Source organism: Ruditapes philippinarum, unplaced genomic scaffold, assembly GCF_026571515.1.
Source record: "Ruditapes philippinarum isolate M1 unplaced genomic scaffold, ASM2657151v2 ctg541_1_1_1_1, whole genome shotgun sequence".
Lineage (NCBI taxonomy): Eukaryota > Metazoa > Mollusca > Bivalvia > Venerida > Veneridae > Ruditapes > Ruditapes philippinarum.
This window is the reverse complement of record NW_026864499.1, coordinates 150794-206949: the sequence shown is the minus strand read 5'-3', so window position 1 is coordinate 206949 and position 56156 is coordinate 150794. Positions and strand designations below refer to the sequence as shown.

The window sequence follows — 56156 nt, the reverse complement described above, 5'->3', positions numbered from 1 at the left end:
CGTTACATTCTTTAACGCTTTTAGTCTGCTATAGTCGTTAAAAAAGGAAATATCCACTTTTTAGTTTTTCTTAAAAAAGGTATACATACCCGGTCGAACACTTATCACTTTCTGTTTTAACTTCTATAGCTTTTATATGAAAAAAAACCCATAGATAAAGCTCCTCCTAATACTTTTAAAATTTAATTTTCCCCCTTTTGCGTTTAAAACATAAACCTTTTGCTCCACCCTCTCCCCCTTTCGCTCCCATATTTTTAAAAAAAAAATTCGGCTTACAAATTTTTTAAGAAACCCTTTCGGGAAAGAAAATTTATTTTGCCCCAAAGGAAAAGTTCTTTTTAAAAGGGTTTTAAATTAATTTTATTAATAAATTTTTTTCAAAAAACCCGAAGGTTTTTGGCATTTCTTTTGGTTGGGAAGTTCATTATTCTACAAAATTTCGCTTTTTTTCGGGGAAAGAAAAAATTTTCTCCCAGGCCCTTAAATTAATTTTATTTTTTTTAACAGCTTAGATCTTTGGGAAAAGCCTAAATTCAACCCTACACGGAGCCACATTTTTCCTTTTTTTCAAAAAAATACAACTTAAATGAAAAAAACAAAAAAAAAAATTTAAAAAATATTTGCAATAAGGCGTTTAAAGGGCCCTTCCGCTCTATCTGGAAATTTGCCATTCGCTTTTTTTCCCTTTAACCACAATTTTGAAGTGGAGGGGGACATTTTTTGCCGGGCTGATTATATACTTTCCTTAACATGTATGTGCTACCGCTAAATTTAAGCAAACAATGTTGAGTGAAAAAAGGGAACCCCGGTTTTATTGCCCAAAAATAACAATATTTAGTGAAAAAATCCCATTGGAGCTGTTTAAAATTAAATTCTAGGGTTTAAATTTTTTTTTAAGTGTATAAAATTTTAAACCATATGGTAGGTTTTTTTGACTTTAGTTACTTTTTTTAACAACCCACGTGCTTTGTTTATTTTTAGGGGACTCCCCCAAACGGGGGTTATTTTCACGGTTGGATGAAAAACAAATGTAAACACAATTATCATAAATAAGAATGGATGAAAAAAAAAATAAACACAAAGGGATTTTTTTTTCGTCATGGTTTGGGCCCAAAGTTCGAAAAAATTTTGTAGCGACGTTTTCCCACATTGTTGAAAAAAGTGCTTTTTAAAGCCCCTTTTGTCTTTAAAGGCCCCGAAAATTCTCTAACCAAAAAACCACTAAAAATTTATCGGGACTTTTATTAGTCAGGGGTTCCCTTTAAAAAACGCACGTGTAAAATAAGTTCAAAATTAAATTAAATTTAAAGGGCCGGCTAAAAAGGGGGCAGTAATTAACTAGCGTGAAAAAGGAAAAAAAATACATTCAAATCACTTACCAAAGATAAAAATGGGGCTAAAATAAAATTTTATAGTGGAAAAAAAAATTTCCAGTTAAATTCACTTTTCACTCGGGTCAAAATTTATGCACAATGAAGAAAAAAACACGTTCTTATTGTTTTTTCTATTCCAAAACTTTTGAAAAATATTGGGGTTGAACTATTAGCACAAAAAATTTCCTTTTTTTATATTTTATACCTTTTCTTTTGGGTTTAAATTTAAAGCTTGATATTTCATGAAAAAAACAAATAAAAAAAGCAACTAAGTGCAGATATATCCTGGTAACCCATAAGTTTTGCAATAATCCGTCTGCGTTTGGCGATGGAAAAAAAATTGAATTGCCCACTTTTTTATAATTATTATCCCCCATAACATCCGCCCAAAAACCGCCCAAATTCTTTTTTTCCTTTAAAAATTTTCGAAACCCACTTGAGCTAGCCCCCATCAATATTTAAAAATGTCCTTGCTTTTAATTTATAATAAGGGTTTTCCTTTTTAATAAATAATTTTCACGGCGAAAATTTAAGTTTTTTTGGTTATCCAAAAGGGTTTTAATTTATCACAGGGTTTAATTTGACTGTTTAATTTTCATATAATTCTTATTTGCCCTGTTTTCCAATTTTCCTTTAAATTTTAGCAAAAACAAATACCGCCCCCGAAGGCAGCTAAATAACGTCTTTCCATTAAATTTAAATTTAAACTTTCCTATAAAAAAACATACAAACTTGAAAAAATTTGGGAAAGCCCCACAAAGACAAAAAAAAAAGAAATTACCCCTAACAGTCGAAAAAAATCATTTTTATTTGTTGAGTAAAAATTTACCCAGAAGGAAAAAACAAATGTCTAAAAATTTTCCCTTTCTTAGTTTCTCGTTTAAGTGGATTTTTCCCCCGGGTGATAAAAATTTAACAGCATTCGTTCTGTACACTGTAAAGTTGGGAAAACATGTGTGCCCCCCCAAAAAGGAATCAATATATCGACTTTGGGAAAAGGGGCGCGCAATATTCCAAAATTTGTTTTCCCCGCTGTATTTGTCCTAAATTTTTTTAATTTAAAAATTTTTTTAACAGTAAACAAAATTTTGGGGTTTGTGTTAAAAAAATCTTGGGATTTTCTAGGCTTTCTTTTGGAAAATAAAAAAGAGAATTTATAAAATTTTAAAACCTAAAAATGTGTTTAATTAAAAAGTGAAAATACTTTTGGGAAACAGTATGGGTTCAGAAAAGCGGGTTTAGATGAAGATTTTTTTTATTTAATTACAATCATATTAAATTGGGGTTTTTTAAAAAAATTTTAATTTCCGTGAGGTTGAAAATTAAGCGGGAAAAATTTAGAGGGGTTTAAATTTAAAAAAAGTAAATTAACCCCGGTCAAAAACGTTTTTTTTTTTTAAAAATTTCCTTTTTGGGGAAACTTCGTGTTTTTGGGATAAAAATTTAAAATTAATTTGAAAAAGGGTTTGGGTCTGTAATTGTTAGTCCCTTAGTTATAAAAAAAATACAAATTTTTTTAACGTCAAAAAATGCAATTAAACTTTTATTATTTTATAACGAATTACAAAACATTTTTTGGCTGTTGACTTAAACAGTGTTTTGGGAAATTTAAAGAAATTTTTTGGATGTGAAAATCGTTTTGGGATGTTCATAATATATATTTAGAAAACAAAAGTCTTTGTTTAAATTTAAATTTAAAATTTCAAAAGGGTTTCACTCTGGGCCAAGTGGGGCGGACTAAACACTGAAAAGTTTTTTGACTTTCGGGGTGTGTTTTAACTTTGATATAAAATTTTTAAAATTTTTTTTTTAAAAATGGGTTACAAGTTTGTTATTTAGTTGTTTTTCATTTGCTTTGTTTTAAAGGATGCTCTAACCCAACAAGAATGCACGAATGTTTATTTTAAGTAAAGTTTTAAGATATTAAAATTGTTGCATTAATGCTGTGTAGTAAGTAAGTAAGTATTTTTCATTATGAATAAAAGTAACTTAAGTTGAATGGAATAAAAGACCGTATCATTAAGCGTTACGCATTCAATGATTAAATTGTGTATTCAATTTATATAAATTGAAGTTTAACTTAAACCACGCACATGTTATCACATACGTCGTGCCGCTTTTTGATGACATAAAAACGACATAATTAACTTTATTTACAAACATAAAAGAACCCGCTAAATGGGGAAAAGTTTGATTCTTTTTACTGTAAATAATTCTTATTTTGGTTATTTGGTAAATCAAATATAATAATAATTTGTCAGCCCTAAATTTACTAATAATTTGTTGTTCCCTTGAATGAAAAAATTATAATAATGAGCCGCGTCACGACAAAACCAACATAATGAGTTTGCGACCAGCATTTAGATCAGAGACCAGCCTGCGCATCCGCGCAGTCTGATCAGGATCCATGCTGTTCGCTATCAGTTTCTCTTCTTGTTATAGGGTTTGTAAGCGAACAGCATGGATCCTGATCAGACTGCGCGGATACGCAGGCTGGTCTGCATCCATGCTGGTCGCAAACCCATCAATATATCCTCTATGTATACACAGACAAAAATCGGGCGTCCCTAAACGACGTTTCCTATGAATTTTTTTTCGTAGACGACTGGGCTATCGGCCATTTTTCCGCCATTTTTGGCAATCGCTATGATTACTTGCGTCTGCGAGCCGTACCGTATAATCAGCGATGTATTCTTTCGGGAAAATTACCGCGTAGCACTTCAAAGATAAGCCTTTTTATATCTCTCAATTGTGTTTGCGGCTTTATACCGTAAAGTGAGTTTTTTACTGGTAATTTGTGTGCTTATAAATGCAAATGAAACAAGATAATTCCATATCTCATTCATGTTTTAGACATAGCCGTTAATATAAATTACGGTAGACAAATAAAATTAGAATAATAGGCCAATCCGAAATTAATGTTAACATTACTTAGCATTTAGATGGCTGATTGTTGGTATTTTACGACACTTGATTTTTTTCTTAAGCAAAAGCATTAGTGAATACAGCATATTTATTTAGATGTTTCACTAGATTATCCAAATAAAATGTTTGCATAAAAATAAATTACTACCCTAATTTGCCGTCAAATGTGAATTATTGAATTCAAACAAATTGAGGACAAACAAAATTAACAAAGTACGCTTTTCTGAAAAGAACACGTATATGTGTATATAAAAAATAAGCAAATAAGTAAACAAGCGAAGCTATTAGTTAGAAAGTATACAATAACGTATGTTTACTTAATTGTAATAATTTCTCAGGGTAGATATACGGTGAAGAATTTGCACCCCGTCGATATGTTGACTAAAGTGGGTGGTTCGTTGAAGGTTAAACCATTCTGCTAAAGCTGTGCACAAAGACATTCCATACTTAAGTCTGATTGTATTAGATATAAAGACTTAAATGTCACTGTTATGTTGTATAAAATCAATCATAATCAATTAAAATTGATGAATAAGATCATCTTAAACACGACAATCCGAGTTCAAACTTGACGCTCGAGAGTTTTAAATCATCCGTTTTAACCATGGTGTATAGTTTCCATACGTTTACATTTATGCGTGAATAACTCCAAATTATAGCGACCTTAAACTATTCATTCTAATTTTGTTAAACGAGTAACATTTTGTTACTTATTTAAACTGAATCATGAACTTAAAAATCGAGTGACAAGTAATTTTGTCTCCTTAAAACAATATTAATTTGTTTTATTTTGACCAGCGTAAATTGTCGTGTTTGACTAGAACATAGTCAATATTTCAGTCGTCACGCCGACCAAAGTGGTCATGCTATGCCCGTGGTATACGGTATCATTTTAGGATATCATTAACATGCAGCAAAATTTTGTCACGATTCGGGGGATAAACAAATGAAAATATTTCATTTCTTCATCAATTGTTATGAAATATAGCAGACGCTAAATATAAGCAGACAAATAGTCCCCACTTGAAAGTCTTCTAAGGTTTTGTGATCTTTATTGTAATAAATGCAAGTTACACAATAATGATTTAAACATATAATCTAGGACGTTAGTGTAAATATTAATATTGTTCAGTTCTGGTGATATCGAACGAACAACCCGTTAAACGCATCCAGATGGTCAAAAAAGAAAAAAACTGAAATATTATTTCAAATTTAATGTAAATACTGGATTAGTTATGTTAAATGTTTAGTTCCATTATTATTAACGGTTACCTAAAATGTTGTTTGATTTGTGCTCTTCGTATTTTTGCCCTGCGACCCTGCCAAGGAAAAAGGCGAGAATTAACAAGTTTAAATGGCGGCGGCGCGGAGCGAAAACACGCTAATAAGTATTAAACTTCGCCTCGCACTCCGCTAATAAGCGTGTTTTCTCTCCGCGCTCTCGCCATTTTAAGCTATTAATGCTCGACTTTTCGCCTGGTGTGGTCGCAGGGGCGAAAATACGAATGGCACAAATCAGCCAACATACAAAATCGTCACGTCAACGCGTTTTTCATTGCATAATCCAATGCGTTACTAACAAAGTAACTGATATAAATATATTAAAGAATAATTATTCAACATGGTCACGTGTCACAACAGCTGTTCGGAAGTTTTCTTGAACCAGTAATGCACGGGAACTGGGATCGTATTTCTATGCACGGCATAAATTACGAAAGTTCAAAGTTAGTTATATCGTGTAGGCTGGAATTGCTCTAATCATATTTCAAGATTAAGTTAAATCGATATGCTTGTTACTATTTATATATATATTAAATGTAATGAATTAACTATAGCATTTTAGTGTCCAAATTTGAATAAATATCAAATCGGCCAAAGCAGTGTGTTCGTTTCCCTTTAAACTTGAAACGATCCCCGAATATGCAGCCCGATGTTTTCCCTACCATCATGTGGTACTAGAAGAAACCAGGATGAAAGAATTCCGTAGTTATTGTATAACAACATATTTAGAATAAAGATTCCGGTGGCAGAAAAGTAGTTGGACTACGGTTAAAAAATACCAGTCACCAATTTTGTAGATCATATTATATATACTTAAGGTGTATTATATGATTATATATATTCATCAGTACCATATTCCAAGTGCTACACGTTCGACTTAAATGTTCCATTTGTATTTTATTCTTACTAACGATGCCATGTTTTAGCAGAACTTGACATGGACGGCACCTTTACTGTCCTGTAAATCAAGTGACACATTCTTTATTCATGAGTTTGACGACACAGTAGCTTAATGAAATTTTAAGTTACTGTGGCTGTAGCAGCGTAATGGGGTAAAAGAAATAAAGATCATATTACTAAGAAACCTAGAAACAAAGCTCAGTCAAGATAAGACATCATTTACAGCACCGCCAAATGCATAGACACTTACAAAAATTGTATCAGTATTACCACGGATATTAATAAATCCGTGATATTCTCTACTGCTATTACATCTTAAGCTTAGAATACATTTTATGATACCTAATTATATCATATATCACATTGACAGACATGACACGAATAAGAATATTTAATTAAGGAATCCAGCAATTCAATGTATTTCATTAACCCACACTACATTGCTTTTAAGGGAAACTACTCTTACCAAAGGTTGTGTCTACTCCTTGGTTCTTATCTCCCTTAATGGTGTTACGATGCCATTCTTACAATTTCATCTATAAGCGCTTATAAATCGGTGAGTTAAAGGGACTCCACTGAGGTCTTTTGACATGATGGAACTGAAAATATTTTTCCAGAGTGAGATAATGTACCATTTGATGAAGGTTTAGACCACTAATCTTTGTGCAAAATTTCAGATCATTCGCGCACTTCGTTTTTCCAGAATAATTATTCAAATTAAAAAAAAATGACCCAAAATGAAAAGCGTTTAAATACTTTTTACTTAAATCGGGCTGAGAAAGCATAAAAATACGATTTTCAATTTATTTCAAAGTATATTTCTGAACTATATTTGCATATATTTCTGTTAAAAGTGCCCCAGTATTCAAATGTTATGTTTTTAGGCTTTTAAACCTCAGTGTAGTCCCTTTAAGATAAATTAGCATTCTTAAAGAGCATGTCGATAGGTGAAAAGTCGAATTTAGCTTACGATCATTCAAAGGGCCTTGTCCGGTATATGGTATGTAACTGAATACGATATTTAGTGTGTTGATAAAAAAAAAATATATTAAGATACAGTCTTTAAAGGGTTATTTATAGATTAAGTGGGCGGAAAATGAACGAAGTAGTAATTTGGTAAATGTGCTTAAAAAATGACCCAATTGATTATAAACAAGAAGTATTTTTAAAAAGATACTCGGCCGAAGTCAAACTTGTTAACTTGCATAGGATAAGCTACTAACCATGCTAACCGCAAACAGAACTCAATAGTTTTATTTCAGTTCATTTTTACCCGCAATGTTTTCTCCCATTAATTTAAACAATGTTACTTACATTATTTGATTTTAATCAGAACGGAATTTGATTTGAATAGGAATTTATAATAAAACAAAGATTTAGTAGATACTGTAAACTTATTCCACGGAGAATTTTGCAACTGTATTTCGTTTCAATCGTCTTATGCCCGGTTCGAGAAGAGAATATAATAACTATAACAGCTTAGAAGTGAAACCCAATCAAACGCAAAAGTATCAAAAAGGCGATCTGTCATATTTAATTTCATATATTTTTTGAAAAGCTGTTAGAAACATCTAGAAAATATCATAATTGTGTTTTTATATTTTTTCTGACTTATATCTATTCCCAACACGTCTTGCCATCACGCAATCGAACAAACCTCTACCTATAACGGAACTTCTTCTAGAGTATCAATCAAACAGGCTATTTGTGTTAAAATGATCTACCTATATTCATTTCTTTACGAAAGTCAAGGTGAAATCAGTTGGCCTTCGGCCGAAAAAAAGCGATGCAACTGACCAAAAAATGTATCATAAATTCTTAGAAATGTAAAAGCGACATTATGCTCATCCAAGCGTAAATGATAAGTAAATAGGCGTGTCGAGCACGTGTAATATTGACTTTTTTCAAAATAAAACACAATTATCGCACGATATCAAGTGATTTTTATTTCTAACTTTTCTATATAGATACCTCAACATTGCATTGCGATAATTGTTATGGAAATGCAATATAAACAAATAATATGAAAAAAGCCATGTATGTCTATCCATTCATAAATAAATAAGTAAATACTGTAATAAACCACGGTCCAATGATCCTTTTGCTATTTTAATGTGAACAATGATAATTCATTGAAAAAGGTCATTTAAGCGAATTTTCTTTAAGGTGATCTTTCGTAAAACTGTTTTTGTATAATATATGAGCCGCGCCACGACAAAACCAACATAATGGGTTTGCAACCAGCATGGATCCAGACCAGCCTGCGCATCCGTGCAGTCTGATCAGGATCCATGCTGTTCGCTTACCAACCCTATAGCAAGTAGAGAAACTGATAGCGAACAGCATGGATCCTGATCAGACTGCGCGGATGCGCAGCCTGGTCTGGATCCATGCTGGTCGCAAACCCATTATGTTGGTTTTGTCATGACACGGCTCATATGATATACAGGCCTCGACAGACGAATATTTAAATCTAGTTTGAACAAACATTTCAAGTTATGGTTATTCACATTTACCTATTTCAGAAGTTATCAATTTTAAGAGCTTTATTTTTATATTTTAAATTGAGCATCGCGGAAAAGCTTAGCCGACAGCTGGTTACCGAATCTACAAAATAAAGGCGACAATTGTATGTGATTCTGGTCAGCACTGTAAGCTATTTAGTCAGTACATGTATCAGAAATATCCCTAAATGACAAATGATTTTGTCCAGATTAAAAGATTAGCAAGTACATTTAATAAGATATAATATATTGGAAAGTATTAAATTAAAACTAGAACTGCCACTATCATGGCGTGAATACCCCCGCATACCACTTTGTCAGAATCAACAGTGACCATTTAGAGCTCAAGGACAACCTCCCTGCCAAATCTGAGGTTACTAAGCCAGTGCATTGCTAAGTAATGTATTCTACATGCTTCAAATGTGATAATGTCAAAATCAAACCTTTGCGGACAGGACATTCTTTAGCAATTGAGAAGAAAAGCTTTTTTTTTGTCAAGGTCCCTGTGACCTTGACCTTTGACCCAGTGACCTCAAAATCAATAGGGGTCACCTTATAGTCATGATCAACATCCATGCCAAATATGAAGACTGTGGGTCAAAGGAATCTTAAGTTAAAGGGTGGACAAAGTTTTTGAAGTCAAATTCCCTATGACCTTGACCTTTGATCCAGTGACCTCAAAATCAAAAGGGGTCATCTACTAATCATGATCAACATCCATGCCAAATATGAAGACTGTGGGTCAAAGGAATCTAAAGTTATTTGGCAGACAAACTTTTTGAAGTCAAAGTCCCTGTGACCTTGACCTTTGACCTGGTGACCTCAAAATCAATAGGGGTCATCTACTAATCATGACTAACCTCCATGCCAAATATGAAGACTGTGGGTCAAAGGAATCTTAAGTTATTGGGCGGACAAGCTTTTTGAAGTCAAGGCCCCTGTGACCTTAACCTTTGACCTGGTGACCTCAAAGTCAATAGGGGTCATCTACTAATCATGATTAACCTCCATGCCAAATATGAAGACTGTGGGTCAAAGGAATCTTAAGTTATTGGGCGGACAAGCTTTTTTAAGTCAAGGCCCCTGTGACCTTGACCTTTGACCTGGTGACCTCAAAGTCAATAGGGGTCATCTACTTATCATGACTAGCCTCCATGCCAAATATGAAGACCGTGGGTCAAAGGAATCTTAAGTTATTGGGCGGACAAGCTTTTTGAAGTCAAGGCCCCTGTGACCTTGACCTGGTGACCTCAAAGTAAATAGGGGTCATCTACTAATTATGACTTACCTCCATGCCAAATTTGAAGACTGTGGGTCAAAGGAATCTCAAGTTATTGGGCGGACAAGCTTTTTGAAGTCAAGGCCCCTGTGACCTTGACCTTTGACCTGGTGACCTCAAAATCAATAGGGGTCATCTACTAATCATGACTAACCTCCATGCCAAATATGACGACTGTAGGTCAAAGGAATCTCAAGTTATTGGGCGGACAAGCTTTTTGAAGTCAAGGCCCCTGTGACCTTGACCTTGTGACCTCAAAATCAATAGGGGTCATTTACTAATCATGACTTACCTCCATGCCAATATGAAGACCTGTGGTCAAAGGAATCTCAAGTTATTGGGCGGACAAGCTTTTTGAAGTCAAGGCCCCTGTGACCTTGACCTTTGACCTGGTGACCTCAAAATCAATAGGGGTCATCTACTAATCATGACTAACCTCCATGCCAAATATGACGACTGTAGGTCAAAGGAATCTTAAGTTATTGGGCGGACAAGCTTTTTGAAGTCAAGGCCCCTGTGACCTTTAACCTAGTGACCTCAAAATCAATAGGGGTCATCTACTAATCATGACTAACCTCCATGCCAAATATGAAGACTAAGGGTCAAAGGAATCTTAAGTTATTGGGCGGACAAGAAAAAACCGACGGACGGCCGGACGGACGGACAAGCTGGTTCCAGTATACCCCCCTTACAACTTTGTTGTGCGGGGGTATAAAAAGAACGAAAAAAAAAATTCAATCCTTTTGACAGTTGAACCGTGAAACAATACCGAACGTACTTATTTTAGTGCTCCTTGGTCTCAAAAGAAACGGAATTTTTCGAATGCGTAGATAAATATAAAGTATGGAAGACAATCGAAAAGAGCAAAATGAGTTTTAAGAAATCTTTGCCTTATTTCAAACACATCTATTAAGCTTTTTAACCATGCACGTAAATTTGCTTTACTCAGCCAAACTATCTTATTTTCCATTTAATTATAAGTCACACCAACAATTATTAAGGTCATTTGGCAACTTTCCGGCTTTATCGGTAAAAGAAGACCTCAGGTGCCGTTCCATGTATACATCTACGTAGACATACCGACGTTCCTTAAGCATGCTGAAAAAAGATAAAAAGCAGTTTCAAGATTAGTGAAGTTCATTAGCCAGCTTAAAAAGTAGGTAATACAAACCTAGTCGGACTAATCATTTCGTTATTTCTATCAGTATTACACTCAAATACCTAATCTAGTTATAAGCGTATTTGAAGGATTTGTCCTGTTTTAGCCAAATGCAATTTAAGTGCATGGAATCATAACATTAGTATAAACATTTGACTTACTTGTCTTTTCACCTTTCTTGGTTTCAGCATAACAAAAAGGATGACACACTTTTTCAACATATCCACGTCTTGAAAGAGAAAACATACTAGGTTTCTTCCTCTGCACCATAATTGGAATGTCATCCAAGTAAACAAAGTGTGGAATAGTGTATGCTATGTCAGCGCATTGATCCGTAGTGTAAATGCTTTTCAGCAGTTCAAAGATATTCCGGTAAACATGTCCTTTAGCATTAACTCGTCATGTGACCCACGTATTGCGCTGTTTTATTACCTGTCATTTTGCGAAAATGGTTCTTTGCATGGTACCATGTCCCTTCAATTCTGTTGGTGTGGGCAGTTACTATAGCTCCTGACTGGACATTTTATACCGCTTTTTGAAAGCATGCTTTTGAATTACGGTGAAATGCCAATACCCAATATCCTTTTGTTTTCAAATGCCACCCCATCCGTCACTGTATACCTTCGAATCGTTGTATAAGGGACAATAAAGTGCTCTGCCTTCTGTCACTTACCGGGTATAGAATGATCGTTTTTTGACTGACTACCTTTGTACCATCCTAAATACCCACACTTCTAGTCCTTTAAGTGGATTCACTCAGTGAAATTTAACCATTTGGCCATATAGTACCAACCGGTACCGTTGGCCTAGTGGTTAAGGCGTCCGCCTTCGGATCGGGAGGTCGAAGGTTCGAGCCCCACGGGGAGCGTTAATTGAAGGATGAATGTTTCTCGTGGGACTCGTTCCGAAATGGCCGCTTCGTGAGCGGCGAGGTAGTTAAAATGAATGGTTACCGATTTCTATCCGCCTGGCGCCTGGCATAGTGGTAGGAATTGGGAGGTACATGGTATGCAACCAAAAGGTGTCTCATAAGTCAAAATGGCTGGCCCTTTCAGTAGGGGTGACACTATAATAAACAAGACCTTTACCTTTACCTTTTATAGTGACTCGTCTATTACAATTTCACCTTTTACTTTTCTAGACCTGATATATTCTCTCAATATAGTCTTTAGAGAACCCCCAAATAAAGATGCTCCAACTACAGCTGTGCTTCTATAGTTCACTCCTGAAAACAGCAAACATTGCAGCTGAGTCATATTATCCAGATTGCATTTGATGACATTCATGGTCAGTTTTGACTTTTCGAAGAAGATGTATGTTCTGACAGACACTTTGTGGTTCCTTTTCTTGCTGCATCTTAGTGTTTGCCTAGATTATGATTTCCCGCTGTTATTACAACTGCTTACCAGTTTAGATACTCAAATCACACAGTTCACAGAAAAATAGTGGATCTCTAAAGACTTTTATTTTGCAACGTTTATTCAGCATAATGAGTTAAAATATTAACATGTGCTAAAATATCTGGCTGTATTACTACAGAACTGTGAACGAAGACATTAATTTAAGAAAAAAATATACCTGTAATATAGATATTATCCCCGGGGATAATTTGTGAACGGTATTTCATATTGTTAACAAAGTCCTCGGATACTATTCTTTTTGAGTAAAATGATGTTCATTCCATATTACCCTTAAAACACTCACCACAAAACATCCCCAATCCCCATTCATATTACCACTAAAAACACTCACCACAAAACATCCCCATCCTGTAAAACTTTGCGACCCCCATAGAAAATATCCTCATCCCGATGAAAGCATAATATGAATTTGAAACTTAAATGTGTTTCTTTCCGTAAATAATTTGATTAAAGTGCCCAGGGATCATTTCAGAACGACATTTCCCTTTGCAAAAATAGTCCCGGGGATTTTTTTTTCAAATAAAATAATGTTTATTCTGAATAAATAGCCGATTAAAACACTTACCCCAAAACATTTCAAAGTCCCATTATATAAAATATTGAGCTCCCCCCAAAGGAAACCCTCTACTCGGTAATGATACTCCCCTTTTGAAGCATTACATAAGCTTGAAACTTTAATATGTTTCTCTCTATACATGTAAAATATGGCTAAAGTCCCCGAAGACCATTTTAGTTTGACATTTCCCTTTGAAAAAATAGTCCCCGGGGACTTTTCGAGTGAAATAGTGTTCATTCCGTAAATGTTACCGATAGGAAGGTAGCATTATATGAAGTTAAACAGTATCTATACATACATATGTAATTATGCTATAATTCTTATTTAGGTCCCTAGGGAAGCAAAACAAATCATACTATATAGATAAACAAAAGGTTACAACCCATGGGTTTATACAGTACAAACAATAAGCCAATGGTGGCTGTTTAAACGTCAAAAAATGTTACAATTTTAACATACATATATGCAAACCACATAGAACTAGAACTGTCGGTGAATGCGATTCATACCCCCACCAATAACCTTGAAAGAAGCCGACTTGGAAGGGGTTAAGGGAATAACTTTAGTGGCACAAATACGTATACATAAACATAAATCAACTCTGGTGAGAAAAAGACAAATTGTACAGGTAATAGTATAAATATATATTGTCAAATCATGTTCGAAACAATTACAAATAACCTTTCATTTTCCCAATGTACTAAAAAACAAACAAAAGCAGTGAAGTTAAGAAAATAGCATAATTATTTCAAAATGTAATTAAGAGTGGAAAAACTTTGCATACTGAGCTTACTTGTGATCCTTTATATATTATATAGTTTTAAGTGAATATCTGTTCTAGTTTCAGAAACATGTAAGTATTAATGGTTATATCAGAACATTTTCTAGCCTAAAAGAGGCATAACTTGTGTCATAATTCAATGGAATTGTAGAATTGTCGTTATCTGAGCTTGCATTATAAGCTTCAAGTAAATATCTGTTCTGGTTTAAGAAATACTGTAGTAAATAAATTTAAAGACATAAAAACATGGACTTAACTTTGTCAAAATACAATAAAAAGTTATCCCCCACTTTTTTTAGTTATGAAACTGGACCTGCATATCTTACTTGCGACACTTCGTATATTTGAAGTTTCAAATGATTATCTGTTCTAGTTTTAGAAATATTCAAGTACATTTTAAAATTTCAGAACATTTTCTTAGTCAATTTTTGACCTTCAAGTGTGGCCTTGACCTTAAGCTGGCACAAGTTCACATGGGTTCTTCACATAACCTTGTTAAGGTGAACATTTGATCCAAGATTCTTTCAATAAGTGTAGGACTTACAGAGCGGACACGAAAAACTGTCTAATATTTGATTGATTGATATTTGACCTTCAATTGTGACCTTGACCTTGGGCTGACACATGGGCAAAATGGGTTTTGAACATTCCTTTGTTGAGGTGAGCATTTGAACCAAGTTTGAAGAAAATCCTTTAATTGGTATAGGAATTATAGAGCTGACACGATAATGGAGACGGACGGACGGACGGACGGACCGACCGACGCGACAGAGTGAATCTATTATAACCCCCCACCCCCACCCACATTTTGTGGTTCAGGTATAAAAAGACAGAGGAAAACATTGTCACTGCTGACATGGTAAGGAGAAAGTTTACTGTTTAAGTGTATGTTTTTTTCTGATTTCATATGTTCAAAAAATTTCAATATATTAGGATATTTCTAAAAATGTCAATGTATCTTATTCTTAAGTTTTTATATACATGTACACTAATAAGAAATGAGACTCGTCTTCAATAAGTTTGCATACATAAATTTTTTTCATTATTAGGTATTTTATTTGGTTTGTGCCATCGACCTGTTTTTAATTTGCTAATTTGTGTGCTGACAATCGGAATCTTTTAAATGCAATTCGAAATTTAACAACATGTATCTTTTTTTAAGTATTCTTTAAAACGAAACTCTGAAAATAACCTGCAAGAGGATGCACGTGTTGAGTTTTCTATTGATTTACTAAGGATCTTTTAGTCTTTGCTTCAACAAATTAATAAATATTTTTTCGTTACCTTGGCATAATCATGGTGGAAACCTAAAGGTTTTTAACAAACGTTTTAAAGAGATTGCCCAACAATTTGTGTTTGGTTTATTTTGTGTGTCATTTAGCATCATAGTATAAGTTTTCTTAACATATTTACTAGTATCCATCTTTATGATTTTGAACCAATATTTAATTATTCTAATTAAACATGTATTTCTAAGCGTCATTCAGACTTATTCACTATAAATAAAGGTGTTCTGAGTCTACAGTCTTACACCTAGAAATGTTTTACAAAATGAAAATGAATGTTTTTAAGCCTCTTTACTTCCGCAAAGCCCCAAATTGCACATCAGCAATTTAAAATTAGAACAATAAATTTATTAAAAAGTTCTAAAACACGTCTCATTTAAAGAGCTGTGAATTTTTTCATATACAGTTTAAGTTTATAGATTGCTTTGAGTGCCTGGCCAGCTATCGTATGATATCTTTGAAAAAAAGACCACGAGAATGTAAATTTGAGCTGTGACCTAGCTTTTGACTTCAGGTGACCCATATTAAAACTTGACCTAGAAATAATCAAAACAAACTTTCAGAACAATGTCCATGATATTTGGAACAGTAGCCACTGTGTGAGTGTGAACAAGATTTTTCTTTGTTTAGCTCCTAGTTTTTCATCCGTGATGATCCATGTTAAAACTCATCCGAGCAATTACGTAGACAATCATCCTGACCAAGTTTGATGGCCATTGAATTAACAATGTGGCCACTAGAGTGTTAACAAGGTTTGTCCATGTTTGAGCAGTGTGACCTAGTTTTTGACCCAGGTGATCCATATTAGAGTCTGACCTAGAAATCATCAAAACAAATTTTCAGACCAATTTCCAGTTTATTTGGATCAAAACAGTAGCCAATAGATTTTTCTATTTAAAGCTCATGTTACCTTTTCTTTATCCGAGAATACCCATGTGTAGCCCATTCCAGCAATAATTTAGACAAGCACCCTGATCAAGTTTGATCATGATTTAGTCAAAAATGTGACCTCTGGATCGTTAACAAGATTTTTCTACATTTGGACAGTGTGACCATGTTTTTTTACCCCAGGTGACCTATATTCAACCTTGACTTAAGGCGACAACAGACACTTTCCGTGGTACTCACACAAATGTCATTTAAACCAACTTATTATAATAATAATTGTTATTTATTTAATCTTTGTGCATTAAATGTCGTTGATAATCATAAAAAATAACATATTTGAAAAAAATGCCTTTGTAAATGATTGATTTTGAATAAAAATCCTAAAATTTTAAATCGTCATATCAAAGTCATTTTTTTATTTTTTTGTCATCAAAGTTTTGGAATATAAACTTACTTATAATATCTGGGGAACCATGTCTCAAATTTTTTCTATCTTTTCTCAAAAAAATTTTACGTAACTACAAACATTTTATGCGACTTTTTTCACCATACATATTACGTAATTAAAGATAATTAAGTCGCTGATTGAGCAAACAAAAATCCCTGACACAGTTCCCTCCGTAAATGAACCCCCTTTCATGTGCTTTAAACCGCATGTTAATTGCTTGATTATTAAAAAAGTTATGCCGATTCAAAGTTAGTCCGACCCGCATCAAACGAAGTGTCATAAATTGGCTGTTCTCTCTCGGACCCCTACATTTCACGCTTATTAATTGCATAACACACAAATATCGCACCAGAGAGGGTAACAAGTTGCGGAAACATGCTCTAACAACATTTTATGACCCAGTGACATCTGACCAATTAAAAAGCTGCTGATTAATATCAGTTTATAGCAGGAATTTCTTAAAATCTTAACGTGATTTACTGTCCGTCTGGTATCTGTCGCACATGTCACGTGACTATCGGTAACATTTGAGGTACTCAGTGGGGGGGGGGAATGGAACGCATTTGCGCACCGCTAGCAGGCTATTTAATTGTTTCACTTTTGAAGTTTATTATTATTATCAGCAGCATCATTATTATATTATACCAGTATACACTCCTCTGCCTGTGTATTCGTGTATGAAATTCCGTTAATATATAAAGTAAAATAACAAAAAACTGAGCTTCTGACAATCGTTTAAAGTCCGTGGTAGATGTACAAATAAGAACGGGATATTATATTTTTTTCCACCAAATTGATATAAATTCTTCACATATTTTAATAGAAATAAAAGGTATTACTCGATCATTATGATCTGACCTTCTTGACTTCTATTATCATGAATATCATCTATGCACGGGATAGAGATCCAGTTTCTACTGGGATATAAAATAAATTTCATACTTTGTCCCAGGTTTATTAGTACTGAGTTCGATTTACTGGCGAACAATTTATACAAAGCATTCACTGGTAATATCTTTTTTTATTGATTCATAGAGAAATAATCATCCTTAGACAATCGTAAAAATTGTTTAGAAATTTGTCAGGGACCCCTTACCACAAATCATATAGGCGTTCACATAAAAATGATGTCTGTTTGTTTGTTTGTTTCATTTTACGCCTTTTTCAACAGTATTTCAGTCATATAGGCGGGTAGTTTCCTAACCATCGTTCCTGGAGAGTTACACCAGTACTAGACTACCTTCCTCCGCGCTAAACTACCAAAGCATGATCGAACCCACGCCAGAGAGGTAACTGGATTAGAAGTCATCGACTCTAACCCCTCGACCACGGAGGCGGTTATCAAATGATGTCTGTTTTTTGTTGTTGTTGATGTCTGTTTTTTGTTGTTGTTTTACTTGACATTGTTAGAAAACGAGGTTGAATGTAAATTAAGCAAGCCCTTGAATCCGTACAAAAGTCCATAAACTCAATGTAATATCTATCAGATTAACGGGACAAACAAATTATTATTTCACACATTATGGCTATTTTAGCAACAACATTTTTTAATCAACCCCGTGGTCGTGCGATTTGCCGCTATGCTTAATTATTTATGTTACATACATTATGTTACGTACATTGGAAGACAATTTATTAATTTATAAAAAAAATGCTTTTCAGTGATAATTGACACCTTAATAATCATCAAAACAAACTTTCAGACCAATATTCAGTATAGTTGGATTAAAACAGTAGCCACTTAAGTGTTTAAAAGATTTTTCTATTGTTAGCTTTTGTGACATAGATTTTCATCCGAGATGAGTCATGTTCGAACGCATTCGAGCAATTAAATAGACAAGCATACTGACCAAGTTTGATGACAATTATGTCAAAAATACGACCACTAGAGTGTTAACAAGGTTTTTTCCATATTTGAGCAGTGTGACCTAGTTTTTGACCCAGGTGATCCATATTCGAACTTACCTAGAAATCATCAAAACAAACTTTCAGACTAATTTCCAGAATATTTGGATCAAAACAGTAGCCACTAGAGTGTTTACAAGATTTTCCTTTTTTCAGCTCCTGTGACCTAGTTTTTTTATCCGAGATGACCCATGTTCAAACTCATTACCTAGACAAGCATCCTGACAAACTTTGATGAAGATTGCGGCAAACATGTGACCGCTAGGGTGTTAACAAACAAATGAGAACGGACGACGGACGATGGACATTCATCGATCCTAAAAGCTCCCCCTGGCCCAGGTGAGCTTCAAAAAAAAAGTTTTACTATTGTTGCTACTTATATGTTATGGTTTAATCGATGAAACTCATGTTTCACATTATAACTTTCATTTTAAATTTTGTTTATCGTGTATTTTGGCATCATCTGGGAAAATTGTCATTTATTAATGAATTGCAGGCCTAAAGCGAACTTTGCGTGTTTAAAATGCATATTGCAGAACAGATACGCGTGATATATCTGAAATGCTTATAGATTAAACAGCATAGCATATTAATTTTATCTTGCATGTAATATTACAACAATTATGTTAATTAGATATAAATTTACTGATTCAGAACTATGCTTATTTATTCGAGACCAAGGAATTACATATTTCAGATAAAATGTATTGATATAAATAATACAGCATTTAATGGGTTGGAAACAAAAAAAATGGTTTTGCTCCAATTTAATATTTTGTTGTAATTGTTGACAATGTGTGCGCATGTTGTTTTATATACATTATATAAATACATTTGTTTAAAAAACATCAATCAATTATAAACTTGTTTTCCATTGAACATAAAACGGAGGGAGTCAAAAAATGTAGAACATTATAGCTATTTGAAAATAATTCATAGCAAATAATCAGCACATGTTGCAAAACATATTTCCGAAAGAGTCCAAGATAACCTGCCCTTGCCTGGAGCACACAAAATATCTTTGTGATATAATTTAAATCAATTTGAGTAAAAAGCAAATTTTTTAAGAAAATGTTTCCTGAATAGTTTTTGTTAAAAAGCTAAAGATTATTGTTCTGTTTTGAAGAAAAATCAAGTAACTTAATCAATTCAAGCACTTGAAGGGTCGGTCGTTCATCCCTACAATATCAGCTTTTTAGTGGGCGTTTCCTTTTCAGTCTAATGTAAGAGGGAAACATTGCTTGAATGATAAGAATATTTTTCACTTTATATCATTTTCAGTCACTATATAAACCTGCTGTTACATGATACGCATACATCAAATAGGAGAAACAAAGAATGAGAGTCATAAATATTGCAGTAACACGGTCAAAAGTTTTACTGATGTCCCTCCAAGACAATGGCATTTCTCTACTGTTTTCTGAAATTTGCGTATTTTGTCTCATAGTACCTTCGTCATCACAATCAGCCTCTTTGTCTGGTACATCAGACTTAATGCGATTCTCTCCTGGTCGGCGGCACCTTTTTGTTGTACCGAGGACATGAACAAATTTGCACCAAAACACGCATATCTCATGATTTTCAATGCGTCTATGATACAATGCTACGCTGCAGATATTAAACAAACATATGCAAGCACTTTCGATCATTATAAACACTAACAAGTAACACATTGATGCAACTGACTCGGCACCTGGAGGCAAATTGTCACTAATCAAAGTCATGTATACAGATATAGATAGAAGAACAGTTAACGAAAATGAAATTCGTTCACCGGAATCAATTGGTACTATAAAAACAAATAATTGAAGAACACTCAAAGTTGATATTGGCAACAGTATATTCACAATAAAGAACATTGCCCGTCGCTGAAGAACCATTTCGAATACCAAAATAGATTTTATGTTATGAGATTTAGAATATACTTTAGTCGAAAGCAATGCCCAAATTCCGTTCGATTGATATCCCTGTAAGTCTATTTCATTCTGAGCTCCCACTAATTTTACGTCTGAAGCAACATATCCCCAGACGATAAAAGCTATGGTGCATTTTTGTTTATCCCATGGAAATGACTTGAGATCTATTGAACAGCTACATTCGAACATATCCCCTGAAAAAAAAAGAAATCATTGTTGACATTTATGATATAATAATATCATAATCAGATATTAGTTAAACGAGAATACCATAATGACCCCTAATCGCTCAACAGGGGCCATACTGTACATGGACTAGATTTAATAACCAGGATGTTTATTGTTCAACAAAGTGGAACAATTTTAGTAATTTTGTAAAATAGAGTGAAATAAGAATCCCTAAAGAAAGCCCAACACGGCAAAATTGAAAATGTTGCAGGCTTGGTTTGATTGAGCCTGTTCATGGACGGTACTGTCATGTGCAAATTACCGTCCACGCCCCCTATCACCGGCTTAAGCAGCATTCAACATTAACATGAACTGGTGAAATTTTGAATTTTGAAACATCCGCAGATGTCTTCATATGGCGGTTATCATGGAACCTTCAATGTGACACATTAGTGCCATACCATGAAAAGCGGCATATGGTCCCCAAGTTAAAAAATGCGTGTGCCCTAAACGAGAAAACAATGGGCGGAACTAAATAAAATGGAATTTTGAAAGGGGATCTGAGGTTAAGAAGCCTGCATATCACAGATGTAACGTCAAAAGACAAATTTAAAAAGCAGGACTCATATCCTAAGGGTGATTCAACAGTATTCAAGTGAGGAATACTGGAACCACCCAACAAGAAAGATGCCGAATAGATAGAACCAAAATACCACAAGCACAATAATAATGTCGTGCTGAACGATCTTTAAGGATCGGAAATACAATATCCCTGATTGAATGTACGGGGCGACTTTTTACAGCCTCCACAAGGCACAAACAACGCTGATGTGGCGATAAAATAGAGTGAAATAAGAATCCCTAAAGAAAGCCCACACAATTCATCTTTGGATAATTAAGATTAAAGAAGCGATTGAAGTAAATGTCTCGGGCTAATATTAAGTCTTCAGATCAATAACAAGGCTATTCGAAAATCTCCATATTATTGACATTATATTATTAATTCAAGATTAATATGTTCAGAATTATATATTTCAAAATGTACTCTTCTTTTATCTTCCCTGCAGAATCGCGCCCAATATTGCATAAACAAGAATTTGTAACAGAGTTACCAACGTCCCCCACCTCGGGAAGTTTTATATGAAGCATAAAATTGTGCTATTTCAAGAGATCGAGGTATGGATCTCAGGACATTCAGTCCAAAAGTATGATCAATGCTAGATCTGCAAATGTAACAATAAATTTGTTAAAAAAATAAAATGAAACACGGAATTTAAAAATCTATCATGTTAAGCTTTGACCTCTAAGTGTGACCTTGACCTTGGAGGTAGGGGAGCAGGTGTTGTGCATGACATAACGTCTTATTATTGAGACTATTTGTGCCAAGTATTTTCAAAATCCCTTGAACTATGAAGAAGTAATAGATTGGACACAAAATATACCCTATAACAGACTGTAAATCTTTGACCTCTAAGTGTGACCTTGACCTTGGAGGTAGGGACACAGATGTTACGCATGACATATCATCTAATCAATGTGACTATTTGTGCCAAGTCTTTTCAAAATCCCTTAATCTATGGAGAAGTAATGGACGGGACACAAAATATACCAAATAACAGACCCTATTTACCTTTGACTTCTAAGTGTGACCTTGACCTTGGAGGTAGGGGTACAGGTGTTGTACTTGACATATCGCCTTATTATTCTGACTATTTGTGCCAAGTTATTTCAAAATCCCTTGAACTATGAAGAAATTTTAGATCCGACACAAAATATACCCTATAACAGACTATGTTAATTTTTTACCTCTTAAGTGTGACCTTGACCTTGGAGGTAGGGATGCAGGTGTTGCGCATGACACATCCTCTTATTATAGTGACTATTTGTGCGAAGTATTTTCAAAATACTTTGCTCTATGAAAATGTTATGGACCGGACACAAAATATACCCTGTAACAGACTATGTAAGTATTTGACCTCCAAGTGTGACCTTGACCTTGGAGGTAGGTGCATGGTTTTTGCGCATGACACATTGTCTGATTATTGTGAACAATTATGGCAAGTATTTACAAAATTCCTTCAAAGATAAGAAAGTTATGGACCGGACACGACATACACCCTCAAATAGACAATGTTGAACTTGAATGAGCAAGTGCCACCTTGACCCTGGAGGTAGTGGTCTGCTTGTTGCGCATGACACATCGTCTTATTTTAACAAACATTTGTGCCAAGTTATTTTCAATTCCTTTGATAAATGACAAAGTTATGGACACGAAATATACCCTATAACAGACTATGTTAATATTTGACCTCCAAGTGTGACCTTAACCTTGAAGGTAGATGACCTTTTTTTGTGCATGACACATCGTCTGATTATTGTGAACAACTATGGCAAGTATTTACAAAATCCCTTCATAGATAAGAAAGTTATGGACCGGACACGACATATACCCTCAAATAGACAATGTTGACCTTGAATGAGCAAGTGCGACCTTGACCCTGAAGGTAGGGGTCTGGTTGTTTCGCATGACACATCGTCTAATTATAATAAACATTTGTGTCAAGTTATTTCAAATTCTTTTCATAAATGACAAAGTTATGGACCGGACACGAAAGTATGACGGACAGACGGACGGAAAGACGGACGGAGCCTATTTCTATATCCCCCTTTTTTCTTCGAAAAGGCGAGGGACAATAAAATATAAAGAAATATAATAAATAGATTATGCAAATAATTTACAAAGGTATGTCTTTAATAGATAAATAAATTGGATACATACTATATAGCTCTGATAGCTTTATGCAAAGTTTTCAATGGTAACGGGTGATGTCAAAAATATGATTTGTTTGTTTGCTTGGTTTTACGGCGCACTAAAACAGTAAATTTCGTATAGCGCCGAAACAGAAAATATTACTTTGGCTAACCTCGGGTGTTACAAGCTTAAAGGAACACCAGGGGTCAAAACTACCTCAACTGCTGGAGGTTACATATTCATAGACTTTAGTATTTCGAATCCATTTAGCCGCCTCTAACGATCACGGAGGGTTAAAAGGTGGTGGCTGCAATTCTGATGCCTCAACCCACAAAGGCAACTCCTTCGCAACAAGGGGCAGGTTATGTTTCCTTATGAAGATGCACGTAACATTTTATATGTAAAATATGATAGTACCTATGACTAAAGAAGCTTCACCATCGCTTTTATGAAATGACTTAAGTCTCCTAAGGTCTCCGAAGTAATTGCGTGATGTTGTTGGATTTTCAAGCGTGACTTCTGGATGCCATACTTTTTCTGCTGTCATGTAAACCTACACATAAACAAATTAAAGTAAAAACAAATTTATATAACCTGTTTTTTTTAATTTACTGTCTGAGGAAGATATGTGTTTATGTGGGCACATTGACAGCAAACAAATTATATAGGGGCGCTCTAACTTAACTGGTAGTGGAAGGCCCTAGGTGCCCCATACGTGCATTGTTTTTGCCAATGACCCAGAACCACTTGTCGATCCGAATTCAAACATGGACTTTGCTAAATTAAATATATTGACCAGGTTAGCAAAGCTGACGTCACACTAAACTAATCATTCAAGTATCAGTTAATCAAAAAACGTTTTCAAATAGTATAATAATGATAATGAGGATGATTATAATATCTATTCCAGTTTATATCAAAGGCACTGACTGCATAATAAAATTTGATTTCAACAAATATAGCCTGATAAGGTTTAAGTTGTTATTGAGCATGTTTAAAATTAACATTAACATAGTTAATATTTTCAGTGCTATAAATGTGGTATGATGCTTAATGAAAAAATGTCTACCAATCAACATGTGATAAAAACATGATCAAGAAAGAATGACCTTATTTGTTCCATTATACATCTCTGGGTCCCAAACTAAGCGCTCATCATTCCAGTTGAGAAAGAGTACTCCGAAAAGGTCGATCTTTTCCTCGATTTCATCCAACCCTTTTATATACATAAGTGAAAAGCTCAGGTTTACTTCCAGTGTTTTTGTTTGATCCTTTATGCCACGAATTTCCTTATTATATACAGAAGGTGAGAAAAAATCGTCTAACACATTTTGAACATTTGAAATTGTTTCTCCAGAAGTAAATTTTAATTCTAAGCAAAACATTAACAACAGAATATATTTAATCTGAATCATTGGCATAGTCATAACTATTACACTGGAAGGAAAAAAAGATCCACTGAATAAATAACTTAATTTATTATATATTTCTGAAAAGTAACGGGATATGCTCCGTGCTCAGTAATCGAATAACATTTACCGCAACTTAATGGAAAACATTTAAACGTTGTGTTACAGCACATGTATTGACTAAAACTCTCCTGCTTTGTACATTTTAATGAATAGATTACCCAGGACGAGCAAGCATACATCATTGTATCACCCATAACAACAATTATCTCTAATGCATAATGTCTGATAACATCGCGAGTTTTAATTACTTTATTTGACGATCATGATGCGTAAGAGTAAAACATCAATTTTAGTGGGAATGAATTTAGATTATTGATAAAAACTAAACTGGGTGACCTTTAGAAACATTTTTTATTATTCATTTTATCAATTAAGTATAAAAAACTATAGAAAAAAGTAGTGTAGAATTATATTTTTTCAGTGGATTAATATATTTAGCACAGATTCGTTTTCGCTGTTTGAGCACACTTTTTTATGGTTTATCCTTATACACGAATCACCGGTACGAAATCATATTTTCCATAACGAATATGTTGCTTATCGTCATATAAAATAATTATGTTCAAAACGTTTAAGAAAATGCTTCTTCCTTTGGAATGCATGCATGTACACGAAAAATTCACTCCGACAAATATATAGAGTGTTTAAACTATTGTACATTAACAATCAAGTACTATACAATTATATTGATAATCATGTTAAACAAATATCACAGAAGTGTTAAGTACCATTGATTTAACGTTAATGAATCTTTATTATGTATTATATTTTTAACATTTGAGTTAATTAGTGGAACAAATTTATATATTGTGAGACATGTGTACATCACAATTGCGGTTGAAATGTTTGAACTTTAAAAAAAATATTGGATTTTTAAAAGAATTCTTCTAGAACCTCACCTAAATATTTGTAATAAATGTTTCTGAATGCAACTGATTTGATGAAGAACTCTTTTATATTTCATGCATAAGCGAAATTTTACTTTGCAATGTAAAATAACAGTTTCCCGTACCATACCGACACAGTGCAGTTAATGCATTTTAAATGGCCCTTTTTCCCTTTGAAATTGCAGTTTATAAAGGAAATGGAAAACAAAATGTCATTTTTAAGCCCAATACCTTCCATCAGTTTTCAAGACAGGAAACGGTGTTTTGATGGGGCACTTGCCTTGCTTGACATTTTCACACCCTTATTTATGTTTGGGTAATCTGAAACTAGAAGCTGAAATTTTTCATAAAAATAATTCTCTAGTATGTTGAAAAAGGAAATAAATGTCTTTTTACTTAAAACTACTTAATATTATAGTATTAACTTACTCTTACTTGTTGACAAACTAACATTTTGACATTTTTCCATTTATCAACCTATATGCCAGATTGTTGATAAAAAAAATATGTCTAATAGTTTCTAAAACAACTAATGTGCCAGTGTTTATGAAAAAGGGGCAATGATCCGGTAAAACAAATTTTCTGTACGCTTGTACCATTTCTCCTCATATAAGATAAGATAATTATTAATTATAGTAACTTGTGTTTTGACATTTATAACAAAACTATATAAGTATAATTATAATAACTCCCGGCCCTACGGGCATATAAGTCACCTGCTCACAGTTCTCACACATCTGTTTAATTAAAATACTTGAGTTTCAAACTGTAATTTGTCACTACACAGTAGCATAACAATATGGAGGCTATTTGAAACTTGACAATGTATACTTCGGTTCTACTAAACAGACTAGCAAACATCTAATTGTCAATCCGAGAGTTACATACTACACTGGCATTAAGCATTTTGATTATCTCGATTTGATAAAATGGAAGCTGTAAATATGCAACTTAGATAAATTGCAAACTGTAACTTCAAATTTGCGACACGTAGAAATGTAAACGATAGACCGTACACAACACGTTCAATGCTGTGCATCATGACGTTGAGAATGTAACTGCATCAGTTGACACTCTCAGGTTGACAACACCACACTTTCCTTTAAAATTCTAACGCGATTAACATTTGGAAACGATTTTGCATCTTCAATATATGGAATAAGACGAAAATATAATAGGCGGAGCCAATTATCACGAACACAGAATATACAGAGAGGTAACTCTTGCTGGTACAAAACTATTTTAAAATATATAAAACTGTTATAAATTTCACATACATCAACTGCATTACAGTTGACTTTGAATATTTTAATGGTTTTAATGATTTTGTTAAATCGTATACGTATACAGTATCTAATGCCGTTCATTATATAAACGATTTGGGAACCTTTCAATGAGATGACACAATTACATCATCTATTACCGAAGTAACAAAATAACAGCAAATCAATATTTTTTGTAAAAAGATAACCATAGTACACAAATTAATGTATTCAGGAATAAATTTGATATTCAGTGGTGATTTTATTTATGCGGCTCATTTTATAGCTACTGTTCAACACACTGGGATATGATTCATTTTAAATAATAACACTAACATACAGAGTCCGGTAAGGGACATTGCGTCACCGCCCAACATTGACATTACTTTGATGCACTGTACATCTACGTTTCTTGAAATTCCATAATAAAAAAGAATTTTGCGTCGTTTATTTTACTTGGCTTTTGTTTGATAACAATTGTGTTATTACAATATACAATTGTATTATTAAAATATGTGATGCGAAGACGCGATATCCCTGACAGGATTTCGTATATACACGACAAGTTTATACACTTATGTGACAACAGGTGATAAATTAATAGCTTGTACTCAGAAATAACAGCTTATGAAAGGTTTGGCTTTTTAGCATGTTTTATATTTTAAACGTGAATTATTTGATGTTGTTAACATACTTGGCAGCGGTATGACCTTTTGGATTTTCACAGGTCAAGTATAGCATCTGTAGGGTTGAAGTAATCTCATAGAAAACTGTTAAGTGTAGGCTTGTTGTTTAACTATAATTATTAAAGGATTGTATTTGATTCACAGGTCAACAAAAATAAATTGTACTAATTGATTTGTTGACACACAGTTGGTGAATAACAGCTAATCCTTGACAGTTTGATTTATCTATTTTTATTTATTATCATATTAATTTGTCACGCCTATTAGAATATATAGATGCACTGAATAAATTTATTAACCCTTCGGGGATGAGGTGTTATAATAATTATAGATTTTGTAAGGATGGCTATGCTTATTACTTCGTCATTACAGGATTGTCTTCAAATAAACAGAAATAACTATTTAACATCACAAATGCAACGTTTTGATTTTGAAGGTGAATAAGTATAAAATTTAACTTCATTCAAAGATTTTTGTTGTTGTTGTTGTTGTTAAACGAAACATGGGCACACTACTGGTCATTCCGCGAAAAACATAATAATCATTCAGCCTGAAGGGTTTCGTTTCGTTGTCGTTTATCGATATCAGCTCAGTTTGCATATATATTATATAAATAAAACATAAAAAGTCACCATGATGAACGGCATGCAATATCTCAGAGGAAAACTAAAATCATGAGATTTCATATGGTTAACCTTATATGATATAGCATTAGCTTTGTATTACATAAGAAAAGATGCGTCTTCTAAACAATTCAGAAAGAATAATAAAGAAAATTGTGTGAATCTTAATATATGAAAATCAGTGTCAGAGGTAGTTTAAACTAGTTTTTTTTAATTCATAGTAAATTCTTAAAAAAAACATCCGTATGGATGTCCAGATATCGGAATCGGATCATAGAAAAGATCTACCTGTGTTTCTAATTACTAATTGATCAATATCTACCTTTAAAGATTACGTCATGTGTAAGATTGATACAGTCACTCCCTGTTTGTCTAGTCAAATGAAAGTATGTTATTTGGGCAGAACTCTTTGTTTACACATGTATGCGTTTTGTGAATTACTAAATTTGTATTATTCAATATGGATTTACATTGTCAAACAATATTAAGCTTTAAAGGGTGACAGAATGCCTTTTACAGACTTGAGAGATAGGTGAGTATTTTGTGAAAAAAAAAGAAATAATATAAAAGAAACAAGAGATTCCATTTACATGATTTAAGTTTCTTACTGATAAGTTTTAGATAATTTTGGGCAGATAGCGTACTTTATTCATTTCAATGATATTTTAGCCACAGCACATTAAAAAACGACCGTCTTGACAATTTAATGTAAATTTGCCGTTTTGTACGTTCTTTCGGGATTCTGATTTTCATTTTTTGTACAATAAAAACATCCAGAAAATGGTTTGAAAGCGTCCGCGAAAATAATCCATGAAGAGGCACGTGAGATCGTTCTTCACCTGTAAAGCTTAAAAATCTCTGTATCATATCTACATATTCAGTGTGACATAACAGCTGGTGGCAACTAGCGGTAGTTCTTAGTTTAATTATCTATATCATCATGACATAAGTGTTTCAATTAATGCAAATCATGGTATAATACTGTTTTTTATGATTAATCATGTTCTGCTGAAATGTATTTACACCTTTATAGTCTCTGTTGAATCTGACAGCGGAGGATAACATATATATATATTTGGTAGATTCTTTATTGTTAACAAAGTGTGTGTATATTAAACAAGGTTAATATACGTTTTGTTATTAATTCCATATTTTTTTTGACAGATAGAAAAACTGACATTGTGGCATTGAAGCTATAACAAAGGTAATAGACAAAGTGTGTCTTGAAATGGATGCTTTCTCACACTTTCGTTCTGTTTCTGAGCGTCGCACAGGAGTCTTGATGTGGCAGATTGCCTCACCTTTCATATTAATTTTGGGTACTTTTGGAAACGTGTCAGCTCTAATTGTGTTTTCCTCAAAGCGCTTTAGAGCCATCCCATCGACGATATACTTCATTGGTCTTGCGGTTTCTGATTTAGCCTTTCTTCATATTGGATTGATGCGGCAATGGTTTTTGTACTCATTCGACATTGATGTTCGGTCGTTTCATCCGGTTTTGTGCAAACTTCATATCTGGCTTGTGTATAGCATTGCTGATACTATTGTTTGGATTCTGACGGCTATGACCATAGAAAGACTATTAGCTATATACTTGCCGTTTAAAGTGAAGAACATATGTACTACGATATCGGCTTCAGTGACAATTTTAGTCATAGTCATAGCAGCTTGTCTCATTAATGCCCACCTGCTCTATGGATTTGGAGAGCTTGACATCAAAACAGTAAATGGATCCATTTTTATTCCGTGTGCTCCAATGACTAAAGAATATCAATATTTTTTTGGAAAGATATGGACATGGATCGACATTTGCAAATTCTCTCTCATTCCATTTGCAGCTTTGACCCTTGGCAACGTCTGTATAATTTACAAACGCTTGAAAATGTACAAACAGACCAAGTCACGGGTGAGACCAGAAAACACATACAGATTGACAGCGCTTCGACAAAATAATAGATTGTCGGCTCTTCTAGTAGCAATTAACTTTCTGTTTATATTCAGCACACTGCCCGTTTGCGTTTATTTCATTGGTGAACCGTACTGGATACCAAACGACATTCCAAGACAAATTCAACTTCAAGATCCTTGGTGGGCTTTGGTTAATCTATGCATGTACACGGGGAGTTCTATAAACTTTTGTTTATACATCTCAACTGGGTCGAGATTCCGAGCTAGTGTTGCTGCCTGGTTCCCATGCCGCCAGGAACAAAATCAAATTTGAATAATTTAAATCTCCATACAAATACATGTATACATCAATAAACGATTTTATTCTTACAAGTACATTATTGTGATTATCGTTTTCGGTAATTGTGTGGAAGTCGTACATAGACTCTTGCATTGGTTTGCTATAAGAAAATCATAATTCATCAGAAGGCATAAAAGACGTATTTATGAACAGGCTGAATCAATGCCAGTCACTAGTTCCACTTTTGCTTTTTATGCGATCTTCAGTATTTATTTCGGACAATTTTTGCTATAACCGTTCGTTTTCGATATAACATCTGTTTCTTAAACAACTCTTGAATTTTATTTGACATTGTTATTCTTGTAAACCATGAAATTAAGAATAGTAAAAAATGAAACATGAAAAGCATGACAAATGGTAATTCAGACTATTCTGTGACTTCCTTATGATTTACAAAACACAAGCTTCAGAAGGTTTCAATGTGTAATAAATCATTTTAAACCAAACAAATACATTCTGATATAACATATGAAAGTGAACTTTTAGTATTGAAAGTATTTAAATTCTAGTGTCATCAAATTACTGTATTTGTTATTTAACTGCGTTGTTGAACCATGAACGCTGCTATGTCTTGGTGTATATGGCAATTTTCTTATCATTATGATGATTTTGTTGTCCATGCAGATGTTGAAGTTTAATAATTATTGTAATGCGGATTCAGATGTTGTTGTTGGTGTACGTTTTAATAGATTTAGGATAATGTTATGGTATATATGGTAGTGGGTAGATTTGATGTTGTTACTTTTGCTGCTTTGATGTTGCTACCATTGCTTTTTTATCTCGCATTTGTTATTGTCGATGATATTTCTTGTTGTTGAGATGATGCTATTGTAAACCTATTTTTGTTGTTGCTTCTGTTATTTTGTTAGACGTTGACAATGTTATCGTTACGTCGATGGTGTTGTCATTCATTTTGCTTTTGCTGTTGTACATATTTTAGTTGTTTTCTAATAGCCACTTTTGAAAACGCGATATACGTTTCAATCGAGTAACAAAATGACATTTTACCCATTAAATAATTATAATCTCTTCATTATTAAAACATTCAAGTAAACTCCGAAACTATGCATTCTATAAAAAAGGTGTTTATAAAGCTGTAAATTGATAAAAGTTTGCATTGCTGTAAATGCTCATTTCAGGCCATGCAAAATTGGCCCGGTCTGAGCTGTTAATATTTCATATTCTTGATGATCGCTCAATCATGTCAACGCGATATTATTGTAGTGTTTGTTGTAATTTGATACGGTTTTCAGGTTCCAGCAATTTGGATATTGTTACGTCAATCTAGAATGTATGCTTCTTTTAACGGCAACTTTTAGCGGCTTGTCTGTGATATATATGCTTCAAAACAAAACACACTCACTTTGTTATTTTAAATAGGTACTATTTCTTTAAAATGATTTTTAATGTAATAGTTATATAAACAATAAGTCCTAGAAACTATTGAAAGCAGGCAGCCACTGACCACCAGATGATAGAATGAAAAAAATAAAGTAAAAAATTTCAAGTAATTGGTAAATACTGACCTAATTACGTCTTATGTGTAAATCAATGATTACTGACATTTAAATTCAAGAAGGAATGTTGGCAAAATCGTCAAAATACCGTGTTTCTTCCTTGGATAATCTACTTCGATACTAACGCAGTGGCCAGTATAAATAGGCTTTCAACATGGCCACATGTCACAGCAGTGGTTTCGAAAGATCCCGGTATCCGGTACGGCCCGGGTCGTACATAAATGTTCGTCAATGAGTGACCCTAATCATATTTCAAACTAAAGATTTGTCATCATATATATGAGATAATTAATCAATTATAATTTTCAGTGCCACAAATTGGTACAAATATCAAAATCAAAGCAGTTTTTTTTTCGTTTCCCTCTATATTTGATACGATACCGAATTCCGTGCTTTCCGGATCACAGGTCGCGATAATATCATGTACAGTCAAGTGGTGCTAGAAAAAACAGTAGTATAATAAGAGAAGGTATTTCCTGTTGACGGAAAACAAAATTGATTGTTTTCAGAGCAAAAGTCTTAAAATACGAACTAGTGTAATTGCGATTTTTTTCAACCTTATGTTTTTGATGCCGTATTTTGAAAATTCAGTAAAACGGTAGTTTTTCAGTTATATTCTGGAGTCGTGGTGTTTAAAAGGAAATTGTTGCAAACTCCGTAATCATTTAGGGAAATTGGACTCATTCATAGCTTATTAATTATTCATACATATACCCGTAATGTGTTTATATTGTGTGGTAATTGATGAATGGAAAAATTCCGTAATTAAAACATATTTTTGCTAAAACAAAATTATTTGTCTTGTTTTTTTTTATTCTTTAATTCTTCTGTCTTGTAAAAATGTTGCTTCGTTCTGTTATCATCATTATCTATTTTTGAAATATAGGTGTTAAAAGTGTTGCAAAACTGAGAACATTTAAATCTGTACTCCATAAGTGACCATCCTTTGACAACGTGAACGCCGGCTATATTCGTACAATAGGTGTGGCAATTATTTATAAAAATGTACAGTCACTCTGTCCCTGGTTTAGTTATTGGTAATATTGTGTTTATTTTACATGCATCAAAATTGTCAGTAACACATATTTTTGGATGTTGCAGTGTTAGGTTGTGCTACCGAACGTGATATATTTCAGCTTTTTCTTCGTTTTATAAAAGGTCATTTGAAGTATGTATTTAAGAAATTTGAACATTTTAATGGAACCCGAGAATTAAAAATATAATTATGGGGTATTTTATATCTTCTATAGCGCAGGTATAATATAATTGAAAATTTCGTATTTGATTGACGTGAAATTTGAAATGCAATGGAAAAAAACCATAACAATACATATCATAGTGTTGTGAATTTTCCTTTTTTTGTGATATCTAATAAATTGAATCCATGGAATAAATTTGAAAGTGTCGAGGTAAATTGATTAAAACCACACGATTTGATACAGATTTGTTAAAGGAAGCGCAGATTACCAAACTCAAAATTCTACCTTTTTAATATTTGAATTATCTTCCTTTATCCTTTGTTATACAATATATTATTAATCAATTAAAATCATTTTTTAAACCTGCTTAAAATATTTGTGTATACTTTAAGAATGTTTTTTTCTTATTTCTAATATGTCATTTAAGAGAACTAACTATTATGATATAATGATTCGCTTTCGATGTTAAATTTGTGGGTTTTCAAATCTCGGCGCAGGCAACCTTAAGTACTTTATGTTTTCTTTGCCAGGGCCGATGAGAACATATGTACATATTCTGTATCTAGCTTTAAAATTTGCATCTAAAAGTATGTAAAATATAGAAACTTATTCAAAAGAATTGGTAAGACAGGCTGTAGATTATCACTTAATGTGTGACCGGAAAATTGCAGAACTGTTACCCAAGCCCTAAATTATTATTATAAATATTGTCTGTAGGTTTTGCCGTTTTATTTTTGTAACAGCTACACATTAAACGTGATTAAACATGATTAAGCTGTTTTCTAAACTGTGTTGACCATAATATACTGTTGGAACAATTTAACCAGCTTTGTGTAGTTCCAAAATTATGGAACGACTACGATGAAACAAATAAAATAAATGAAAAAAATATGTAAATAAAACAAGGTTTGCATAGGAATCTAAAGTTTATTTCAATGACGTCGGTTGTATTTTCAACTCAAAAGGTCTTAAGTAAACTACATTTTCAGTGTCACTTAAAAATAGACATTTAATCTAATGTCAATTGCCGAATTTCTAAAATAAATATAATGCGTAAACATTACTGGTAGCTATTGCTAAGGGAAACAACAGTTCCAAAGGATGTTTACATATAAGGAAAGGGGCGGGCAAATTTTAATCCTATGGACTTTATTTAAACCAACTTGGTACACACTGACTAGAAGATGTTTCATGCAAAATATCTAAGCTCTAGCTTATTGGCTTTTGTGAAAGAAGATTTTGTAAGTTTTTTCTCTCCGTTGCCATGACAACCAGAGTTCTGGATGGAATTAAATGATTTGAACAATTTTCAAAAGTGACCAGCAAAGTTTGGATGAAATTGGTTCAACGGTTTAAGAAGAGATGTCGTTTAAAATAAAAGTTTAGTGACGGACAGACAGATGCCGGACTGATTATGATAACAAAAGCTCACTTTGTCACTTTGTGGAATAAATAAACATGCGAAACCCAACGTGTCAAACTAAACATGCTGATCAGCATTCCTGTAAAGTTTCATGACCCTAGGTCAAATACCTTTTGAGCTATGAACGACTCAAGTTGTACATTGCATATTTTTACTAAGTCAAGGGCAACAATTTTGACACAACAGAATAAATTCACAAACACAACCCAAAGTGCACACATGCTAAAAAACATTCCTGTGAAGGCTCATGACTCTTTGCCTAATACTTTTTGAGCTATGCGTGACAAAAGTTGAAAATCGCAAATTTTTACTAAGTCAAGGGTAATAACTCTTCAAATACTTAATGAATCCACACCCTAATACCAAGGGGCACAACTTCACATGCAGACCAACATTCCTGTTAAGTTTCAATACTCCAGGTCAAATACTTTTGAGCTACGTGTGACACAACATGAGAAAGGACGGACGGACGGAAGGAAGGACGGACGGACATGGGTAAATCTAACCCCTTCCTTAAAGTGAAGGCACAAAAATATAGTCCCTTTGTTGAAAAGTTTGATTATATTTTGATAATTTTCACTATAAATCAATTATCCGCTCAAACGCATAGCATTTATTACTTTGCATTACCACGTTACCTTGCAAAATATATTGTTATATAGGATAAATAGTCAAGGATCTCTTGTGTGGGGTCTTTTTTCTTAGAATATGAAGTGTATGCTCAAGAAAATATCTGGATTGTATCAAAACAAATGATGAATAACTCTTTTAGATACTAATTTTATTACACACACTGGTTTAAACACGACTAATTACAACCATTATTGAAAATTGAATAAATGCAGATATGTGTTAATAAAATACTATTTGAAGTTGTTCAATAATTCCATAATTTTTGCTTTCATTATTACCCTTGAATATACATGTATGTTGTTTCAAGAAAAAGATGTCCCTAGTTTTATATACACTCTAGCACATCAGTCTATATTGAATTATTATGTTTTTTTATCATTTTTATCAGCAAAATAGAAATCAACATTAAATATTTTAAGCAAAAATATCATAATGTTCAGTTTATCAACAAGTAAGTTCTTATGGCATATATTTCTTTTGTCAGCATTTTAGAAGAAAAGTTCTATAAAGATTTAATGCTATATCGCATTAAATTTCTACTGTATATTTCAGACTTCTCTTTTCAATTAACTGAGAAATATGGAATAAAGTTAAAGGAAAGCAAACAAGTATTTACCTAAAAAGCCACAGTCTTGTATAAATGAAGAAAGAAAGGAAAACAGACACAAGAAAAAGATAAATAAAATAAAATAAAAACTCACACTCACAATAATATGGCTTGATTACAGAGTTACAGAATTTACAGAATCATGTTAATTCTCATAAATGAATGTATTTTCGAAGTTATTTCATCATTACCCAGTTATTTCTATACATTACAAAAGTCACGTCATAAGGTTTAATATGTAAAAAATCATTATTGTGTTTGTATCTTCTACAACGAAACCAATATAAATATATTTTCAACATGTTGACTATTTTAATAGTAATTGACCAATACTTCATGAATAGAAATTCGCTTGTCATCCTTTTAAGTAATAAGAGGTCTCCTGTAGTCCCCTGAATCTTATCCAACAGAAATGCATTTTTATTCTCATATAATCTATAAAACATCTACGTATCCGTCAAATAATAATGTAAAGTACTATAATTTTACACAAAGATGCCCCATTTTGTCGATATTTGAACAAGTATTTATTTTTTCACCCTTAAAAATTGTTTTGTTTAAATCTATAATTAATTATATATACGTAATGTTAAAAACGTGCGAAAGTTCTACTTGTAAAAAGGTTACGACGTAAAACAGTTCAAATCGTCTGTAAAAACAAAAAAAAAACAAGTTACATGCATTAATTTACTCTGATCTGTCATTTTTCCTGGTCCTTATAGCATTGAATTCATCATACATCACATTACTGTTTAAGCTGTATTACTGATGGTTGCATGACACACATTGTACTTCATCTTTTTTTTTAAATTTACTGACTCAAGCGGTAAATGCGACTTCACCTTTCTTGTTTAAAACACAATATAATTCATAATCTCAATCGGTAATAGGTTGAAAATTTAAAGATAATGCAACTATTTTTTTCAATCAAATTTTAGCTATTGCTTGAATACCAATACCAATCATATTTTACAATCAAACAAATCAAAAACTCTAAATCCCCATCAGAAATTACTGATAAAAAACGTAAACCAAATTGTTTAATTGCACGTGATTTTCACGATGTCGTCAGTTGGTATTTTCTCCACAATGTACGCCAACCTGCTTTGTCTTTTAATTTCTTTTGGCCGGATCTCAATGGCACTTTGGAGTTCTTGAATAAAATTATCAGGCAACTCGTTATCGTAGCGAATGTCCACCCATGTTGAGCCTCCAAGTAAATTGTTACAGAAATATTAAAATAATTATGAAAAATGAAAAACAAAGACACTAAAATGACATTTGCGGCTTTAATAATAAAGTAAAAAGAAGCAGTTAGAACATCAGGGCGTAGAAATATTGCTGACAACTAATGACGTAAAAGATATATCGTAAGCATTGTTTAATAGAGTTCAGTGATCCATTTTTCCAGATAACCTCCATTAAAGTAATTTTTCAACATTGAAAAAATAATTATAAACAATTAACCTTTTTTTGATATTGTAATTAAATTTTATAAACTTACCTTTAGAAATTTCCTTCCCAATGTGTGTTTTCAGAACGAGTCCAACAGCAGGGTTTATAATGTCGCCACGTTTAATCCGATTGGCTCCTAATCTTGCGGACAACAGTCCGCATTTCATTGCATCAATTCCATGTACATACCCTATAAAATTTAAGTTTCAACGCCAGTAAGAGAAATAATAGTTAGTTCGTAATTATTTGGATTTGTTCTAGGAAAATGTTGAAAACTGTAAGTAACTTTTACAATAACATTTAACATAAAAGAAAATTGGATAGTGTTTTACATATACGTAGAATAAGACTTCTGCCAAAACGAAATTTGGATGAAAAATCTTCAACGGGAAAGTTCTCACGAATGATTTTAAACTAATCATGTATTATCTACTTCCATCAGTTTTGAAGGACCTCAATTAATAACATATGTGCGTGATAAATTGTTAAGTACGCAAACTAGAACGCTGCACTTTTCGAGTTTACATACTGTGACGACAGGGTTATGGTAAAAAAAGGAAGAACATCAAAACATTGTGCAATACGATTATCGTTTGTTTCGATGCATTTAAAATTATTTATTACCAGAATTAAAATTAACATAAGCTTATTTCTAACATTTTTGTTAAAGGTTTTAATAATTTAGATTATTAAAATCTACCTGCAGTTTCAGCTTTGAGTTCTTTATTTCGTTTGGATTTAGGTAATATAGTGAAAATGTCAGTCCCTTTTTTACAGAGGTCTTCGGCATAGTTTTTATTTACGCCCTGTTCCTGAAGCATGAGTTCAAATTTTCCAATGGCTTTTCTATTCTTTAATGTAGCTTCGATCATGTCATATGCTTCACCTAATGTTGGAGCCTTTTCAACTTTAACCAACAGTTGACCGCCTATTGAAGTAAGGTAAGTACAAACCAGTTTTATAACTCAGAATTACTAGCGGTGATAATTTTATTATTACCAGAATTTATAACATTGCTGGCATTATTTCCCTTAAACAACAATTTTCATGAATCTTCATGATATTATTATTATGATGTAAAAGACAAAGCCAATGATGTTTCGAATCTTTAAGCATATTTATAATTAATTTAAATATGCACATTAATATCTACTTTTGTAGGTGTTTGTACGTATTTCTTATATTATTACCTAAATATTTAACTAATTCGATTAGATCTTCTGGCCCCTCTCCTTGGAGGCATTTGATTGATTCAGCCACCTCAAGAGCGTTCCCAATCGCGTAACCGAGAGGAGAGTTCATGTCAGTAATTAAGGCAACTGTTTTGACACCATAAGTGTTTCCAGCTTTGACCTAAAAAGTAATAACATGGAAAGGACAGTAGTTAAAATTTGGATAGTTGACGAATCCATGTCCAATCCAATTAAGTACACATATTCACTGTGCATTGTCTTTTTAGATTTAAATATGTAGGTACATTTTTGGACATTTAGTTTGCTCACTGAATCTCTTGTCCATCAATGTTGTTGCTTTTAATCGGATTCTTTCGTGTGCGAAAGCAATCCAGATAGGGTCACCTGAGCTCTTCTGTCAACAATTAGGTTATAAGTTACCGTTTGGGGATATCAAAGCACCGATGACTGATTTCATTGAATATTTCACAGTATGATACTTTAGTACATTTGTTTGATTTCCAAATTTAATTGACCCAATTTTTGTAATATACGTTTTAATTATCACTATAATCTATTCAACTGAAAAAGTTACAGTTTACCATTTTTTCAGATAGAGCCTTTGCAATGTCCATTGTTTGGCAGAAAGCCCCTTTTCCAAACTTGACATCCAGAACCAATGCATGAAGTTTCTCAGCAGCTTTTTTTGAAATGATTGATCCTGTAAGGATTTAAACGTAGTTTTTCTTATGTTGTCAATGCTTTTGTTCTTAAGTTTACTCGCGTTAAATGCATTTATATATGTCACACTTATATTTGCGCCAAAACTCATTTCCTAAAATAAACATATTGAAGGGTTTAGTGCTTCGAACTTTAACATGCAAACTCCCTTTATTGAGAAGAAAGACATAAACTCATGTTCTAACGTTTATAATAAGACGTTGAAATACGTTTTTGTTTTATAATTTGACGGGAATATTAACTCAACAAATGTTCTTGTTGTAATATATCATGTATATGTTAAATACACTTTACTGGCAACTTTTAGTGGGGCCAAAAAATTAGACTATCAATCATATGAAATCGACTCTTACCCGTTATCAATCCATGCTCATTTACTGTTTTAGTTTCGTTTCGTAAGCGGTACAATATTCTATCAGCAGGTACAAGCTTACTTGTTTGACTAACAATACAACATCCAACTCTGTCCAATATTTGAAACATGTCTTCTTCTTCCTGTATAACTTTGAAGTCTTTGATAGACCCAAGTTTGTCCAATGTACCACCTGTGTGTTCAAGGCCTGTACCTGATATCATTGGTACCTAAAACATCCATTTACCATAGTCACTTTAACGTTCTTGTCTTAATGAGCTACCGTTAATGTAAATGTGGCCGATTATTACTTTGCAAGTTTAACTCTTCTTTACTAAAATCCTAAACTAGTACAAGTATGACTTTTCTGTGTATAACTTCAATGCATAACAGTGTCTTAAAACAGGACAAGAGAAAACACTTTTGGGAACATCACCAGTATTCAGGCCGAAAATGTGCCTTAAATGAGATACAGTGCAAGATTCAGGTTAAGAGTTTCACAGGCGTTCGTGACATTTGCCTTGTCAATAAAAGTCAAATAATCATAAAATAATCTCCCTTTGATCATCAAGAACAAAAGTACTATCCAGCATCCGTTTACTATATATGATATATACGGTTATTCGTCAAAGCGTGTCAAGATTTTGCATTCACAGTTTGTAAAGACATATTTTCATTCTTATACGTGCACAAATAGAGCAACAGATATATCTTTCAGTAACAGTTAAAAGTATTGAGTCATCTATCTTTATTTACGGTAAATGAATTATTAAACTATAAGTAGTTTCAATATCTGTCAAAGCCGCAGTTATCATGTGTTTTCTTTATAAAAATAAACTGGAGTTTACACCATGAATATAATAGCTATCTGTTCACGATTTGGTATGCTGATTTAATGCATGTTATATACCTGTAACTGATTAAAACTTACATAAATGTTGAGTGCATAGATGTATCAGAAGATGCTTAGCAGACATAGACTCTCCCTTAAATATCATCTTTTTATACCAAGGAAAAAACTTAAATTGTATGGTTTCATGCAATTTTAAAATATAAAATTATAAAACAAATATGTGATAAGTAAACTAATTTATTTTGACGCCCTTAACAAGCATACCTTCAACCCACACGCTGCAAGTACAGGCGCAAGAACTAAGCTGACCTTGTCACCTACACCACCTGTACTATGTTTGTCGACACGTATCCAATCTTTAGGCCATTGTTCTCCCAGAATTATCCCAGAATTAATCATTGCTGTTGTGAGGTGATTAGTTTCTTCCTCGTTAAGCGTTTTGTCATAGATCGCCTTTAACATGTCACCTTTCAATATTAAATGGTTATCCATATATAAATGCTTTGTAACTATTTAAGATAAATTGTTCAAAGTGAGGGTTTTTAGCTATTGCATTAGTCTATAATGTGAACATATTTCACTTTAAAGAGTGTTTAAATACATCCGAATTGCATACTCATGCTTGCATTTATTTTTCATAACTATAATGATTTCTACCAAACTACAAAGCGAGCATTTGGAGGAGTAATAGCGTAAACACCAGAGTTGCTTATGGAACAAAAAAAAAACAGTATTATCCGGAAGGGGAACAGTATGTATATTAATATCCGAATAGTATCATGTTTTTGCAGCGTGTAATTGAGTGTATATTGAATTAAGGTAACTGACAGTTTCTGTTAAAAAGTGATTTCTGTGAACTTAGTCAAAATATTGCAGTTCATGTATTGTTTGAATCATCTGTAAATAATACATAAATTCAAAAATCATTGTAAATAGTATGTTCAAAACAAAGAACTGTTTTTGTTTTGTTTTTTACAATATGTAATCATATTTGGATATAATTTCTTTTAATAAAGGGAACACTATAGTAGTTTAAATTAGTTTAAATGACACATGTATTTGATAAAATGTAGATAACAGACACATATATTCAAAATTTTCTTTGCGACAGGCTCACTGCACTAAAATTACGTTGATGAAAATTAATATTATTAAGTATACTATTAGAGGATATTAAATTCATTATTGTAAATTTTAAATAAATTTTACTAAATTTATTGAAAGAGTATTGTTTTTTCAACTAATTCAGTAAGTTTTGTATGAAATCTACACGAATATATACCTTCTTTATTTTTCACAAGTTTAAGATAAGAACGGTTAACAGTTAAAAAGAGTCATTTTCTCATTAACGCACCTAAAGTGTAACGTTAAGTTTCGAACTTTACGTTTTGTTTGTATATAACGCAAATGACATCAGGTCAAAATTTATTACACTAATGTTATACATGTATCTTTCTTTTAAATATATGGATTTATTACGCTCCTGTGCCATCGTGAATGTGATAAATAAATGTATTTACAATCATTAAGAAAGCATCGATAGCAGTAAAAGAAAATCAAAGATTCGGTTGCTTACCCATTAGTCAAAGACAATAAATAGTGCCACAGCTCACGATCTCAATGTAAAAATAAGAACAACAATTGATTGAAGGTAAATTAGAATTTAAAAATTTCTACACCACAAAAATATAATTTTGTATCAATAATCGTATTAAACAGATTGTTAATGTTTAATTTATTTAGGTTAGTGTTTACGAAAAAAACATCAGTATATTCCTGTATTTTACGAATCTTATCACAATTGTTGGCGGCGCCGATGAGCGGCGTCGTCTCTTATGGAATGCTTTTTATTTTGGCCTATGGAAGGAGCTGTCATTTTTAGCAGTTGATGTCATGTTGTGTTAATCAGTTTTATTTTGATTCGTAAAAATCAAGTAAACAAATATGTTGTTATATTTGTATTTAATAACTTTATGTAAAAAGCATGTGCATTGTGATATTATTTTCACGAAATTGCAGGCTCAGTTTAACAGCTTGTCCCTTAGCTTTATTGGCAATACTAAAAACCCGGATTTCGAATATCGTTGTGGTCTACATTGATGCCGTATTCTTTTTTCATTCAATTTATATATTTTCAAATTTCCTACAAGAAAAACGTCACCTGCAAATGAGTATTAGGATAGGAATGGAACTGTTGTAAACGATTATCCTATTGATTATATCCATATTACGTTAATCTATTGCACAGAATGATTGTTTTTACAAAGTGTACCAGTATCCGGATGTTGAAAACTATCCGATTTTCTGCAATTTCTGCAGTCACATGACCATCTAATTTTTTATGAATACTTACTTCCATTACTTACATGGCTTTAATGAAACTGAGCCTGCAACATTTCGTAATTTTGCTGTTTAGCGCGTTCTTTTGGTTTTCAGATTTTCTCTATTTTAAGGGGAAGTAACTCATGTTTACTAAATTATTTGTTCTTTTCTGTCTAACTTAGGTATTACTTACTATTTTTGTTGTGTAAAATTTACAAGTTGTAAGGTGATCAAAAGCATAGAGGCCCTGATGAGTGAATATTGATAGATTTTTATTTTACTGGCTTATAGACTGAATTTTTCTAGTTTGTTCAGTTAGTACATACCTACAGGTATTCTGCTACAGGAATCTTCTAATCACTATTTGAAACTAATTATTATTTTCTATGTGTATATAATTGCTAATAAAATAACCTTTGGTAAAAATGAAAAGTAGAAAATTAAAGCTATGCATAAAGGTGCTCATGTCCATATATTAAAACAGAGAAAGGATAACATCCTGAAGTTATCAACTTTAAACACCAGACATATATATATATATATGCAGTTGGTTATATAGTTAAGTCTAATGGAAGGTTTAAAGAGGGACAGTATTTGTTACTGTAAAAGATATGCTTTTAATGTTTGGACACTCACACAACTCAATCTTTATTATATGATAAAGACGACAGTTTGTATTTGAGTTGGTATTTTTACTTTTATACTATACATTATAGTTTTCTTTCTACAAGATTATGAATTCCGTCCAAGTACCAATGTTAATAGGCTGTTATATTATTTTTTAAATGGAAACTTGGAATTATTAATGTAATGAGCATACATGTGTATCTTAGTATATGGATATAATGTGTACTTCTGCATTTAAAGACTAATACAGTTATGATTCATGAGACTTGCATTTAAATTTAAAAATAGTAATACATGTATTGAAATTAGTCTACAGGTTGACTTTGCTCAAAGTAGTATCTATAATAAAGTTTATACATTATAGTTTTCTTTCTACTAGATTTTGAGTACCAATTTTAATGTTAATGTTTGGATTTCATATTTATTTCATAGAAACTGGAAATTATTGATAGTATGTGCATACATGTATTTCTTAGTATATTGATATGATGAGACTGATAATTTTTCTGTATTTAAAGAGTTACAGTTATGACATTAGTTATAAATGATAATACATGTATTAAGTGAAAATGTCCATAAACTTGGATCAAGCAATATAATTAATAAAGTTGCAAACATCATATTCTGAATAGTTATTCTAATTTTTATCTAACATGTGCATAGTTTGAAAAGGACAGCGTCTGTCTCATCTATTTGTAATGGAGGGACACCAGTCTCAACCTCCAGGTCTCCAGAGTCAACCCAACAATATACTTTTCATAGAGTAGATTGTTACTTGCCCGTGAATAAATTTTGTGCACTAATTTTTATAGTGGATGATTTGTGCCACATGAAAAACAACAAAGTACAAAAAGTAACCGGGCGCCAGATGAAAACATGAAAATGCAATCTTCCACAAAGTGGTTCGTTTGTTGTATTTTCATGTTTTTCCCCGGTGCCCCTGATGCAAAATACAAATCAGCCTTCATAATTTTTTTATCATAGAAAAAAGTTCAGTTTTTTTTTATCTGTAAAAAATAGATATTGTTCATGTATTAGTACAGTTATATTCACTTTTAAAGTGACCTGTTATAAATAATGGCACAACCAATAAGTGTCTAAACCCTTTTTAGTAAAAATAATTGTACAATATATAAATGATTGTTTTGATTAGGACTATGAGTATGTAAGTTTTTTTTTCTTATTTGTTTAATTAAGAATAAATCTAATTGTTAATTAAAAAATCTAAAAGTATCTGTCACGGTTTAGAACTGTTCACTATTCAGGGGAGAAATGTGTAAGTGGCCAGATAGCTCAATCGCGACAAGCCGGGTACATTATTCTGTGGGTCACAGGTTCGAGTTCTGGTCAAGCTGAAAGTTGTTTCTCATCGGTGTGACTGCATGTAACCCTGAGTTTAATTCACTTTGCTCTGTAAACATCAGAACTTTTAAGGACACAAAACAATATAGTGGAAATATGTTGTTGGTTTATAATGTTTCATTATTAAATGAGAAAATGTGTAGCGGCCTGATAGCTCAGATGGTCTTCTGGCAGTCATGGGTTGAGTCGATGGTCAGGTAGTTTCATTCAGGGTTTAGAAGTGGTTTTTCAACTGACAAATGTTTAATTCATGTAACAGATTGTATTAAATTTGAAATGGACAAAAGCAGTATTGCATGATAGTTTTAGATCTACAAAAGGCATTTGATACAGTTGATCACACTGCACATGAAGAAGTTTTCCTTCTTCTTCATGAAACTTCATGCATCTACCATAGGTAATGACATTCTTACATGATTCAAGTCATATCTCTGATAGACAGCAGCTGGTGGATGTGGCTGGTACTCATTCTACTACTACTCCGAAGTGCCTATGGTGTCCCCTGAGGTTCATTTTAGGTCCTCTTTTTATGTCTAATATTATGTCAATTACATGTCTTCAACCCTAAGCTATAAGCTTTTTATCTGCTGATGACTCCGGTATCCTTGTATCTAGTAAAATAAATCTGAAGAAATTCTATCTTATGGCATGAGTCTTATAAGATTTGTTAATTGACTATAAATTGTCTTTGCATCTTGGCATGACAAAGTCTATTCTTTTGGGTTCAACTTTCAACTGAAACAGGGTCCTAGCCTCAAGGTCACATGTAATGGTACTGCTCTAAAGTACACATCTTTTGTTTAGTATTTAGGTGCAAAACTTGATCAAATTTTTTTGCGTCGCCTATGATGCTTTGCATCAATACTTTTCTTGTTTTTATTTTTTATATACTTGGCTCGAATGAAATATGGAGTGTTGGTAAATGCCTTTCAAGGAGTGCCTGAAACTGATGAACATACTTCCTTTCTGTAAGTACTTAAATCATAATATAGTTATATCTTACGAAAGTAATATTTGTGCTGATATCAATAACAACCCCCAAATCCTTCAAATGCGATCAAATGCCAGTCATGCCTTTAATGGATCGTATTCCTTTTCCATCACTTAAAAACATTATGCTCGTTAAAGATTATTTCTCTTCAACTACATGCAAAAATACTTTATTCAATGATTCAGTTATAGCGTTTAAAATATGAATATACATACCTAACGATTTAACGTTGCACAATGTATGGATTGTGTGCTTACTGTTATACTGTATTTGAAACATGATTGATTAAATCGAGATTATTGGAGAATGTTTATATAAAAAATAATACAAAGGTTGGGTTATTTAACCCAAGAACTTTTGTACCACTCGCTTTGTCTTTGGCATACACATAAACGGTTTCAACTATGTAAAAAGAAGATTTATACATGCGAAATTTGTCAGGTCACACAACTGGTAGATATATATTTATGTGTTATAGGACCAATTTCCTTCCGGGACAATTTTTCTCTTATAAATATTGCAAGGAAGCATTATCTCCGATATATTTTGATATGATAACTAAATATCATTTTATATGTATAACTGTTTAGCAAAATACCTATCAAAATATTTTATCTTGCCAGTTTGTACAGTACTAATGAAAATGTCTCTGTACATGAAATTCTAAAAACCGCATTAATGATTTAACATAATATTATCAAACATATGCTTATTATCTTCACTTAGTTTTGCTTTGGATATTTATATGAACTAGGAACGACATATGCAATTCAAAATAATTATAAACAAATTATAAACAAAAGCACATAGTATGCACGTATTTGAATATTACGGAGTAAGATTCTAAAATTGCACAAAACATTTACTGGAGTATAAACAAAGATTAAAGCAGGTCATGAAAGGTGTAAAATACAAACCTATTATATATTCCTCTTCTGATAACTCGGTAGCATTATCAGGACTCTGATCACTACATGTTTCAAGTTCTGTTGCACAGTTCACAAAATAATTTATATCATCCTTACTTAAAGACTGACCCTGGTTTTTTTTGTCAATAAGCCTCTGAATGATTAATAATTGTACTTGTTTCCTCTCATAAGACAATGTCGTCATTTTACTTAGTGCTTTCGGAAGCTAAAGTCCTTTTATAACTATATTTGTTTTAAAAACTTCAAAGTAAATTAACGTTTATATGTTATAAAGAAAACTATAGCACTAAAACAAAGTGATTGAGCTAGTACAAATCCCTGTTTATATACGCATGCGGAAATATGCCACGTGACTATCTTGGCTAATAGCATACGTCAGTTTTCTTTCAAGAAGCTCTTGACAGACAGAATGATTTTACATCTCCGCCTTAAATCTATACCCAATACCGGTTTAATATTTTTTGATAAAAAAATGCTAACTTTATTGACAAGACAATGCGCAAAACTGTCATATTAAGACTTCATATCTAAAATAAAAGAAAAACTTCATTTTGGCGCTTGCTTAAATTTGTTATCTTAAACGGAAGGTTAAGAAAAACAAAGCGGACAAAAGACATACGAATGTCAAGTAGACAAGTTTGTTATTATTATAACTTCCATTATATTTTTTAAATGGGCAGTGTAGCATAAAAATGATACTCGGTTGAAGTAAGCATGCTTTTTCTTGCAAAGGTTATTTTCAGAAGACAGAAAGGAATATTTAATAATGACAGTAATTACGTGTCCAAATTCTCAGTTGCTGAAAATACTTTTATTACAATTGACATAGCATTTATAAGTTTAATCAAATACAATACCAGAAAGGGAAACCTTTGTCCAAACAAGAATTAGTACTGTAAACCCTTATCCTTTTGTCATTGCACAAGGCGTTCATGTATAAGTGGGGGCGTCCGTGGTCGAGTGGTTAGGTTGTTGACTTCAAACCACTTGCCCCTCACCGCCGTGGGTTCGAATTCCGGCAGGGACTTTGGATTCTTTCATGTGAGGAAGCTATCCAGCTAGCTTAAGGACGTCGGTTGTTTTCTACTCAAGTGCCCGTTTGTGCCTGAAATAATGCACGGAAGGGCACCTGATGTCTTCCTCTACCAGTAAAGCTTGAATGTCGTGATATGACCTATACTGTGTCGATGTGACGTAAAAATCCAATCAAACAAACAAATCATGTATAAGTATAAACGGACCATGTTTTGAAGTCCTAGGTTCAATGAAAATACGTTGGAGTATAAACAAAACATTTTTAAAAGATTCTTAACGTACATAGAGTAATGAATAAACTACTACGTTTTCAATCAATCATTGAATAAATCTTGAATATAAGTAAAGTTAAAATATAGGACAGAACATTTATAAGTTTCAAATATACCATTGCAAATTACAATGGTTGGTTAAACAGGACAATTTATGTCTCACACAATGAACTGCAAGATTTTAACTAAACTATGCATAAAAAAATTGCAACTTTTATAGCGGGTTTTTACAAATCGTTTTGTAACAAATGAACTATTTCTAATCTTTTGTTGCTTTTAAATCACAGCGACATTTAAAAAAACACACAAGATCAACTTCCTGCTTTTGGGGGAAGACTTCTGGTGTCCCTCCTAGCATTATTTCAATAACTTGCTCGCACTTGAGAAGAACCACCAATATTTGATAAGTTTGCTGGGTAGTTTCCTTACATGAATGAACTCAAAGTTCCTAACGAGATTCGAACATACAGCGATATTGGGCGAGTGTTTTTATCTGAAACGATTTTAAAATTTATCGGCCAAGGACTCCACTATATACCTGGCAGACTGTATGGAGTATTTTCAAATATCTGTTCAGTCAGCAAAAAAAAAATTGAATACCTTAGCACATTCTTAATGATTAGACGTAAATTAAGGCATGTATTTTTATATCATTGCATGACTGTAAATAGAAGCTAATGCGTTTATTTAAGATGGTCCAAAACAGATAGGAATACAAGATCACGACCCCAATTATCAAAATATGTGTGATTGTTATATGTTTTTCTTGGGGTTTTATTGTTAAGTTTTAGGATAAATTCCTTTACGGACAAAATCAGTTTCTGCTTTAATGTACATTTGTATTGACCAAGCCATTCACGATTTTAAAAAAGCGGACAACAATCGTTTTAACATTATTTTTTTTTTCTTTCAAATAATTAGTTATGTAAGACGATTTTGTTATTTATACTTCACTTTACATAATATATACTGTACTTCTTTTATCATATTATATGTATTGGAAAAAACAAGCTAGGTTTATATAATTATAAACAGCAAATTGTGCAATTAACCATTATTAGTATGTGCATATAGTCTTATTTTATTGACATGCAATTATGAATAAATAATAACACTCATTTAAATATTCGATACCATTTCGGTTCTATCGCTGTAGTTTACGAGAAGTAACATGGATTAGATAACTTAATTCATAAGTCATGTAAAGTGATTGCCTAAGAAATGAGAGACATGTGCTTTTATCCCTACCGTTGCATTTATTTTAGAACTATTCTTTATTTTGCAGTATATTTTAATAGAATTGGTCGAGTGGTTGCAAAATTGTCAACACGGGTATGATGCAACTGAGAAAAACTTTTTAGTCAATTTATATTGTGCTTGACGACGTTGAAATGTCATTTTATTGATTTTAATCCGAATGAATATTGATGCTTTTACAAAATTATTTATAATAAAAAGAGTATAGGCTTTACCAAAATACGTGCAAAACATATTAAAACAAAACGAACAACATAAAAAAGAAACAGTCATAGCTTCAATAATGTTTAAGATATTAATGTCTCAGTCATACAACAGGTGGGACATTTTTAAATTAAAAACCCGTTGTTCAGCGCGCTAATTTTAAAGTTAAAATACCGTTCAACGATGATATTTTACCCTACAACTTAGTTTTCAGAAATTATCACCTAAACCATAAGTATATCCTCATTAATGATGAACTGCTATACAATTTTAATCTTATTTCGCCGAAACACTCGGATGCAACTGGATATAATATCGCCAGTTTTTGAAATCCCCGCCATTTGTAAAAGCTCTCGGGCCCGATCGGTTTCATTCGGAATTAACTCATTTGCATACGGAAAAGTTCGGAAATGCTATAATTAGAAACAAGTTCGGAAACGCTATAATTAGAAACGTCAACAAACTTGCGACCCCGATATTAGGAGATATAATATAAATGACGGATGCAATTTTATTTTATGTTTTGTAATTAATAAACGATATGAAAAGCTATTTATTAGCTAAGGAATGTAGCTTATATCCTCGTAACGCGTTACGAAACAATCGGAAAAAGAACAAAGTCTGAGACTCTCACTAGATCTACAGTAAACAAGAAGATGGAGCGTTGGTCATGTCTATGTCGTACGGTTGCTGTGGTTATTTGAAATCGGTAAATTAGCCGTTCTTTATGATCGGTTCGTACCAGAAATAATACGTACCTATTGCCAAGCTTCCATCGTAGTAATATGGCATTACATTTACGGAAATAATCGAAGGGCTTTCCGCCAAAATATAAATCTTATTTGACTAACCCAGTCAAATAAGAAAATGCATTTTTTAGAATGGTCAGAAATGTTACGGAGAGCGTTTCTAAGTTGGAAAACTTTGTCAATACTAGTTAAATAATGCATTTGATAACAATAAGGCGTTAATTTGACAATCTGTTTTGATGAATTTGACCAGGAATATAACTTTAAATAGTTTATAGGCACAAATTAAATTTAATCACATATAACTGCGTACATCGCCTGAAACTTACCGAAAATGTATCGAAGATTAATATATTGTCTGCATTGATCGTATCAGTATGTATTTAACAGGTTAATAAAATCAAACAATAAATAAGAAAAAGGAAACAATTCTCATACCTTAACTGATTTATAGATTCACGCCAATGGTATAAGTATTTTATTAGTGTATTTTATTTACAAGGTAAAATTAATATTGTAGTGTCCATATGTCATTGCCTTCTTTGAACTTAAAAATACTGATATTAGAAGATATTAGAACATATATCTTAACTTTAGTTATAGCAGTTTAGAAATGCCTGTTGCATATATAATTTCTTTAATTTATTCACAAAAAATGAAATCTTTAAATATGGTATTTTGGTTTCGTTTTTTGTATATTTTGAATACCGGAAATGACTATTTCCTTTCTGAGATAGGTTTAACTTCCAGTAAAATTTACAGGGAAGAACTGAATATTAGAAGGATTTCGTTGGTTATCTTAAAATTGCTAACTTAAATCCGAGAATTCCATTCGCCATTCTTAAATTAGTAAAATATTCAAAAGGATCTTTCTGAAACGTATAGTATAAATGTCCAAATTTTAAAATAATCTAAAGGAGTTTGGGAAACGCACTATAGATAATTGTCTTGGACATTTGAGATCTGTGAACTTACCCAAATAAATATGTTACACTGCTTTAAAAAATCATTAATTCTCTAGTGAATATCTCATTCAACATAAGACTTTACTGAGCTTTAAATGAGATTCTAAAATGACAAGGCAGCATTTGCATACTGAAAGACACCATGCAAATAAAAGCAGTTTTACCTCGTCCGAGTATCTTTTTTAAAGATACGTCTTGTTTTTCATTTGTTTGAAGAAAGTGGGTCATAATTTATTTGACAAAAAAAGCCAATTTAAAAATGAAACAAACACATGTATACATAAACACAAAGATAGAACTGTTAGATATATACTTTGTAGTACTTGTAGTCATATGTTTGAAACAGTGTATAAAGTTGCCAGATCATTTAGTTATAAATTGTTTCATTATCTGTAACAGATGCAACTGATACCTTATTTGGAAATTACGTCTATACAAACTGTAAGAATTAATGATAAAACTAGCTTAAAACAACGCCATTCGCGTTCTTTTATAAATGTATAAATGTGTCAGTTTATTTTCCATAACGTTCTTTTGTCTTGACAAGAGGACCATAATGGCCCTTAAACACACTCTAGAGGATACGATTTATTATCCTCACCAATTTTTTACTTGGCTTTTAATTTGAACAAATATGGAATTGTTAGAGGCCTTCAATGGAAAAGGAATACCAGTTGATGTTCGAAAATATATGACCAAGTACAAAATACAAAACATAATATTGCATGCCAATTGTGGATCGAACTACAATTAACATATGTATATTTGAAAATATCAAACACAATATGATTTTTATCAACTATCTTTGTTTCAATGTATGTTTGTATTTGTAAAAGGAACAATGTTCTTTTAAGAATAATGCACAATAAACTTTTTTAAGACAATACACCGGTAATTTGTGGACGATTTTGTGTATTTAACGAATAATGTACTTGGCGGATAACACACATAAAGAGTATTTTATAAAATGTACTTTAACTAATATTCAACTGTTTTTGCCTGCTTTAAATATATCAATTGTCCCCATGTTTTTTCTTCTTGCTGTGTCCATGGTTTGCAGTACTTCTTATCCAATTAATGTCTTCAAAGCTCTGAATCTAAGGTCATACGTTGTACTGCTAATAGTGCTTGTATTAACATTTCATAATTTGAATATCTTCATACCGTTTTGGCTGTTTTCACGTTATATCAGATTTTCTTGGTGGATCTTTGCCTGAGGAAAAAGAAAACCTCTTTTCCTGTTTTTATGGACATAACTGATTTTACCTTAAAATAGTAAATGATTCTTACATTTTGGACATGGACATTTTATAATTATGGCAAACAGAATCGACATAGAACTACAAATAAATGTCTTGATTTAGGTTTTTCGAAGTTGAATGAACAAAGAACCTTTTAAACAAATTCCATATGGCTCCTATCGGAAAATCTGACCATAGGGATTTGTACTTCTGAAAGTTTGTATCAATTGAGACCTTGAAATTTTGAATAAGGAATTAACTGCCAGATGGCATAGAGCTAATAAAGTTAAACGATGAAAAGAACTTTAAATTTCAAATCCTGCGGTATTTAGAATCAAATGGTATATAGAAATCCAGATCGACGAGAAGGTACTTACAATTTTATTATACTGACAAGCCGCCAGCCCATGCAACAATTTAATACACATCAGAGCACAGTAGTTGCATTTCAATTTACATATCAATCATTTACATACAACAAATAAATTTTAATATTATAAAATTTACATAAATTGTTACAACATGTATCATATTTTATATTTTGAACATATTGTGTGTGTGTGTTTTGTGTTGTTTTTTTTATTGTTTGTTTGTCTTGTTTTTTGTTTGTTTGTTGTTTTTTATACGCATAAAACATAAATATAGCAACAATTTAATAAGATTATCATTCGTTGTTGTCATTATTATGTTAAACTTTTCCAAAGTTTTGCTGTAATGTAAAATTTCTTTGTCAGGTGATTATTGAGAAAATAATTTTAACCAACAATGATATTAATCGTCAACATCTTGAATATCCAATTCTACAGTTTATGTATATTAATAGATTTTTTTCAAATCAAAAACATTTTATTAATGCACAAAAGAAAAACCATTTTCAACAATTTGTAACTTTTTAGTTTAGAATTATCGCCATCATTCTTATTCCACTCCAGAAGGATCATGTCTTTCACTCTATTTTCAAACACATTTACAAAAACATTATCTTTTTGTTCACCTCGGTTTAGCCACACATAGACAAATCCGCACATTGTTAAACAGTTTTTCACTGATGTAACCCAATTGACATAACCTTTTGAGTCATCATTTGTCATCATTATGTAATTTTTTCTTTACAATTCTTTCGTTATGCATTTTTATAATTTTTAACAAAATATCTTATAGTTCCTTAGTTCGTCTTAAGATATAGTGGATACTTAGCGCAGTCCCTTAAAACAGCACAATTTGATGAATTTTATTTTGCCTACATTAACCCTTTAAAGCATAATAATGTACACGTTCAAATTTATCAACTTTATTCTAGACCCCAAATTTCAGATCCGTACAACAGTTGAGGACAAATGTTATTATCAAACATTTTCAAAAAGAAAGTATACGTTAACTGGCCGTTATTATACAATGTCTTTAAAGTAGGTATCAACACACGCTTTATTTTTACACAGAGTTCGTGAACCATAGAATTAAAAGATAAAACCTGACAGAACGCTATATGTTAATGATATGTGATCACTTTGTTTTGTGATTAAATTTTCTTTATCTTTAATCACTTCCTTTTTTTAAATGATCCGTTCGGCACATATAACTGTTTCAAGTCAATTTAGTGACACATTCATGCTCTTACATTTTAAAGCGCGTGCATTTCGGGCACGAGCTTGTTTGTTTTTCAAGGTACAGGATTTTTATATTGCGGAATCACCATCTACTAAGACAGCTTATCTCTCAGTCAACCATTACATGAAAAACTATTGCATAAGTGTATAAGATAAATCAATTTGTGGATTGATATTATTTGTCTTGACTTCGGCCATAGTTCATACTAAGGTTAGGCTTACAATCAGCTAGTTTACAATAGTAATGTCTCACACGACTCAACTACGTTAAACATTAATTTAGCAACTCAACAATCTACAGACATTTTTGTTTGTCAAAGCATTTTCTTTAAACCACATTTTACAACAAAATGGTGACATGCTATTTTAAAACTGTTTTATCATTTTTTACATCATCTCTGCAGCACACGTGTTTTTTTTTACTTCCATGGTGTATTAAGCGAAGAGAAAAAAGATTGGTATCGAAATTTAACAATATCAGTAGAATATCTTAAATGAAAACACAATAATTATGTTTATAAATTTAGTAAAAAATCAAAGTTAGTCAATCATTCCTTGATCAGATGGAGTTTGCATAATAATAAAGCTCTAACAATTTTAATAATATTTCGAAAATAAACATTGCTTTAAACAATTGCACGATCGAAAAGTTATAAAGTTGTAAACAACTTCGTGTGTAAAATTGTACAATTATTTTCATTTGATTACTTTATGAAAAAATTGTAATTCCAATTGCCATAGAATGAACAGCCAAATGTTGTTCTCTTTTGACTGACCATGTCTTGATTGAAGAATCATTTTATGGATTTTAGTATAGAAGCCGATTACAAATTTAAGTAAAGATTTTGAACAATAGGAGGAAATTGTCCTATACCAAAATATAATACGTACCTGCTTACATGTCAAACCGCACGTGTATGTTATTTAACCCATTTAAATGTCATTGAAAAATGCTGAAATGCATTTTGTAAAATGCATTGAGATAAACATAATATAGATAGGTGTTCAATAATTGCACTAGTTATAAACTAAATATAGATTTCTTTGTATTATGGATTTTAAAAAGCTTACAAAGCGATTTTTCCTTACAAATATACGTATATATCGTATCTCGATTATTAAAGTGACATTATGCCCATCCAAGGGTATAAATGAGTGAACATGTTAAAGTCAAAATAAATTTTTATTTTTTCATAATTTCTTTTTATATAAAATTGTATTTCACATAAACAATAACCAAAGCACGGATCCAAACGAATTTTTCGTAAATATCCATTAGAATTTACCTGTAACATTCAGTTCATAAAAAGAGTGGGGCAGTCTTTTTATTTTTTAGGCAGATTAAAATTTTATTCTAAACATTTTGCAATATGAACTATGGGTCAATCACCATTTTAACAGTCAATCTTTTGAAATATATAGTCAGTTGAGTTGACTTTGACTATGAAAATATGAGCATGATGTCACTTTAAGTATTTTTTTATTCAAATTTTCATATGAAATCAATGGTGGAAAAATCCCTTGCCTTGGGGCTTTGTCTGCACTAATTTTCCTTTATTTTAAGTTATAAACGTTGATATGAATATTGTCAAAACGTAAATTATTGACAAAAAGATAACGAAGTGCATCTATCTATTTTTTATATCCAGATAAAAATATCTTTTGTATCATTCTTCCGGTTTTTTTTAAAGTTAATAATACATCTTTTCAAGCGCTATGAATTATTTTGATCAGGAAATTATGTAATGGTATAAATTAATTATTGTAAAGAAGGTGTGATCAAAGCATCTGTAAAGTTATGCTGTTATTGGCATGTACATGTAAAGCAATGCGGCGTACGGTATATAACCTTCAAATTTGACATTAACGACGTCACAAGCGTATTGTCTTTAATAGAGCAGCTTTTTACTCATTCAGGAAGTA

General features: G+C 32.3%; 2 protein-coding genes across 2 annotated transcripts; both read right to left on the bottom strand.

Annotated features, from left to right (window-relative positions):
- Positions 1-19522: 19522 nt before the first annotated feature.
- On the bottom strand, positions 19523-25670 carry LOC132725809 (neuronal acetylcholine receptor subunit beta-2-like). The gene is made up of 3 exons (XM_060710997.1): positions 24652-25670; positions 23960-24095; positions 19523-20816 (listed from the first exon to the last, which is right to left on the bottom strand). The coding sequence occupies exons 1-3, from the start codon at positions 24967-24969 to the stop codon at positions 19984-19986; spliced, it is 1287 nt and encodes a 428-aa protein (XP_060566980.1). The 5' UTR covers positions 24970-25670; the 3' UTR covers positions 19523-19983.
- Positions 25671-35626: 9956 nt separating this feature from the next.
- Positions 35627-47197, bottom strand: LOC132725813 (pyrimidine-nucleoside phosphorylase-like). Its single transcript, XM_060711001.1, has 8 exons — positions 46892-47197; positions 40937-41139; positions 39821-40049; positions 39329-39447; positions 38745-38907; positions 38255-38482; positions 37604-37744; positions 35627-37309 (listed from the first exon to the last, which is right to left on the bottom strand). The coding sequence occupies exons 1-8, from the start codon at positions 47085-47087 to the stop codon at positions 37140-37142; spliced, it is 1449 nt and encodes a 482-aa protein (XP_060566984.1). The 5' UTR covers positions 47088-47197; the 3' UTR covers positions 35627-37139.
- Between the last annotated feature and the right edge of the window lie 8959 nt (positions 47198-56156).

Bases quoted from the DNA above. Each gene is read 5' to 3' on its own strand.
- LOC132725809 (XM_060710997.1), bottom strand. From the start codon at position 24,969: ATGACTATGCCAATGATTCAGATTAAATATATTCTGTTGTTAATGTTT. The intron at 24,096-24,651 runs GTCATTCTTTCT...GTTTATGTGTAG, and splicing joins TGTATAATGGAACAAATAAG to GTTTACATGACAGCAGAAAA. The intron at 20,817-23,959 runs GTACTATCATAT...TTTTTTTTTCAG, and splicing joins TGAAGCTTCTTTAGTCATAG to GGGATATGTTCGAATGTAGC.
- LOC132725813 (XM_060711001.1), bottom strand. From the start codon at position 47,087: ATGACGACATTGTCTTATGAGAGGAAACAAGTACAATTATTAATCATT. The intron at 40,050-40,936 runs GTATGCTTGTTA...TGGATGTTTTAG, and splicing joins TTGCAGCGTGTGGGTTGAAG to GTACCAATGATATCAGGTAC. The intron at 37,745-38,254 runs GTAGATTTTAAT...TAAATTTTATAG, and splicing joins ACTCAAAGCTGAAACTGCAG to GGTATGTACATGGAATTGAT.